Here is a 72,089-nt window from a genome sequence, read left to right as displayed (position 1 = left end):
ACAGAATTAGAAAGGAAAAGGAGAAGTAACAACTGACACTGAGGAAATACAAAGGATAATGAGAGATTACTACAAGCAACTATATGCCAAAAAAATGGACAACCTGGAAGAAATGGACAAATTCTTAGAAAAGCACAACCTTCTGAAACTGAACCAGGAAGAAATAGAAAATATAAGCAGACCAATCACAAGCACTGAAATTGAAATCGTGATTAAAATTCTTCCAGCAAACAAAAGCCCAAGACCAGATGGCTTCACAGGAGAATTCTATCAAACATTTAGAGAAGAGCTAACACCTATCCTTCTCAAGTTCTTCCAAAATATAGCAGAGGGAGGAACACTCCCAAACTCATTCTATGAGGCCAATATCACCATGATACCAAAACCAGACAAAGATGTCACAAAGAAAGAAAAACTACACGCTAATATCACTGATGAACATAAATGCAAAAATCCTCAACAAAATACTAGCAAACAGAATCCAACAGCACATTAAAAGGATCATTCATCATGATCAAGTGGGGTTTATCCAAGGAATGCAAGGATTCTTCAATATACGCAAAGCCATCAATGTGATACACCATATTAAAAAATTGGAGAAAAACCATATGAAAATCTCAATAGATGTGGAAAAATCTTTCAATAAAATACAACACCGATTTATGATAAAAACCCTCCAGAAACTAGGCATAGAGTGAACTTATATCAAAATAATAAATACCATATATGACAAACCCACAGCCAACAGTGTTCTCAGTGGTAAAAAACTGAAATCATTTCCACTAAGATCAGGAAGAAGACAAGGTTGCCCACTCTCACCACTATTATTCAACATAATTTTGGAAGTTTTAGCCAGAGCAATGAAAGAAGAAATAGAAATAAAAGGAATCCAAGTTGGAAAAGAAGAAGTAAAGCTGTCATTGTTCACAGATGACATGATACTATACCCAGACAATCCTAAACATACTACCAGAAAACCACTAGAGCTAATCAATTAATTTGGTAAAGTAGCAGGATACAAAATTAATGCACAGAAATCTCTTGTATTCCTATACAATAATGATGAACTATCTGAAAGAGAAACTGAGAAAACCCTCCCATTTACCATTGCAACAAAAAGAATAAAATACCTAGGAATAAACCTACCTAAGGAGACAAAAGACCTGTATGCAGAAAACTATAAGACACTGGTGAAAGAAATTAAACATGACAGAGACAGATGGAGAGATATACCATGTTCTTGGATTGGAAGAATCAACACTGTGAAAATGACTACACTACCCAAAGCAATCTACAGATTCAATGCAATTCCTATCAAACCATCAATGGCATTTTCACAGAACTAGAACAAAAAATTGCACAATCTGTATGGAAACACAAAAGACCCCAAATAGCCAATGCAATCTTGAGAAAGAAAAATGGAGGTAGAGGAATCAGGCTCCCTGACTTCAGACTATACTACAAAGGTACAGTAATCAAGACAGTACGATACTGGCACAAAAACAGAAAGACAGACCAATGGAACAGGATAGAAAGCCCAGAGATAAACCTACACACATATGGGTCACCTTATTTTTGATAAAGGAGGCAAGAATATACAATGGAGAAAAGACTGCCTCTTCAATAAGTGGTGCTGGAAAACTGGACAGCTACATGTAAAAGAATGAAATTAGAACACTCCTTAACACCATACATAAAAATAAACTCAAAATGGATTAAAGACATAAATGTAAGGCCAGACACTATAAAACTCTTAGAGGAAAACATACGCAGAACACTGTATGACATAAAGCACAGCAAGATCCTTTTTGACCCACCTCCTAGATAAACGGAAATGAAATCAAAAATGGGACTTAATGAAACTTAAAAGCTTTTGTACAGGAAAGGAAAGCATAAACAAGACGAAAAGACAACCCTCAGAATGGGAGAAAATATTTTCAAATGATGCAACTGACAAAGGATTAATCTCCAAAATTTACAAGCAGCCCATACAGCTCAATATCAAAAAAACAAACGACTCAATCCAAAAATGGGCCGAAGACCTAAACACATTTCTCCAAAGAAGATATACAGATTGTCAACAAACACATGAAAGAATGCTCAACATCATTAATCATTAGAGAAATGCAAATAAAAACTACAGTGAGGTATCACCTCACACCAGTCAGAATGGCCATCATCAAAAAATCTACATACAATAAATGCTCGAGAGGGTGTGGAGAAAAGGGAACTCTCTTGCACTGTTGGTGGGAATGTAAATTGATACAGCCACTATGAAGAACAGTATAGAGGTTCCTTACAAAACTAAAAACTGTACTACTATACGACCCAGCAATCCCACTACTGGGCATATACCCTGAGAAAACCATAATTCAAAAAGAGTCATGTACCACAATGTTTTTTTGCAGCTCTATTTCCAATAGCTAGGACATGGAAGCAACCTAAGTGTCCATCAACAGATGAATGGATAAAGAAGATGTGGCACATATGTACAATAGAATATTACTCAACCATAAAAAGAAACGAAATTGAGTTATTTGTAGCGAGGTGGATGGACCTAGAGTCTGTCATACAGAGTGAAGTAAGTCAGAAAGAGAAAAACAAATACCATATGCTAACACATATACATGGAATCTAAAACAAAACAAAAAAAAATGGTTTCGAAGAACCTAGAGGCAGGACAGGAATAAAGACGCAGACGTAGAGAATGGACTGAGGACATTGGGAGGGGGAAGGGCAAAGTGAGAGAGTCACATGGGCATATATACACTACCAAACGTAAAATAGATAGCTAGTGGGAAGTAGCTGCATAGCACAGGGAGATCAGCTTGGTGCTTAGTGACCACCTAGAGGTGCGGGATGGGGAAGGTTGGAGGGAGACGCAAAAGGGAAGAGATATGGGAACATATGTATATGTATAACTGATTCACTTTGTTATGAAGCAGAACTAACACACCATTGTAAAGCAATTATACTCCAATAAAGATGTTTAAAAAAAAAAAAGAATATGGCTCTGGGATCAGTGTATGTCTGATCTAGGATAACAAAGGACTGGTATCAGGGAGACTGGTTGGAAGGGCATTAATAATTCAAGATGGAAATTATAAAGGCCTGAATGAAGGCCATAGCAAAATAAACAGAAAGCAGTGGACAGATTTTGTAGATCGTTCTATAAAATGGATGGGAATTGGTGACTAATTGTTTGTGTAGGGGAGCTGAGAGAAAATAAGACTGAAACTGAGTGTGGGATTCTAGTTTGACAGATCTACACTCAAACATGTTCTAAAATGAGCTCATTATGTGTGGTTCATTAGCTGTGGAATTTGATGTTCAAGTTTAAAATTAAATTAAGCTTACACTTGAAAAAAAAGATTTCTGTCAGAAATAAAAAATAATAAATTGCTTTATATTTGAGTCTTTGCAGTGACTTATGGGAACTGCTCTCAGAAATTTCTAAATAAAAGTTTTTAAGATGGGGATGACAACATCAGAGCAAACAAAGAGGTTCTAGGCCTTGCTTTTAAGCTCCTTGGGTCAAAATAAGGAATAGAAATCAAGCTTAATATAGTCTTCCTAAATAGGCAAAATCCATCAATTAGAAACAAAATATAGTAAGGATAAATGGACAAAAATTAAAATAATGATAATGTGAGTATCCTAGCTGTTGAAGTTGCTTTGAGTTCTTTTCTTCTATCTAAAATGTAAGCATCTCTTCTACTCACATGACACTGAAAGACTTTATGGAAGGCAAATTGAAATGCATAGTAAAGAGAGTATTGAAAATAGTGTGAAGATAATTAAAATCAGAATAGGCCAAGAGCCTAAAATTCCTCTTTTGTGAGTAAAATACAAATGAAAAAAATACATCCCTGTAAGGGGAGAAGTTTTTTCCAATGCAAATAGAGAACTGTATTTTTTAGCTAAAGCTTAATATGAAAAAACAAAAACATTCTAGCCTTCTTTTGTAAATACAATGACTAGAAAGAAAAAGTCCAATATAGGGATATATGGGGTATAGTCCAATATAGAAGTATTGTGTGTGTCTAATAATTTTAATAAAAACTACATTTTAAAGGTCTGAGAACTCTGATTATTAATAGTTAGGAGTTAGTCCATTGTAAACATTTGTCTGGATTTTCAGTCTCCTTCCTGGTTTTATTGTAAGCAAATTCCAATTTTACTGAGGCCAGTTGAAACTCATTTGTAGGAATACAGATTATATTAACTGATGTGAGGCCCTCTGATCCCGTTCCATCTGTGTTTAGCTGAAATTTCTGTACTGCTTATGTCTTTAATATCGTAAGTTGACCCATCCATGAAGAAATGAACTATAATAAACTCACTGATATCAGAGGTGAACCTAGCTGATATCACTAGGTGTGACAAAAGACATTTCAATTTGTAAAACTCTAAATGCCATTATTTTCTGAATGTGGATTCAAGAACACTTTCATAGTACTGATTTTTTTTCTAGGAGAAAATTTCAGAGAAAAAGAATAAAATATGCTCATAGAAGGTAGACAAGGCCTTATCTGCTGGAGAAGGGAAATAATTCCTTCTAATTGGGCACATATGCTTGGTTTCTGTTCATCTGAATTTCATAACTCTAATATCATTCATCTATTTATTTATGGAAGAAATATTTTGTGAGTAAAAAGTATGCACCAGATGTGTTATGGGGTAAGGAGATAAAAGGTGTGTTTCCTCACTTAGCACTGGAGAAGCCAGCTTAAAAATCACTTGAAAATTATTAGAGGAAGGATTACACAGAATGCTACCATTGCACAGAGTGGCACTCTCTCGAGCTGAATATTAAAAAAATGAGCTGGGGGATGACAGAGAAACTAACATTTTCAAAATGTATAGAAGAAAGTTTAGGCAACTGCAACTATCCAGGAATTTAAAAAGCACAAGGGAGATTCGGGAGGAGGAAGAAGCAAAGCTAAAGAGGTGGGGCAAGTTACATAAAAAGATGCTCAACATCACTAATCAACAGGGAAATGCAAATCAAAACCACAATGAGATATCACCTCACACCAGTTAGAATGGCTATTATCAAAAAAAAGAAACAGAAACAAGAAATGAGTGTTGGTGAGGACGTGGAGAAAAGGGAACCCTCATGCACTATTGGTCGGAACGTAAATTTGTGCAGCCACTACGGAAAACAGTATGAAAGGTCCCCCAAAAATTAAAAATAGAACTACTATATGATCCAGTGATTCCACTTCTTAGTATATACACAAAGGAAAGGAAAACAGAATATTGAAGAGATATATGCATTCTTATGTTTATTGATAGCATTATTTATAATAGTCAAGATATGGAAACAAACTGTCAACACATGAGTGGATAAAGAAGATGTCATACACACACACATACACACACACACATGAATATTGTTTAGCCATGAGAAAGAAAGAAATACTACCATTTGTGACAACATGGATGGACCCTGAGGACATTATGCTAAGTGAAATAAGACAGAAAAAGACAAACACTGTGTAATAGCACTTATATGTGGAATCTAAAAAAGCCAAACTCAAAAACAGAGTAAATTGATGGTTATCAGGAGCTGGGGGGTGGAGGGACAGAGAGATGTTGATTAAGGGTACCAATTAACGGTACAATTTTACAACCTGTAGTAAATAAATCCTAGCTATCTAATGCACAGTACAGTGAATCTATAGACAACAATACTTTATTACAATCAAATTTACTGAGACTAAATCTTAATTATTCCAAAAGAAAAAGAAATGATAATCATGTGATGTGATAGAAGTGTTAACACTACACTGGCAATCATATTGCAATACATAAGTGTCCAAAAAAGAAGTTGGATAGTGGCCAAGTACAAAGTCTCCTGTTTACTAAGTTAAGGAATTTGTATTTTATCCTGAAATTGATGAATTTCAAAAACTTGCAGTTCTTGAGTATTGAAGTCACACATACTCTCCTCTTAGAAAATGAACTTTATTCTTTAAAATTATACTATTTCCATATTTTTGATAATACTATTAAAAATGTCAAAGGCTTCATTGACTGTATTACTCCTAGACTATTGTAAATTTTAACTACATTTTTGTGTATTCTCTCCACAATAACAAGGAAAGACTACATTCTAGATTCTTTTTTTTTTTTTTTGCGGTACGCAGGCCTCTTATTGTTGTGGCCTCTCCCGTTGCGGAGCATAGGCTCCGGACGCGCATGCTCAGCGGCCGTGGCTCACGGGCCTAGCCGCTCCACGCATGTGGGATCTTCCCGGACCGGGGCATGAACCCATGTCCCCTGCATCGGCAGGCGGACTCTCAAACACTGCACCACCAGGGAAGCCCACATCCTAGGTTCTTTAAAGATTTAAATCCCTTTCAGTAGCTCAACAGTCTTATGATACTCTGGAATGCTATTTTTTTCTAATCCTTCCTCTTTCTATCCTCTCTTAAAGGAGTTAGTGTTGGCTATTGAGAATTTTTTTTCAATGCTGGCTTCAAAGGTATATTAGTAAGGGAACTGAAGAGATAAGAAATAGAGTGACAATCTTCTATCACCTCATACTATTTTCTTGCTTTCCAAGAATTTCAACGTCTTTTACATGTGACATAACTCATACACTCTAAATTCAGTCACATCACAGTCTTTTGCTGAAAAGAAAAAAGTTTACCTAAAAATCAGACAGCATGGGGGTAGGGGAAATATAACACTAAACTGAGAATTTTGGATTCCTTGATGTAAGTCCAGGTTCTGTGAGTTAATAAGTATTATATCATTGTTTAGCCAAATAGGAGCATCACCATTAGATCTTAACATTCCACCAATAGCCAATAAGCAGGGTGCTATTAGCTCTGAAAAATTTGTAATCTCAGAATTTGATACTGTGTCCAACAATTTCACCATGAACTTGAAACAAATAATAAAATGCATATATAAGCCATACACAGAAATTATCCAACCAAGTATTTGATGAGTAAATATTTCACCCATGAGAATAGGTTATCTCGCAAGTCTCGTAAGAAGTCTAATACTGAAATAATATAAAAAAACTGTATTTTGAATAATTCTAATATTCTCAAGTCAATACTGTTTGTACATTAGAACTATGTTTACTTTCCTTTTCTTTCTGGAAATGTAAAACTTATAAATATATTAAATTTTCATTAATATATTTTTAATTCCAGTACAATTTATATTAGAATTTTATTATGCATAGTTTATTATATTTTATTATATTATATATTAAAATATATTTATATGTTATATTTTATTAATATATTGTATATTTTATTATATTTTATTATCCATAGTTTGAATTTCTTTGGAAAATAAAATCAATCCAGTGATACATAAACACATTTCAAAATAAACCAGTGATTCTGAGAAATAGTTACATTAAAATAATATTTTTTTCTTCTGATTAATATATTGCTTTAAATAAATGGATTCAACACGTTTTCACCGTGAATTTCTGAAATCCAAAATTTCCAGTTCACCGGAAAAATAAATGACACAAAGAAAAAAATTATTTTCACAAAATAAAATTCACTAAAAAATTTTAGATCCATTTTTCAGTTCTCTTAAATAGTGTCACTTTCATCTCCCTTTTGAAAGCAAAAGCAAGCAATAAAACAAAACTGCGTAAGAAAATACATGTCATTAGAGAAGTTGAGGATCATCAAAATATACATGTAAATAGTCTTCTTTTATAGCACATTTAAGGAACACTATGTTCCTTTTTGTAAAATTAAAAGACAGTGCCATCCAGAATTAAAATGACCAGATTTCAGAAACTGAAGCAGAGACTGAGTATGCTGCAAAGTTCTTAAAGGACATATCCAAAAACATGAAACTTGGCAATGTAGACAAGCAAAGTGTGGCTATAGCTCACAATATCTACAAAACTGCTGAGTTCGAAAGGAAAATAAGATGGAGGCAGAAGAACAGAGGAGATAATATGTAATAGCTGAACAATTTATAAATAAGGTTAACCAATTCACTTTGGCTTATATTTCCTTTTTATTATTATTCAAGCCCTTGTAGTTTAATATGTAACCAATTTACTAAAGAGTTTCTAGTCATCAGGGTATAAGCATAAATTTTAATTTTCCCAGTAATTGCCTTTCAGCTGTATTATGTTCCACTTGGTATTCTGGCTAAATTCTATCTCTTTCTTGTTACATTTGGCTATTATTACTGTCTCATTTTATTTTTTAGACTCAGTTCTGCTCTTGTTTAAAAGTTTGCTTTTAAACTTGTTTCCATGTTTGTATCCTCCCATCCCCCAACCCCACATTGAAGTAGAACTGAGTCCTGCTTGTTCAGAGTGGGGAAGGTACATGGTTGGCCTGACTCAGAGACATCTCATCTTCCTTTTCTAGGCACTAGTTTCACTCCTACTGAGGGCAGGAAGAAAAATATTAAAACATTACTTTCTTCTCTGTTACTGTTTCAGTCTGCTCTATCTGATGCTAATGTTCTCTGCTGATAGGCTGGAGTCTTCACAAAGCTGGCACATGTAGTTTTCTTGGAGCAACGTTCAGCAACACTCCTGCCTTCCTCGCTACTGGGCACAAGAACTCGCAGCTGAGAGGATGATCGGATGCTGAAATGCAGCCCTCACTCTGTTTCTTAAGACTGTGTCAAAAGCACACAGATGGTGTAATGTAAACAGAGATGCACCTTCCAGTTTCCTATAGACCATGAGGCAGCTTTAGCATCAAGAAGACTCAGTAAATCACAGGTAGAGATCAAGGAAACATGGAAAACCTAAGAGACTTCAAAGTATTAGCATTGGGGCAGTAGTGTCCAGGAGAATGGAGAGAAACCTAGTGACTTCTGTGAAATACATTGCTATCCACTGGAGACCTAAGAAACTGTTGTACTCTAGGAAATAATTGCAGTGGCCAGGAAAAATGGAGTGCTAGGAGTAGTGGCACAATGCCCAAAATGATTGGACTCATTTCTCAGTACATTTGATTCCCCCCATTATGATTTCTGTAAGTCCTTGAGGAACAATTAGTGTGAAGTCCTGTATGAATAAATGGGAACTCCCATACGAGTTGCTAAGACTTCATCTGTAGCCCCAAGCAGATGGAAATTCTAATTACCTACCACCAACCATCTAAGAGCCAGATGACTAGAGATGAGCTCCTGATGCTTGCCTTCTGTCACCTGATGAGCATAAATGTTGGAAGTATCAGTGAATCCAACAGAAACTGTTATAAATAACCATGCTTAGAACACTGTCCACCAATTCTATATTTTAGATTCATTTTATTTTTTAACAATACAACTTGATGCAAGACATAATCTTTATTTTTTTAATAGCCAAATTTAATATTTTTAGGAGAAATAAGCTGCTCTCCTGGGAACTGATAATAAAAGTTATTAGCTGCTCTTTTTATGGAATAGATTTTGTAACCAGGTAACATCATGCTTTTTAAAGTATGCTTAATTAAATACATTATACTTGGAATAAATTAAAATTTGAATAATATTCATGTTATAAATATTAATCAGAGTTCTGAAAAACAACTTAAGAAAATACACTATGCTGTCCATATTCACGTAGTAGTCCTAAGTTATAATTTAAATTTTGAATATACTGATAATTTGTAAGAACTAGAAATCCTATACAATGACCAATTAAATCTCAAGTACTATTTACTCAACCAAATTACTAGAATAAGGCATAGTGAATAGAGATATTTTAAAGATTTTAAAGGCCAATTCCAAATTATTTGGATGTGAATACTGTCACTGATCATGAGATGTTCAAAACTATATACATGTTTAGACACTAACGTGCTATATCTAAATCATTTATATAGTTGACTACAAAAATATTTCTTAAAATTTGTATTTTATCATAGAATATCTACATATTTAAAAGAAAATAATATGCTTGTCTTACAGTAACTCTTGATCTATTGTTTCAAAACTATATTTCTTGAAGAATTCCCCTCTAGACCTGTCAATTCCTTTATTGATTCCACTTCTATGTCTAGGGTGATACTAGTGGGAACATCATCTAAAGGGATTGTGCTAGGTTCGAGGAGTGATTATTCTAAATTTCCTAAGGCAAAATAACCATCTCCATGTTGTGACAAAAAAGGAAAGCCATGTTCAAAGTCAGGAAAGCAGACCAAGAGGAAAAGCTAAAGATGAGGGTTGATGGTGAATGGCAGGATAAAACATGAAGGCAGAACAAGGGCTTGGGTATAAGGTCAGGGTGAAAAGATTAGATCAGAAGCAGTTGGGACATGATAGGAGCAAAGACGTTCTTTTCAAAAATGCTGGGATGCCAGTGACCATCACATGGGCCATCCTGGTAATTTAAAGGGAAAAAGCTGTGTAGAGCCAAGAGCTAGACTTTCATGAGTAAGATACACCCTATCTAGGATAAGCCTGGGTGTAGAGCTTAGACTATCTGTACTCTGGACATCGGGCAATGTTCCTTTGAGTTTACTGTTCCTTACCTTCATAATAATAATTTTTAGAGTGTCAATTTTATGGTATGAGTCTGAAAGAGAGAACAGCCTGAAAGGAGAAATGCTGTGAAAAGCCTCTTGGTAGGCTAGTAGGATAGACTCTGGGGCAGAAGTGCAAGGAGAACATTTGGTTCTCTAGTGTTCTTTCCAGGTCCACATGTCTGCCCCCTTCCATAAGAAGCTTTTGAGTATACTGTGGCTGCTAAAAGTCACAGCACTGTCTGGCTTTTGCTCTTGCTAAGGACGAATTATTTAAATTTTCCTTGGAATAACCCAGTAACCTCTTAATAAATTCCATTGGGTTTTGGATAAAATACTTTGACTTATTTTCTATTGATTGTAATTAAATTAAGAAAATCTCCAAAATGATTCTATCAATCTCATTTAAGGCAGGCCTTCTACTTAGGAGTTTAAGGCATATTTTTAAATTAATTGCAATAAATATGCAATTTTGTCTCTTCTTCTCTTTACTCTGGTAAAGAAAAGCAGTTCATGAATAAACTGAGAATGATCCTAGCCATCTCAACAGTAGGTCATGACAATAAACATAACATAATAAATTTAGTACTGCAAGAAGAGTACTTTTGAGAGCTTGTCAAAAGAAGCAAGCAAATAAACATGAGCTGGGAAGATTGTACCCTTAATACTCTGGATTTCCTGAACTTCCTTGTTTAAAAATATTCCTACTACATCAGCAGATCTCTCAGAGAGAATTTATAAGCAAGGGAATCTGTAAAGAACACATTTCAAAAAAGTTAAAGGGATTTACTTACTTAGAACTATAAATACTGTTTAAAAGTTTTCTGGCTTTACCTTCAGCTGCCTATTCAATACAACCGTGGGCTTCTGGTAAATGATCTGTGTATCAAATTCTCAAACAGGAGCAAACTACTTATTTTGAGTACAGCTGGAAAAAACTTTCATTTGATAGCACTGACAGTCAGAACAGCCATTGATTTCACTGTTTGTTTGTTGTTCAAATACAGCTTGATCTATTTTTTCAGTCCTTTCTTTTCTTATATTCTTTTCAAACGACTACAGAAATAGACACAAGAGAGGAACATTTTGTAGCAATCCTCTACAGCTCTCTTACTTTAACTACAGAATATAGCCCAAAGACCATTAACAGCTGTGATCTATTGTATGTTGTGAATTTAACTTTTTACCAATCTATATCTAAAATATTTGCATTTTAAAATTGTATAAACTGCCTAGAGCAGACAGCAGTATATAATAACATTATGAAAAGATTCTCATGATTTTGATAATTCCTATGTTTCTTTCATTCATTGATATTTTCCACGTTTCTTGGTTTACTCTGTACTTAGTAAAGTACTTAGTATTCTACATAATAAAGACTCAGTAAACATCTGTAAATTGAAAAATCATCAGAGAAAGACATTTTAGTCCATCATACCTCACACATAGAGAAAAAGTATTACAAAGTAAAACAAAATGAAAATAAAAATAATTTGTAATTTCTTTGGCTATATTCAAGGTTCAGGTTTTACTCCATGTTTCACTGTCTTTAATCACCTCAAAATAAAGTGATTATGTTAAGACTTAAGAATCATTTTAAAAATTAAATGGTTTGCCTGTAATATTAAATATTAATTCACCTAATGGTTGAATCCCAAAAAGGAAAGAACACTAAATGTGTTTTTACAGTAGCAGCAAACTGTTTGATTGAAGTTAGAAAAATGTTTCAGAACATATTTTAATATTAGAAATCACTGCTCTGTATGCTTTCTGTGCTTCTGAATTTTAACACATAATCTACATCCATTATTATCCAAGAGACACTCTTCCAATGACCAATAAAGAACACTGTTTTGTTTTGCTTCCTAAAAGACATCTATTATTTTCTCTTTTTTCACTGTCAGATGGAAAATCTATTAGGAAATAAAATACAAAATATAGTCTCTCAGCAACCCTGTTGAAATTAGACCCAATTTCCTAACACAACTCATATTCTCTTTGTTGAATAATAAACAGAACAGTTTTCCAAATGCCTATATTCCAAAGTCCACTAGGGATCAAAAGGAATATACTCTAAGGAAGGTGACAAAGGTCAGACCTAGATTTGAAAATAAAAGTTGAGATTAGTGGTCAAGGAATCAAATTCTAGGGAAGAAAAACAGTATCCATTAATTAGTTTAAAACCTTGAGACATTACATTGAAGACATTTTTTAAAAACAACAGAAGTGGCAGTATCCGTGCAGGCCCGCCAAGCCGAGGCATCAGGCGCAGCGGTTCTGTGCTGGGAACTCTAATCCAATGTGCAAGGTGCAAGGCCTCTGCACAGGCTCCCTACAGCTAATTTTTGCATGGCTTACCTAGACATTTTCCTCTGAAGAAACTGAAGTTCGAGGAAAATTCCTGCAGACTGATTTAGAGGATTACATTTAAAAAGGAATTAAGAAGTATACACCAAAAAGACAGAAAGAAGTGCTACTATGCATTTAGGGGAAGTGTGCTGCATGAGATGAGGGACTCATCTGTCTGGTTCTACGCTGAATCTCAAGCTCTCAACTCATACCGTGTGGCTAACAGAGTCTTGGTGCTCCAGTTGTGTGTCAGGCCTGTGCCTGTGAGGTGGGAGAGCCGAGTTCAGGACATTGGTCCACCAGAGACCTCCTGGCTCCACATAATATCAAATGGTGAAAGCTCTCCCAGAGATCTCCCTCGCAATGCTAAGACCCAGCTCCACTCAAGAACCAGCAAGCTACAGTGCTGAACACCCTATAGCAAACAACTAGCAAGACAGGAACATGACCCCACCCATTAGCAGAGAGGCTGCCTAAAATCATAATAAGGTCACAGACATCCCAAAACACACCACTGGATGCCGTCCTGCCCACCAGAAAGAGAAGATCCAGCCTCATCCAACAGAATAAAGGCACCAGTCCCTCTACCAGGAACCTACAAAACCCACTGACCCAACCTCACCCACTGGGGACAGACACCAAAAACAATGGAAACTACGAACCTGCAGCCTGTGAAAAGGAGACACCAAACACAGTAATTAAGCAAAATGAGGAGACAGAGAAACACACAGCAGATGAAGGAGCAAGGTAAAAACTCACCAAACCAAACAATTGAAAAGGAAATAGGCAGCCTGCGTGAAAAAGAATTGAGAGTAATAATAGTAAAGATGATCCAAAATCTTGGCAATAGAATGGAGAAAATACAAGAAACATTTAACAAGGATCTAGAAGAACTAAAGAGCAAACAATCAATGATGAACAACACAATAAAAGAAATTAAAAATTCTCTAAAAGGAATCAACAGTAGAATAACTGAGGCAGAAGAATAAAAAAGTGACCTAGAAAATAAAATAGTGGAAATAACTACCACAGAGCAGAATAAAAAACAAAAGAATGAAAAGAATTGAGGACAGTTTTAGACACCTCTGGGACAATATTAAATGCACCAACATTCGAATTATAAGGGTCCTAGAAGAAGAAGAGAAAAAGGGACTGAGAAAATATTTGAAGAGATTATAATTGAAAACTTCCCTAATATGGGAAAGGAAATAGTCAATCAAGTCCAGGAAGGGCAGAGAGTCCCATACAGGATAATTCCAAGGAGAAAAACGCCAAGACACATATTAATCAAACTATCAAAAGTTAAATACAAAGAAAAAGTATTAAAAGCAGCAATGGAAAAACAACATACAACATACAAGGGAATCCCCATAAGGTTAACAGCTGATCTTTCATCAGAAACTCTGCAAGCCAGAAGGGAGTGGCAAGACATATTTAAAGTGATGAAAGGGAAGAACCTACAACCAAGATTACTCTACCCCACAAGGATCTCACTCAGATTTAATGGAGAAATTAAAACCTTTACAGACAAGCAAAAGCTAAGAGAATTCGGCAACACCAAACCAGCTTTACAACAAATGTTAAAGGAACTTCTCTAGGCAGGAAACACAAGAGAAGGCAAAGACCTACAATAACAAACCCAAAACAATTAAGAATATGGTACTAGGAACATACATATTGATAACTACCTTAAATGTAAATGAATTAAATGCTCCAACCAAATGACATAGACTGGTTGAATGAATACAAAGACAAGACCCATACATATGCTATCTACAAGAGACCCACTTCAGACCTAGGGACACATACTGACTGAAAGTGAGGGGATGGAAAAAGATATTCCAAGCAAACAGAAATCAAAAGAAAGCTGGAGTAGTAATTCTTATATCACACAAAATAGACTTTAAAATGAAGATTATTATAGGAGACAAAGAAGGACACTACAAAATGATCAAGGGATCAATCCAAGAAGAAGATATAACAATTATAAATATTTATGCACCCAACATATGAGCACCTCAATACATAAGGCAAATGCTACAGCCATAAAAGGGGAAATCGACAGTAACAAAATAATAGTAGAGGACTTTAACACCCCACTCTCACCAATGGACAGATCAACCAAAATGAAAATAAATAAGGAAGAACAAACTTTAAATGACACATTAAACAAGATGGACTTAAGGGATATTTATAGGACAATCAATCCAAAAACAACAGAATACACCTTCTTCTCAAGTGCTCATGGAACATTCTCCAGGATAGATCATATCTTGGGTCACTATAAAGCGTTGGTAAATTTAAGAAAACTGAAATCATATCAAGCATCTTTTCTGACCACAATGCTATGATACTAGCTATCAATTACAGGGAAAAAACTAAAAAATACAAACACATGGAAGCTAAACAATACATTACTAAATAACCAAGAGACCACTGAAGAAATCAAAGAGGAAATCAAAAAATACCCAGAAACAAATGACAATGAAAATACGATGATGCAAAACCTATGGGAGGAAGCAAAAGCAGTTCTAAGAGGGAAGTTTATAGTAAATGGATTAAAGACTTAAATGTAAGGCCAGACACTATCAAACTCTTAGAGGAAAACATAGGCAGGACACTCTATGACATAAATCACAGCAAGATCCTTTTTGACCCACCTCCTAGAGAAATGGAAATAAAAACAAAAATAAACAAATGGGACCTAATGAAACTTAAAATCTTTTGCACAGCAAAGAAAACCATAAACAAGACCAAAAGACAACCCTCAGAATGGGAGAAAATATTTGCAAATGAAGCAACTGACAAAGGATTAATCTCCAAAATTTATAAGCAGCTCATGCAGCTCAATAACAAAACAACAAACAACCCAATCCAAAAATGGGCAGAAGACCTAAATAGACATTTCTCCAAAGAAGATATACAGATCGCCAACAAACACATGAAAGAATGCTCGACATCATTAATCATTGGAGAAATGCAAATCAAAACTACAATGAGATATCACCTCACACCAGTCAGAATGGCCATCATCAAAAAATCTAGAAACAATAAATGCTAGAGAGGGTGTGGAGAAAAGGGAACACTCTTGCACTGTTGGTGGGAATGTAAATTGATACAGCCACTATGGAGAAAAGTATGGAAGTTCCTTAGAAAACTAAAAATAGAACTACCATACGACCCAGCAATCCCACTACTGGGCATATACCCTGAGAAAACCATAATTCAAAAAGAGTCATGTACCAAAATGTTCATTGTAGCTCTATTTACAATAGTCAGGACATGGAAGCAACCTAAATGTCCATCATCAGATGAATGGATAAAGAAGATGTGGCACATACATACAATGGAGGATTACTCAGCCATAAAAAGAAACGAAATTGAGATATTTGTAGTGAGGTGGATGGACCTAGAGTCTGTCATACAGAGTGAAGTAAGTCAGAAAGAGAAAAGCAAATACCATATGCTAACACACATATATGGAATCTAAGAAAAATAAAAAGGTCATGAAGAACCTAGGGGTAAGATGGGAATAAAGACACAGACCTACTAGAGAATGGACTTGAGGATATGGGGAGGGGGAAGGGTAAGCTGGTGTGAAGTGAGAGAGAGGCATGGACATATATACACTACCAAATGTAAAATAGATAGCTAGTGGGAAGCAGCCACATAGCACAGGGATATCAGCTCAGTGCTCTATGACCACCTAGAGGGGTGGGTTTGGGAGGGGGTGGGAGGGAGACGTAAGCGGGAGGAGATATGGGGATATATGTGTATGTATAGCTGATTCACTTTGTTATAAAGCAGAAACTAACACACCATTGTAAAGCAATTATACTCCAATAAAGTTGTTAAAAAAAAAATAGAAGTATTTTTATAAAACAGAATGGCTGAAAAAATGTTAAGACAAAATATCAAGAAACAAATACAATTCACAGCAAGCAAACAAAAAAACACCATTCAAATCAAATTTATATCCTTGCATTCTTAATCACATTATTTTAAAAAGTAATATTTGTACACTTAGGGGAATGCAGGGCAAGAAAAATGATAAATTTAAATTAAAAATTGAGAATTTGATCACTACCTGATAGTCATAAATAGTAGCCTATAGCATTCAGAAAGTTTATTTTAATGACCACTAGTGTTTATTTAAAATATAAGGTAACAAAGATTTTATAGCAGACATAAACATAAAAATGAATTTTTTATATACAACGACTAAGAATTAGAATAAAGGTTTTCCATAAATTCCTGCAAACATCTTTTATAACTAATTTTTGCTTATATTTTTAAATGTTGATTTTAAACTCAATTAGTAGACATTACTTAAAACCTGTCTAGTATGTTCCAATATTGTCACAGGCAACCATCTTTAATGGGAAAAAAAAATCTATTCTCCGAATATAAACCACAGAGAACTAAGAAATCAAATGCATTTAGATAGAAATAAACAATTGTGCATTATACTTGGCTTCTACTTCCATTTTAGATTTATTAGCCACTTGGACACAGAAATGACAGTTACTGTCTTAGTCCTATGCTGGGAAAATAGAAATCTGGTTACATTAAGTGCTATTACTTAAAAAAAAATAGTAATAAAGGATAAGATACCCTGCACTAAAGCACTAGCTGTACTGCTCACTGTTCTACTTCTCTGATGTAAAAAAGAAAACGGAAATAAGAAAGGTAAACAATCATTTTATAAATTTGTCAGGCCTCTATTACACTTAGCTGATTGAACACTAATAATGTGCTTTGGCTTCCATTCCACTATAATAATCTCCTGTTAGAGACACCAATAATTTTTTAAATGATAAATCCAACATATTCCTTTCAAACTTTATGTTCCTAGATCTGAATACAGCATCTCATAATATTAACCACTCCTAATTCCTTGATGTCTTTTTTATTCATGGCTTCCAGGACACAACTTTTTCCTACAGTCACATCTACCTCTTTTCAGTGATATTTTCCTTTAACTCTTAATGTTACTCATGGTGGCAACCTGGCACATTTTCTCTTCTCAGTATACACACTGATGATTTCAACTGTTACATGTTCTTTGACTTCTGTAACTCTACCCAAGAACTTGTTCTCTGGTCTAGAACAAGTATGCATGACTGTCTTCTGGATGTGTCCATATTATTGTCCCTTAAATACCTCAAGCTCAATATGCCAAAAATTGAATTCATTACCTTCTCCCCCAAATCTGCTTTCTCATTCTTCACCTAGATAAAATGAGCCAATTCCCTGAAAGAGACAATCTGTCAAAACTCATACAAGGAGAAAAAGACTATTTCCATTAAATAAATTGAATAAATAATTAATAACCTTCCAAAATAGAAAGCACCAGGCCCAGACTGGTTTACTGGTAAATTCTACCAAACACTTAAGGAAGAGATTATGCCAATTCTCTACAATCTCTTTCAAAAGATGGAAGCAGATGAATACAGGGAATACTTCCTTACTCAATCTATGAGGCCAGCATTACCCTAACACCAAAACTATACCATGACATTACAAGAAAAAAAGACTATAAATCAATATTTATCATGAACATATCAATAGATGCAAAATCCTCAACAAAACATTAGCAAATAAAACCTAATGATGTATAAAAAGAATTATACACTACGACCAAGTTAGATTTAACCCAGGTTTGCAAACCTGGTTTAACCTTCAATAACCATCATATCAACAATCTAAGAATAAAGATCACAATAACATACCAAAAGATGCAGAAAAAGCATATGACAAAATTCAACAGTCATTCATGATAAAATTCTAAGGAAGAGAGGGGAACCTCCCTCAACTTCATAGAAAATGTCTATATAAAACCTCCACCTAACATCATACTTAATGGTGAGAAACTAGAAGCTTTCCCACTAAGGTCAGAAACAAGGTAAAGTCTCCTCTCACCACTACTTTTAACATTGTACTGGAAGTCCTAGTTAATGCAATAACACAAGAAAAGGAAATAAGAGGTACACTGACTGGGGGAAGAAATAAACTGTCTTTGTTTGAAGATGACATGAACGTCTATGTAGAAAAATCTTAAAGAACTGCCAAAAAAGAACATTCTGAAACTAGTAAACAATTAAAGCAAGGTATCAGGATACAAGGTTATACCAACACTCCCAAAAATGAAATATTTAGGTCTAACAAAAATGTACAAATATATATGAGGAAAACCACAAAATTCAGACAGAAGAAATCAAAGAAGACTAAAGAAATGGAGACATATTCCATGTTCATGGACAGGGAGACAATATTATCAAGATATCAATTCTTCTCAATTTGATCTATAGATTGAACACAATCCCAGTCAAAATCCAAGCAAGTTATTTTGTGAATAACAACAAACTGATTCTAAATTTTATATGGAGAGGCAAAAGATCTAGAATGGCCAACACAATACTGAAGGAGAATAACAAAGTTAGAAGATTAAAATTATGTGACTTCAAGACTTACTACAAAGCTACAGTAATACAGTGTGGCATGGTTGAAAGAACAGAAAGATAGATCAATGGAACATAGTAGAAAGCCCCCCAAAATAAACTCACACAAATGCAGTCAACTGATCTGTGACAAAGGAGCAAAGGCCATACAATGGGGAAAAATAGTCTTTTCAACAAATGATGGTGGCATAGTTGGACATCTACATGCAAAAAAAAAAAAAAAAAGAATCTAGACACAGACATTTCACAAAATTTAATTCAAAATGGATCACAGACCTAAATACAAAACGCAAAACTATAAAATTCCTAGAAGATAACATATGAGAAAATCTAGATGACCTTGTGTTTGGCAATGACTTTTTAGATATAATACCAAAGGCATGATCCAGAAAAAATTAATAAGCTGGACTTCATTAAAAATTTCTGCTCTGTGAAAAGCACTGTGAAGGGAATGAAAAGACAAGCCACAGACTGAGGGAAAGTATTTGCAAAAAAACACATCTGATAAAGGACTGTCATCTAAAATATACAAAGAACTCTTAAAACTCAGCAATAAGTAAACCACCAGCCTGATTTTAAAATAGGCCAGGGGCTTCCCTGGTGACGCAGTGGTTGAGAGTCCACCTGCCAATGCAGGGAACACAGGTTTGTGCCCCAGTCCGGGAAGATCCCACATGCCGCGGAGTGGCTGGGCCCGTGAGCCATGGCCGCTGAGTCTGCGCGTCTGGAGCCTGTGCTCCACAACGGGAGAGGCCACAGCAGTGAGAGGCCCGCGTATGGCAAAATAAATAAATAAATAATAAAATAAAATAGGCCAAAGACCGACCACAGCAGCCACTTTAACAAAGAAGATATACTGATGGTAAACAGGCATATGAAAAGATGTGCCACATCATCTGTCATTGGGGAAATGCAAATTAAAATAATACTAAGATACTACTACATACTTATTAGAATGGCCAAAATCCAGAACGCTGACACTAACAAATGCTTGTAAGGATGTGGAATAATAGGAACTATCATTCGGTGCTGGTGGGAATGCAAAATGGTACAACCATTTTACATTTTACATTTTTCATGGAAGACAGTTGGGCACTTCCTTGCAAAACTAAACACACTCTAATCATACAATCATTCTCCTTGGTATTTTTCCAAATGAACTGAAAAACTTATGTCCACACCAAAATCTGTACACATGTTTATAGCAGCTTTATTCATAGTTGCCAAACTTCAAAGCAACCAAGATGTCCTTCAGTAGGTTAAAAGATAAACAAACTGTGGTATATCCAGACAGTGGAATATTATTCAGCACTGAAAATAAATGAGCTATCAAGCCATGAAAAGACATGGAGGAAACAAATGCATATTACTAAGTAAAAGCAGCCAATCTGAAAAGGCTACATACAGCATGATTCCAACTATATGACATTCTGGGAAAGGCAAAGTATGGAGATCGTAAGAAATCAAAGGTTACCAGGGGTTTAGGGAGAGAGAGAGAGAGATAAATAAGTGGAGCACAGATGATTTTTAAGGCAATGAAACTATTCTGTATGATATTGTAATGGTGGATACACATCATTATAAATTTGTCCAAATCTATAGAATGTATACCAAGAATGAACCCTAATGTAAACTATGGACACTGCATGATAATTATGTGTCAATATAGGTTCATCAGTGATAACAAATGGGCCACTCTGGTAGGTGATATTGATAATGGGGGAGGCTACACATGTACAGGGGCAGGAGATATAAGAGAAATCACTGTACCTTCCACTCAAGTTTTGCTGTGAACCTAAAACTGCCCTACAAAAAATAAAAATAAGGTCTATTCTTAAAAAAAAAATACACAGTCATCTATCAAGAGAAATTGAGCTTCCCACACTTGCAAACACAGAATGCAAGTCAGCATATTGCAAGTCAGATGACTTGGAAACAAGTGTTGCCTTGGAGAATATATTACAGAAACATCTGTTAATATGGTATTTCTATGTCCGGGAGAGTGTGGTCTCAGTGACCTTACAATAAAAGACTTGTCAAGGTAAGCAGAAGGATGAGGGCAAGGGACCGAGAATAAAGCACAAGAAAGGAGTGGTGTTGAAGAACCCAGCCTCACTCTATGCTAGTCCACTCCCTTCCTCATCCTTCTTTTGTCTCATGAACGATTACTCTTATATCAGAAAAACCAAAGTAACAAATATTTATTGAGTGCTGTGTTTAGTGAAGTATTAAGGATTGCTAAGGTCGGGAAAAGGAGCATGAAGTATAAATCAGGCCAAGGTAAGAAGCAAGACTGACCACTATTGCTACTCCACGTAGCATCAGATTAGGGTCCTGACATCACTGACCAAAGGTAGAACCAGATCAGAAACTAGAAATGGAGTTGAAAGTCAAACTTCTCATCAGACTTAAGGACATTTTCTACTTAAAAATAGAAACACGAGTTAGATTGAGGCTATGCAAGAAAATAACTTATTAGAATTCTATGGTCAGAAACTAGTTATTTTGATGTTGTGATAGTTTTGAGAAAGCGAGGCTGTGAATTCCTAAGATGCTCAGTTCATTAAAAGTCTCAATTAAGCTTTCAAGTCTGCAAAGTCAGGGGAAACCCCTTCACATTAAAAGAAAACTTCTACCTTGTAAATGTTATGTTTAGTGTAGAGACACCAATATAGGGCTATTTAATATGGATAAGAATTTATAGAATTATAAACATATAAATATGGAAAGAAACTAAGAGGTGGAACATGTCAAACATCACTCCCAATGCAGGAATTCTTTCAACATTTTCAACCAAAGTTTATACAGCCTCTGCCTGATATATGCAGTGACAATGAGCTCACTCCTTTTATAGAAAGCTCAATATTCATCTTTGATTATCTACAGCAACAAACATTTCCTGTGAACTCTCGTTTGCCAGATACAACTCTAGGCACCGGAGATACAAGCATGTATAATAAATGTATTCCTTAAGTTGGACTCACTTCCATCTCTCTTTAACTTCCATCTACTGCTCTTTATTCTTACAGTACCACATGGAAGAAGTCCTAAGTATTCACTTTATCCAATTAACCATTCCCTCATATGACTGTTTTGCAGAATGCCCATAATCTGAATGACTCCCATTTGCTGCTCTTACTGGTTAATATCCTGGACTAAAAACAATATTTCAGATTTTGCACAAGCACTTCAGAGCAAGGAAGAGTCAATACCTTCTTGACATGGAATATGGTTACTTCTAAGAGTTACAGGGCTGGTTTTTTTTTTTAAATAGTTATAGAATTTGTTAGGGACCTATTTAATGCATTCTAAAGTCAGGAACAGTTTTTTTTTTTTTTTTTTTTTTTTGCGGTTCGCGGGCCTCTTAGTGTCGTGGCCTCTCCCATTGCGGAGCACAGACTCCGGACGCGCAGGCCCCGGCGGCCACGGCTCACGAGCACAGCTGCTCCGCGGCACGCGGGGTCCTCCCAGACCGGAGCACGTACGCGCGTCCCCTGCATCGGCAGGCGGACTCTCAACCACTGCGCCACCAGGGAAGCCCGCGTCTCTCTATCTCTTGATCAAAGAATAAAGCTTTCCTTTGCTTCTGAACGGAACTGGGAATTGGCTCAAACAACGCTGGGCAGGAGGACTCTTGTTGGGGCCCGACAGGAAAGGGAGAAGAAGCCCAAGTGTGATGACATCAAATAAATGCCAAATAGCTGGAATCTGCACGGCTATAAATAAAATCCAAACCTTTAGAATCCTAGATAGATAACGGACCTCATCACTCATAAATAAATCCTATAACAGGAATTTTAGTAAGTGCTTTGTTAAAATTACTTCAGTGAATCCCCACTAATCATCGTTATGAAGATGGCATATAATTATCCTTATTATGTAGATGAGAAATGAGAGAGTGAGACAGGAACAGGCTCAGTAAATTATCCAAGGTCATACCTCAGAAAAACGAGGTGGATGAATTGATGTAATCAAGATGACAACATAGATAGTTTCCCACTTCAGCCTCTCTCACAAGCAAACTAGCAACTATCTGTAAAGAAGACACAATTTTGAAAATCCCAGAACCCCAGGGTGAGGCTGAAGCACCCCCCACCACCACCACCACAAAAACTGAGAAGCACGGCATTATAAAGACTGAAATTTATTCTCCTTTCCCATACCTGGACCAGTGGAGGAGAACACCTATTTTCCAATATTATGCTGGGTAGAGGAGGTCTCCCACTTAACAGAAGAGCCAGGTAGGAGACTTCCGGGAAGATGGCAGAAGAGTAAGAAGCGGAGATCACCTTCCTCTCCACAGATACACCAGAAATACATCTACGCGTGGAACAACTCCTACAGAACACCTACTGAACGCTGGCAGAAGACCTCAGACCTCCCAAAAGGCAAGGAACCCCCCACGTACCTGGTTAGGGCAAAAGAAAAAACTAAACAGAGACAAAAGGATAGGGACGGGTCCTGCACCAGCGGGAGAGAGCTGTGAAGGAGGAAAAGTGTCCACACACTAGGAAGCCCCTTCGCGGGTGGAGACTTCGGGAGGCGGAGTGGGGGAGCTTGGGAGCCGCGGAGGAGAGCACAGCAACAGGGGTGCGGAGGGCAAAGCGGACAGATTCCAGCGCAGAGGATCGGGCCGACCGGCACTCACCAGCCGAGAGGCTTCTCTGCTCGCCCGCCGGGGCGGGCGGGACTGGGAGCTGAGGCTCCGGCTTTTGTCGGAGCGCCGGGAGAGGACTGAGGTTGGCGGCGTGAACACAGCCTGCAGGGCGTTGGTGCGCCGCGGCTGGCCGGGAGAGAGTCCGGGGAGGGGTATGGACCTGCCAAAGAGGCAAGAGACTTTTACGTCCCTCTTTGTTTCCTGGTGCACGAGGAGAGGGGATTAAGAACGCTGCTTGAGAGAGCTCCAGGGACGGGCGCGAGCCGCGGCTAAGAGTGCGGAGCCCAGAGACGGACATGGGACGCTAAGGCCGCTGCTGCCGCCGCCAGGAGGCCTGTGTGCGAACACAGGTCACTAGCCACACGCCCTTCCGGGGAGCCTGTGCAGCCCGCCACTGCCAGGGTCCCGGGATCCAGGGACAGCTCCCCGGGAGAGCGCACGGCGCGCCTCAGGCTGCAGCGTCACGCCAGCCTCTGCCGCTGCAGGCCCGCCCCGCACTCCGTGACCCTCCCTACCCCCCGGCCTGGGTGAGCCAGAGCCTCCGAATCAGCGGCTCCTTTAACCTCGTCCTGTCTGACCAAAGAACAGACGCCCTCCGGCGACCTACACGCACAGGCGGGGCCAAATCCAAAGCTGAGCCCCTGGGAACTGTCAGAACAAAGAAGAGAAAGGGAAATCTCTCCCAGCAGCCTCAGAAGCAGCGGATTAAAGCTCCACAATCAACTTGATATACCCTGCATCTGTGGAATACCTGAATAGACAAGGAATCATCCCAAATTAAGGAGCCCTGTGGATGAAAGGCTCTTGGTGCTGCAGCCAGGAGTCAGTGCTGTGCCTCTGAGGTGGGAGAGCCAACTTCAGGACACTGGTCCACAAGAGGCCTCCCAGCTCCACATAATATCAAACAGCAAAAATCTCCGAGAGATCTCCATCTCAACGCCAGCACCCAGCTTCACTCAACGACCAGCAAGCTACAGTGCTGGACATCCTATGCCAAACAACTAGCAAGACAGGAACACAACCCCACCCATTAGCAGAGAGGCTGCCCAAAATCATAGTAAGTCTACAGACACCCCAAAACACACCACCAGACGTGGACCTGCCCACCAGAAAGACAAGATCCAGCCTCATCCACCAGAACACAGGCACTAGTACCCTCCACCAGGAAGCCTACACAACCCACTGAACCAACCTTAGCCACTGGGGACAGACACAAAAAACAACAGGAACTACGAACCTTCAGCCTGCAAAAAAGGAGACCCCAAACACAGTAAGATAAGCAAAATGAAAAGACAGAAAAACACACAGCAGATGAAGGAGCAAGATAAAAACCCACCAGACCTAACAAATGAAGAGGAAATAGGCAGTCTACCTGAAAAAGAATTCAGAATAATGATAGTAAGGTTGATCCAAAATCTTGGAGATAGAATGGACAATAGAATGGACAAATTGCAAGAATCGGTTAACAAGGACCTAGAAGAACTAAAGATGAAGCAAGCAACGATGAACAACACAATAAATGAAATTAAAAGTACTCTAGATGGGATCAATAGCAGAATAACTGAGGCAGAAGAACGGATAAGTGACCTGGAAGATAAAATAGTGGAAATAACTACTGCAGAGCAGAATAAAGAAAAAAGAATGAAAAGAACTGAGGACAGTCTCAGAGACCTCTGGGACAACATTAAACGCACCAACATTCGAATTATAGGGGTTCCAGAAGAAGAAGAGAAAAAGAAAGGGACTGAGAAAATATTTGAAGAGATTATAGTTGAAAACTTCCCTAATATGGGAAAAGAAATAGTTAATCAAGTCCAGGAAGCACAGAGAGTCCCATACAGGATAAATCCAAGGAGAAATACGCCAAGACACATATTAATCAAACTGTCAAAAATTAAATACAAAGAAAACATATTAAAAGCAGCAAGGGAAAAACAACAAATAACACACAAGGGAATCCCCCTAAGGTTAACAGCTGATCTTTCAGCAGAAACTCTGCAAGCCAGAAGGGAGTGGCAGGACATATTGAAAGTGTTGAAGGAGAAAAACCTGCAACCAAGATTACTCTACCCAGCAAGGATCTCATTCAGATTTGATGGAGAAATTAAAACCTTTACAGACAAGCAAAAGCTGAGAGACTTCAGCACCACCAAACCAGCTCTACAACAACTGCTAAAGGAACTTCTCTAGGCAAGAAACACAAAAGAAGGAAAGGACCTACAATAACGAACCCAAAACAATTAAGAAAATGGGAATAGGAACACACATATCGATAATTACCTTAAATGTAAATGGACTAAATGCTCCCACCAAAAGACACAGATTGGCTGAATGGATACAAAAACAAGACCCATATATTTGCTGTCTACAAGAGACCCACTTCAGACCTAGAGACACATACAGACTGAAAGTAAGGGGATGGAAAAAGGTATTTCATGCAAATGGAAACCAAAAGAAAGCTGGAGTAGCAATTCTCATATCAGACAAAATAGACTTTAAAACAAAGACTATTAGAAGAGACAAAGAAGGACACTACATAATGATCAAGGGATCGATCCAAGAGGAAGATATAACAATTGTAAATATTTATGCACCCAACATAGGTGCACCTCAATACATAAGGCAAATACTGACAACCATAAAAGGGGAAATCGACAGTAACACATTCATAGTAGGGGACTTTAACACCCCACTTTCACCAATGGACAGATCATCCAAAATGAAAATAAATAAGGAAACACAAGCTTTAAATGATACATTAAACGAGATGGAGTTAATTGATATTTATAGGACATTCCATCCAAAAACAACAGAATACACATTTTTCTCAAGTGCTCATGGAACATTCTCCAGGATAGATCATATCTTGGGTCACAAATCAAGCCTTGGTAAATTTAAGAAAATTGAAATTGTATCAAGTATCTTTTCTGACCACAATGCCATGAGACTAGATATCAATTACAGGAAAAGATCTGTAAAAACTACAAACACATGGAGGCTAAACAATACACTACTTAATAATGAAGTGATCACTGAAGAAATCAAAGAGGAAACCAAAAAATACCTAGAAACAAATGACAATGGAGACACAACGACCCAAAACCTGTGGGATGCAGCAAAAGCAGTTCTAAGGGGGAAGTTTATAGCAATACAAGCCCACCTTAAGAAGCAGGAAACATCTCGAATAAACAACCTAACCTTGCACCTCAAACAATTAGAGAAAGAAGAACAAAAAAACCCCAAAGCTAGCAGAAGGAAAGAAATCATAAAAATCAGATCAGAAATAAATGAAAAAGAAATGAAGGAAACAATAGCAAAGATCAATAAAACTAAAAGCTGGTTCTTTGAGAAGATAAACAAAATAGATAAACCACTAGCCAGACTCATTAAGAAAAAAAGGGAGAAGACTCAAATCAATAGAATTAGAAATGAAAAAGGAGAGGTAACAACTGACACTGCAGAAATAAAAGAGATCATGAGAGATTACTACAAGCAACTCTATGCCAATAAAATGGACAATCTGGAAGAAATGGACAAATTCTTAGAAATGCACAACCTGCCAAGACTGAATCAGGAAGAAATAGAAAATATGAACAGACCAATCACAAGCACTGAAATTGAAACTGTGATTAAAAATCTTCCAACAAAGAAAAGCCCAGGACCAGATGGCTTCACAGGCGAATTCTATCAAACATTTAGAGAAGAGCTAACACCTATCCTTCTCAAACTCTTCCAAAATATAGCAGAGGGAGGAACACTCCCAAACTCCTTCTACGAGGCCACCATCACCTTGATACCAAAACCAGACAAGGATGTCACAAAGAAAGAAAACTACAGGCCAATATCACTGATGAACATAGATGCAAAAATCCTCAACAAAATACTAGCAAACAGAATCCAACAGCACATTAAAAGGATCATACACCATGATCAAGTGGGGTTTATTCCAGGAATGCAAGGATTCTTCAATATACGCAAATCTATCAATGTGATAAACCATATTAACAAACTGAAGGAGAAAAACCATATGATCATCTCAATAGATGGAGAGAAAGCTTTTGACAAAATTCAACACCCATTTATGATAAAAACCCTGCAGAAAGTAGGCATAGAGGGAACTTTCCTCAACATAATAAAGGCCATATATGACAAGCCCACAGCAAACATCATCCTCAATGGTGAAAAACTGAAAGCATTTCCACTAAGATCAGGAACAAGACAAGGTTGCCCACTCTCACCACTCTTATTCAACATAGTTTTGGAAGTTTTAGCCACAGCAATCAGAGAAGAAAAGGAAATAAAAGGAATCCAAATCGGAAAAGAAGAAGTAAAGCTGTCACTGTTTGCAGATGACATGATCCTATACATAGAGAACCCTAAAGATGCTACCAGAAAACTACTAGAGCTAATCAATGAATTTGGTAAAGTGGCAGGATACAAAATTAATGCACAGAAATCTCTGGCATTCCTATATACTAATGATGAAAAATCTGAAAGTGAAATCAAGAAAACACTCCCATTTACCATTGCAACAAAAAGAATAAAATATCTAGGAATAAACCTACCTAAGGAGACAAAAGATCTGTATGCAGAAAATTATAAGACACTGATGAAAGAAATTAAAGACGATACAAATAGATGGAGAGATATACCATGTTCTTGGATTGGAAGAATCAACATTGTGAAAATGACTCTACTACCGAAAGCAATCTATAGATTCAATGCAATCCCTATCAAACTACCACTGGCATTTTTTACAGAACTAGAACAAAAAATTTTGCAATTTGTATGGAAACACAAAAGACCCCGAATAGCCAAAGCAATCTTGAGAACGAAAGAAGGAACTGGAGGAATCAGGCTCCCAGACTTCAGACTATACTACAAAGCTACAGTTATCAAAACGGTATGGTACTGGCACAAAAACAGAAAGATAGATCAATGGAACAGGATAGAAAGCCCAGAGATAAACCCACGCACATATGGTCACCTTATCTTTGACAAAGGAGGCAGAAATGTACCGTGGAGAAAGGACAGCCTATTCAATAAGTGGTGCTGGGAAAACTGGACAGCTACATGTAAAAGTATGAAGTTAGATCACTCCCTAACACCATATACAAAAATAAGCTCAAAATGGATTAAAGACCTAAATGTAAGGCCAGAAACTATCAAACTCTTAGAGGAAAACATAGGCAGAACACTCTATGACATAAATCACAGCAAGATTCTTTCTGACCCACCTCCTAGAGTAATGGAAATAAAAACAAGAGTAAACAAATGGGACCTAATGAAACTTAAAAGCTTTTGCGCAGCAAAGGAAACCATAAAGAAGACCAAAAGACAACCCTCAGAATGGGAGAAAATATTTGCAAATGAAGCAACTGACAAAGGATTAATCTCCAAAATTTATAAGCAGCTCATGCAGCTTAATAACAAAAAAACAAACAACCCAATCCAAAAATGGGCAGAAGACCTAAATAGACATTTCTCCAAAGAAGATATACAGAGTGCCAACAAACACATGAAAGAATGCTCAACATCACTAATCATGAGAGAAATGCAAATCAAAACTACAATGAGATATCATCTCACACCAGTCAGAATGGCTATCATCAAAAAATCTAGAAACAATAAATGCTGGAGAGGGTGTGGAGAAAAGGGAACCCTCTTACACTGTTGGTGGGAATGTAAATTGATACAGCCACTGTGGAGAACAGTATGGAGGTTCCTTAAAAAGCTACAAATAGAACTACCATATGACCCAGCAATCCCACTACTGGGCATATACCCTGAGAAAACCATAATTCAAAAAGAGTCATGTACCAAAATGTTCATTGCAGCTCTATTTACAATAGCCCAGAGATGGAAACAACCTAAGTGTCCATCATCGGATGAATGGATAAAGAAGATGTGGCACATATATACAATGGAATATTACTCAGCCATAAAAAGAGACGAAATTGAGCTATTTGTAATGAGGTGGATAGACCTAGAGTCTGTCATACAGAGTGAAGTAAGTCAGAAAGAGAGAGACAAATACCGTATGCTAACACATATATATGGAATTTAAAAAAAAAAAATGTCATGAAAAACCTAGGGGTGAAACAGGAATAAAGACACAGACTTACTAGAGAATGGACTTGAGGCTATGGGGAGGGGGAAGTGTAAACGGTGACAAAGCGATAAAGAGGCATGGACATATATACACTACCAAACGTAAGGTAGATAGCTAGTGGGAAGCAGCCGCATAGCACAGGGAGATCAGCTCGGTGCTTTGTGACCGCCTGGAGGGGTGGGATAGGGAGGGTGGGAGGGAGGGAGACGCAAGCGGGAAGAGATATGGGAATATATGTATATATATAACTGATTCATTTTGTTGTGAAGCTGAAACTAACATACCATTGTAAAGCAATTATACTCCAATAAAGATGTTAAAAAAAAAAATAAATAAAGTCAGGAACAATTAACATGATTTAATAATCATAAGATATTATCCTAATATTAAAGCAAATCTAAGGTAAAAAGTGTTTTAAAGGTTAAAAGCACTATGTAAATATATGCAGTGGTTATTATTATTAGATTCCATTATATAGCTTTATAATGTCATAAGGACTGGACTAGAACATGCCAAGAGGACCAGGACTAGAGATGTAAATATAGGAATATTTTCCACCTTCGTGACAGCTGGGCCTATAAAAGTGTTAACAGTCTTTCACAGGAGTGAATGTTTAATGAGTGAAAGCAAATTACATTTTTAAAATTAGTTTGCTAAAGTAAATAAATCACTGCATTTAAAAAGTTGAATATATATATTAAAAAAAGCTCTGACTATAATTTCTTTCAGCTTTTGTGGATTTTGTTGTTCTGAATGACAACATAATATGTACTTTGGCATGTTATTCTTTACCCAAACATTCTGCAAGGTCCTGGACTTCAGGAAGACTTTGTAACAGAGTCCTCAGTTTTAATTGCCCAGGGATTCCCCTGGAGCCCTTGAAAAATTATTGGATGGGGAAAATTTCTAAAAGTGAGAATTCTACTTCACAAGGGACAAGAAACATAATATTCTAATCAGATAGTAGAGAATCTCAACAAATGCTCATATTTCTCCCATTTGCAATTTTCCCCAATTGTTCTGGCACTTGTTAAAAGTCAGAGTTAAGAGGCAGCAATAGGGCCAATTTGGCTGATCATATAAGAGTAGATTTTGCTAACTGCTGAGAAAGAGGGTGGTTCAATCATGAGAGTCCAAAATGATATATGTTGAAAATTTGTCAATATTTTCAAAAGCCAAGGAGAAAACATGTGAAACTGGATTTCAAACATAAACAAGATTGTATATTCACAACAATGAGAATTAGTTCTTAATCATAAGAATGATATATTAAAACAAATACAACTACCTAAAGTATTGGTCTTCAGAGATCACATTTATCAAGAAGCTTTATTTTTTCTATGGAAATGTACAGTAAAATTGATAAACAAAACAATGAGAGGACATTTTGGTTAGTAAGCAGGTAGTTCATGATGATCAAATGTAAGTGGAAAGTAGTGGTAAATAATGCAAAAAAAATATTTAACCAATTCAACAATCATTTATGCTTGACTTTAGGTGTGCTTTTGCTCTAGAAAATTAATAATGGCATGCCCAGAGCTCTGGAACTCCTCAGTACTTCAAACTATATAAGGCAGACACACTGAAGATCTCTACACAGACAGAAACATTCTCTTCTCATCCTGTGTTTGACACTGATCATTTATTACCTCCTTTACACTTTCTAGGGTCAGCTTAACTTTCTGGCATTCATTTAATATTACTCTAATTCTTATTCAATATTGGTAAGAATTTATAGCATTTAATTTTATAAAGATGGAGAGAAATTAAGAGATGTTCCTCTTGTTGGCCTCTCACCCCCACTTATTAAATACTTGCTCCACCACGGATTGCTCTGTGCTTGGGGGATGCTATACTCCCAAGCAAGAGCAAAGTTCTGCCCCGTCCACATTGGGCTGACTTCCTATTACTTGTCACTGTGCTTTTGTCTTGGGACTAGTGAAAAGAGTAACAAGCCACTACATCCAGAATCCTCTAAAACAGGTCTGAAGAAGACATGGCTTAAGTTAACTGCAAGGAAAATGTGTACAATTAAAACATATGTTCCTTTTCCACTTTGTTAAACAATTAGCATATATCTACTGACAGGCGTTTTTGTCTGTCTTTTTGCTTCCATACTCTCTGGACTAATTTTCCCTTCTGCATGCAAATCTAAAAACAATATTTAAATTTCACTCTCTCAAATGCTGATAATGACCTATTAAATCTAATCCAGATACTGTGTTACAGAATTTAAGGATTTCTATCAATTGACAACACATGCCTCTTCATGCCATACCCTGTTAAAATTCTAGCACATGCTCTTTGCCCCAGTAAGTCAGATTTAGATCATTTTAAGATCTATGACAGTTTCACTGACCAGTAGGAATGATAAGCACACACTGCAACAGATAGGAAAATAAAATTGGGTCCCTGCATGGAAAAAAATAAAAGCTTAAAGCATCCCAAAGAGACAAATCTTATTATTGTTTAACTTACTCTGCAGATGTGCATCAACTGCCTGCTCTGTGCCAGGTACTGATCTAGATGCTGGGGACACACAAAGAACAAGAGGCACTCTTTATTTGAGAAGAGTTTTTGTCACTTACGATAATCTTTATACAATCCTGTATCCCTGCTGAAGCTAGAGTTTCAGAAATATCTCACAAAAGAAAAAGGAGCTTGAAAGACGATACTGACTACCATATGAGGTGCACACACAATTCTACAAGTTGCTACCTTAAACAGATGTTTTAACCTAGTATTCAGTTTCCTGGTATTGACAATTGCTTAAATAAGGAGATAAAAATTATGTATCCAAAATATTTCCTTCAATTTTTAATGCCCATTTTCTGTTTTTAATATATTTGCCTCACAAGTTAATTACTAGTATATAATATTAAAAACTACATATACCATATATAATCTCACATATATAATATAAAAATGTTGAATTAATAGAACCAGAGAGTAGAATGGTTGTTGCCAGGGACTGAGGGGAGGGGGAAATGGAGAGATGTTGGTCAAAGTGTAAAAACTTCCCATTTTAAAAGGAATAGGTTCTGGGGATCTACTACGCAGCATGGTGAATATAATTAATAATACTGTTTTGTATACCTGTAATTTGCTAAGAAAGGAGATCTTAAGTGTTCTTATCACATGTGCACATACACACAAAATGGTAACTATATGAGGGGATGGATATGTTAATTAGATTGCGGAATATTTTGCAATATATATCAAATCATCACATTAAACACTTTAAATATATACAATTTTTATTTGTCAATTATACCTCAATAAAGCTGGGGGAGAAAAAAAACCTATATGCGTCCCAAGCAAACAAAAAAAAACAGTAAGTATGAAGGAATACGTTGTGATTACATCTTGTTTTCTCTGGCAGAGTGAACTAGCTATGGCACAATTTCCTTTGGTAGAGATTGTTCCAAACTTCCTTTAAAAATCGGCTTTCAATATTTCATGTCAGTGATGTCTATTCAAGAAGTGAAAAATCATGTTTCAGGGGGTGGATTCAAGATGGCATGCTATGAGGACATGGAATTTGCATCTCCTCACAAGTAGGGCACTTACCAGGCACTGGTGGGGGACCACAGACACCTAAGGGGATGGGAGGAACCCCCAGCAACCAGCTTGCAGGATCTTGGTTCCCAAGCTGGAGGTCAGGCTCGAGCTCCTGTGATGGGAGCTCTGAGTCCGAACCACTAGACTAATAGAGAATCTCAGGGAATATCAGTCAGAGTGAGGCCTCCCAGAGGTCCTCATCTTAGCACCAAGACCCACCTCTATCCAACTGCCTGCAAACTCGACAGCTGAAAGTTTCAGGCCAAACAACAAGTAAGAGAGGAATACAGCACCGCCCATCAGAAAAAAAAAAAAAAATTTGTTACAAGTGAAGAAGCAAGGTAAACACCTAAAAGACCAAATAAATGAAGATGAAATAGGCAACCAACCTGAAAAAGAATTCAGAGTAATGATAGTAAAGATGATCCAAAATCTCATAAACAGAATGGAGAAAATACCAGAAACAATTAACAAGTATCTAGAACAAAGAGCAAACAGTGATGAACAATACAACGACTGAAATTAAAAGTACCCTAGAAGGAATCAATAACAGAATAACTGAAGCAGAAGAACAGATAAGTGAGCTGGAAGATAAAATGGTGGAAATAACTGCCAGGGAGGATAATAAAGAAAAAAGAATGAAAAGAATTGAAGACAGTCTCAGAGACTTCTGGGACAATATTAAGTGCACCAAAATTCAAATTATAGGGGTCCCAGAAGAAGAAGAGAAAAAGAAAGGGTCTGAGAAAATATTTGAAGAGATTATAGTTGAAAACTTTCCTAACATGGGAAAGGAAATAGTCAATCAAGTCCAGGAAACACAGAGAGTACCATACAGGATAAACCCGAAGAGAAACATGCTGACACACATACTAATCAAACTATCAAAACTTAAATACAAAGAAAAAATATTGAAAGCAGCAAGGGAAAAGCAACAAATAACATAAAGGGAATCCCCATAAGGTTAACAGCTGATTTTTCAGCAGAAACTCTGCAAGCAAGACGGGAATGGGAGGACATACTGAAAGTGATGAAAGGGGAAAACCTACAACCAAGATTACCCCACCCAGCAAGGATATTGTTCAGATTCAATGGAGAAATTAAAACCTTTACCGAAAAGCAAAACCTAACAAAATGCAGCATCACCAAACCAGCTTTACAACAAATGCTAAAGGCATTTCTCTAGGCAGGAAATACAAGAGAAGGAAAAGACCTAAAACAAACCCAAAACAATTAACAAAATGGTAATAGAAACATGCATATCAACAACTACCTTAAATGTAAATGGATTAAACTATCCAACTGAAAGACACAGACTGGCTGAATGGATACAAAAACAAGACCAGTACATAAGCTCTCTACAAGAGACCCACTTCAGACCTAGGGACACATACTGACTGAAAGTGAGGGGATGGAAAAAGATATTCCATGCAAATGGAAATCAAAAGAAAGCTGGAGTAGCAATTCTCATATCAGAAAAAATAGACTTTCAAATAAAGACTATTAGAAGAGACAAAGAAGGACACTACATAATGATCAAGGGATCAATCCAAGAAGAAGATATAACAACTGTAAATATTTATGCACCCATCATAGCAGCACCTCAATACATAAGGCAAATCCTAACAGCCATAAAAGGGGAAATTGACAGTAACACAATCATAGTAGGGGACTTTAACACCCCACTTTCACCGATGGACAGATCATCCAAAATGAAAATAAATATGGAAACGGAAGCTTTAAATGACACATTAAACAAGATGGACTCCAGTGATATTTATAGGACATTCCATCCAAAACAACAGAATACACGTTCTTCTCAAGCGCTCATGGAACATTCTCCAGGATAGATCATATCGTGGGTCACAAATCAAGCCTTGGTAATTTTAAGAAACTTGAAATTGTATCAAGTATCTTTTCTGACCACAATGCTATGATACTAGCTATCAATTACAGGAGAAAAACTAAAAAATACAAACACTTGGAGGTTAAACAATACGCTACTAAATAACTAAAAAATCACGGAAGAAATCAAAGAAGAAATCAGAAAATACCTAGAAACAAATGACGATGAAAACATGATGACCCAAAACCTATGGGATGCAGCAAAAGCAGTTCTAAAATGGAGGTTTATAACAATACAATCCTACCTCAAGAAACATGGAAAAATCTTAAATAAACAACCTAAACGTACATTTAAACAATTCGAGAAAAAAGAACAAAAAAACCCAAAGATATCAGAAGGAAAGAAATCATAAAGATGAGATCAGAAATAAATGAAAAAGAAATTAAAGAAACGATAGCAAAGATCAATAAAACTAAAGGCTGGTTTTTTGAGAAGATAAACAAAATTGATAAACCATTAGCCAGACTCATCAAGAAAAAAATGGGAAAAGACTCAAATCAACAGAATTAGAAATGAAAAAGGAAAAGTAATAACTGACACTGAAGAAATACAAAGGATCATGAGAGATTACTACAAGCAACTATAGGCCAAAAAAATGGACAACCTGGAAGAAATGGACAAATTCTTAGAAAAGCACAACCTTCTGAGACCGAACCAGGGAGAAATAGAAAATATAAACAGACAAATCACAAGCACGGAAATTGAAATTGTGATTAAAAATTTTCCAACAAGCAAAAACCCAGGACCAGAAGGCTTCACAGGCAAATTCTATCAAACATTTAGAAAAAAACTTACACCTATCCTTCTCAAACTCTTCCAAAGTACAGCAGAGGGAGAAACACTCCCAAACTCATTCTATGAGGCCACCATCACACTGATACCAAAACCAGACAAAGATGTCACAAAAAAAGAAAACTACAGGCCAACATCACTGATGAACATAAATGCAAAAATCCTAAACAAAATACTAGCAAACAGAATCCAACAGCACATTAAAAGGATCATACACCATGATCAAGTGGGGTTTATTCCAGGAATGCAATGATTCTTCAATATACGCAAACCAATCAATGTGATACACCATATTAACAAATTGAAGAAGAAAAACCATATGTTCATCCCAATAGATGCAGAACAAGCTTTTGACAAAATTCAACACCGATTTATGATAAAAACCTTCCAGAAAGTAGGCATAAAGTGAAATTACCTCAACATACTAAAGGCCATATATGACAAACCCACAGCCAATATCGTTCTCAATGGTGAAAAACTGAAACCATTTCCACTAAGATCAGGACCAAGACAAGGTTGCCCACTCTCACCACTATTATTCAACATAGTTTTGGAAGTTTTAGCCACAGCAATCAGAGAAGAAAAAGAAAATAAAGGAATCCAAATCGGAAAAGAAGTAAACCTGTCACTGTTTGCAGACAACATGATACTATACATAGAGAATCCTGAAGATGTTACCAGAAAACTACCAGAGCTAATCAATTAATTTAGTAAAGTAGCAGGATACAAAATTACTGCACAGAAATCTCTTGCATGCCTATACACTAACGATGAAAAATCTGCAAAAGAAATTAAGGAAACATTCCCATTTACTGCTGCAACAAAAAGAATAAAATACCTAGGAATAAACCTACTTAAGGAGACAAAAGATCTGTATGCAGAAAACTATAAGACACTGATGAAAGAAATTAAAGATGATACAAACAGATAGAGAGATATACCATGTTCTTGGATTGGAAGAATCAACATTGTGAAAATGACACTACCCAAAGCAATCTACAGATTCAGTGCAATCCCTACCAAATTACCAATGGCATTTTCCCTAGAACTAGAACAAAATATTTCACAATGTATAAGGAAATACAAAAGACCCTGAATAGCCAAAGCAATCTTGAGAAAGAAAAATGGAGCTGGAGGAATCAGGCTCCCTGACTTCAGACTACAATGCTACAGTAATCAAGGCATTATGGTACTGGCATATTTCTGTATATTTCTATACAGAAATATAGATCAATGGAACAGGCTAGAAAGCCCAGAGATAAACCCACCCACATATGGTCACCTTATCTTTGATAAAGGAGGCAAGAATATACAATGGAGAAAGATAGCCTCTTCAGTAAGTTATGCTGGGAAAACTGGACTGCTACATGTAAAAGAATGAAATTAGAACACTTCCTAACACCATATACAAAAATTAACTCAAAATGGATTAAAGACCTAAATGTAAGGCCAGACACTATCAAACTCTTAGAGGAAAACATAGGCAGAACACTCTATGACATAAATCACAGCAAGATCCTTTTTGACCCACCTCCTAGAGAAATGGAAATAAAAACAAAAATAAACAAATGGGACCTAATGAAACTTCAAAGCTTTTGCACAGCAAAGGAAACCATAAACAAGACAAAAAGACAACCCTCAGAATGGGAGAAAATATTTGCAAATGAAGAAACTGACAAAGGATTAATCTCCAAAATATACAAGCAGCTCATGCAGCTCAATATCGAAAAAACAAACAACCCAATCCAAAAATGGGCAGAAGACCTAAATAGACATTTCTCCAAAGCAGACATACAGATAGCCAACAAACACATGAAAGGATGCTCAACATCACTAATCATTAGAGAACCGCAAATCAAAACTACAATGAGATATCATCTCACACCAGTGAAAATGGCCATCATCAAAAATTCTGCAAAATATAAATGCTGGAGAGGGTGTGGAGAAAAAGGAACATTGTTCCTACATTGTTGTTGGGAATATAAATTGATAGAGCCACTAAAGCGAACAGTACGGAGGTTCCTTAAAAAACTAAAAATAGAGCTACCATATGACTCAGCAATCCCACCACTGGACATATAGCCAGAGAAACCATAATTCAAAAAGAGTCATGTACCACAATGTTCACTGTAGCTCTATTTACAATAGCCAGGACATGGAAGCAACCTACGTGTCCATCAACAGATGAATGGATAAAGAAGATGTGGCACATATAAACAATGGAATATTACTCAGCCATAAAAAGAAACGAAATTGAGTTATTTGTAGTGAGGTGGAATGACCTAGAGTCTGTCATACAGAGTAAAGTAAGTCAGAAAGAGAAAAACAAATACCATATGCTAACACATGTATGTGGAATCTATAAAAAAAATGGTTCTGAAGAACCTAGGGGCAGGACAGGAATAAAGACACAGATGTAGAGAATGGACTTGAGGACACGGGGAGGGGGAAGGGTAAGCTGGGATGAAGTGAGAGTGGCATGGACATATATACACTACAAAATGTAAAATAGATAGCTAGTGGGAAGCAACCACATAGCACAGGGATATCAGGTCGGTGCTTTGTGACCACCTAGAGGGGTAGGATAGGGAGGGTGGGAGGGAGATGCAAGAGGGAGGGGATATGGGGATATACGTATACGTATAGCTGATTTACTTCGTGATACAGCAGAAACTAACACACCATTGTAAAGCAATTATACTCCAAAAAAGATGGTTAAGTAAATAAATAATAGAAGTTCATAGTCACTGAAAAAAAAACTATAGACCAATATCACTTGTGAATATCAATGCAAAAGTATTAAATAAAATGTTAGCAAATGGAATTCAACATTATGTTACATAAAACTACATGACCAAGTGGGATATTCTCAAGGAATGACAGATTGGTTGAATATTAGGAAATCCATTAAGATAACAAACCATCTAAATACATCTAAGGAGAAAAAAAGGTATGATTTTTTTAATAAATGCTGAAGAAACGAAACCTCTGAAATATTCCATAGTCCAATTTTTTACATTTTTAAAATATTTTATTGAAGTATAGTTGATTTACAATGTTGTATTAATTTCTGCTGTATAGCCAAGTAACCCAGTTATACATATATATATTCTTTCTCATATTCTTTTCCATTATGGATTATCACCGGATATTGAATGTAGTTACCTGTGCTATACAATAAAAAGGACCTTATAGTTTATCCATCCTATATATATTAGTTTGCAGCTGCTAATCCCAAACTCCCAATCCTTCCCTCCCCCATGAAATAGTCCATAATCAATTCCTGATTTTTTTAAAAAATCAATAGGAATTTATTGATGCCTTTTTAACATGATAAAATGTAACCTAGTCCTAAAGTCAGCATCTTATTTAATGAGGAAACACTAAAGGCATTTCTTCTAAGATAAGGAACTTGTTAAGGATGCTATCTCAAACACTGTATTAGAGATATTTAATGCATTTAAACAAGAGAAATCAATTAGAGGAAAGAATTGGTAAAGAAGATGGTATTATAGTTTTCTAATCCTAGAAAACACAGAAAATCAATAAAACTACCTCAAACAATAAGAATTCAATAAGGAAGTAGGATAAAATATTAATATACAGAAATCTATAACATTCATATATCCAAATAATCAAATTGCATAAAAGTAGAAAAATTATCATGATAAAAAGATTAAATATTTTAAAATAAGCAAAAGATGTACAAAACAATAAGAAATTGTATACAGCTACTAAAAGTGTAAACTTGAACAAAAAGAAAGGTATTCACTGTTCTTGGATGGAATGAGTCAGCATCATAAAGATATCACTTATCTCTAAGTTAATTTATCAATTTAAAAATAGGAAAATACTAAAAAGGAAAATATATGAAGGTCTCTAATTGGGTAAGGTTTTAAAACACACTAGGATGCCTCTGTAATGAAAAGAATGTGTTACTAACATGAACAGACAATCAGACCAGTGGAACAGAATAGAAAGACTCAAACATCATTGGGAGACATTTCTCTGTAGGTCTCTCACATTTCTGCATGTCTTATATCAGCTTCTATTTCAGGCTATCTTTCAAGTATATTTATATAGCAAATAGCCTTGGAAGACAGAGATAGTGTCTCTCTCCAGGACAGAAAGCAGATTTGGTTCTTGACCAGTAAAATAATGTCTTATAGATAAATGAATGTATTTGAATATACTGAAAAACGTATACTTTTGGCAGTCAGGGGACGAGTCAGAGAAAGAAACGTAGAAAATGAAAGCAAAGTAATATAATTATTATTTCAAGGAAAACAAAATATAATAAAGAAAATATTATTCAATATATATCTCATTTGTAAATGACATTTACAAAATCATAATTTATAAATAATAAGTACTGGTTTAAACAAATCAATGTCTGCTTAATTTAAGCAATATGTGAGTACTATTTCGATTAAAGCCTTAAATAAAAGCAGTTTATTTATGAGAAATCTGGTACATAGGCATAACTTAAAATTATTACTCAAAAGAGCGAACATCTCTTTATAAAAGAAATTTCTCTAAGTTGACCACGAAGAATGAACTTGTTATTAAAACCAGAACCTGTAGATTTTTTTTGTGATCTTTATTCTCATACACAACTGTAATAGTATGTTAATATGATCTCTTGCAAACATTTTTACAATGTGTACTGAGTCTAAAATGTTTTTATTCATTTTAGTCATTAATTCCACTTTTTAAATTTACTATGAAGACACCATCTTAGCAATAACTGTTTTGTTACTAATAATAGCAAAAAAATTAGAAAAATCCTCAAGATAAAGGAATAACATAGTACCTAATTATAGCTTTCTTGATGAAATTATATAGAATTGTTTAAAAATATGACTGAAAAGATGTCATTATATGGAATATGCTTATGATATGATGCTGTTTTAGAAATTTTTATTATAACATTTCTTTACCTTGAGAATAAAAAATATATAAACAAAAAAAGGCCCTCCCCCAAAGTACCATATTTTCAATGCAACCTCTCTATGCAAAAGCATCCCTCTCCTGGTAATTAAAAATATTATAAAATATAATATTATATTGTTATGTATAGTCAAGTGACATCTTTTATTATGAGTTAACTTTATTTCTCCTATACTTCATTGCTTAGAATAATCTCCCCTGAACTTTATCCTCTCACTACTTAAGCAAGCTTTCAGGTATAAATTTTTTTAATTATAAATTCTTTATCCTTATATGCCAGGGTGATATTTTTTAAATGTTTTGCAAAGAGTACAGCACATGACATCAAAGAAGGCACTGACCAACTGTAGCATGTGATGGCTATTAAACAGTATGACTGTACTGACCTTTACTGGCTCATTATAGTTTCAGCCTCCAGGTAGGGTAACCATACAATTCTGTTTACTCAGTACAGTCCTAGTTTATACCTGCTTTCCTGGAACAATCAACAATGTACACTTTCATTCTCAAGTGTCCTAGGTAAATGATAAATTATATTGTCTCCCTGGCTTGCATATACAATGACATAAATGATTCCTTTGGAATATCAACCACCATAGCTCTACTTTCATTGAGGACTGGATGACAAATATTTCCATTTTAGCCTTCTAGCATATGCCAGGAATCAAACTTTCTATTTTCATTAACATCAGAAATCTTGATGTGCATTCTTGCCCATACCCAAAACCATTCTACCTCTGCACAAAAGTAGAAAATTTGCACACGGGGTCTGTAAGAATCCTGGAATACTGTACTTGAAGAAGAATGTGGTTAAAGCCTTCTCTCCTGAACCAAAAGTATGAAGATATAACTTACTTGGGCAATTCTAAGGACATACATCAGTCATATAGCTTTCCTGTTAGAAGACATCTAAAGTGACTCCCGAGGAACTTTTACTTGTGAGTAGGCAAGCCTCTCTGTGAGTCCAGTAGATTGTGTGATTCATAAAATGCACTTCCAGACAGCTGAAAGTGGATGGAGTGCCCACAGAAGGCATCACAGAAGAGGCACAGTTTGAGCCAGGGTTCCAAGTGTACATGAGGTCCACAGTGATTACAGGGGAGTTTGCCAGGGGAAGGCTGGCTGCCTCCCAACAGGCCTCACAGAGTGATATTCTTTACCTGCATAGATTCACAACAGCTGAAAAACTGCCCTGCAGATTTACATGCCTAGTAACTTGATTTTGTCAGCATTCCAAAAGCAAATCCACTTCTCAAGAACAAGCTCACATTATCCAAGCTCCTGAGGTAAATAAATAAAACCAGAATGTAACTTAATTTATATTGTGAAATAATTGTTACAGGGACTAAAATACTTGAAGCTCATATGAGCAACACATTTTGTCCTTGTACGCACAAACATGGAAAAGACAAATAATAATCAGAAGGTTATTTAATAAATGTGGAATCAAAACAAAAACGTTAGATGAATCCTAAATTTTAATGGCATTAAGCTCAGACAGCTGATGAATTCATCTTAAAATAGGAGTAAGCTTGCCAAAGGAGTCAATATACTCAAAGTCTGTTGGCTTAGTGTCCTTTTCTCCTGGACAATGCTTGGATGGAAATTGCCAAATATGCCTTCGTGAGTTTTTTGTTTTAAGGCTTCCATGACTAACCAACTTACATCAAATTGAGACATTCTTTCTTTGGATATCTATATAATGCTCTATATCCAATTACACTCATTATACAGCCAGTAAAGCCTTTCTTCTTTTGCCATTTTTAATTTTTTAATTGCATAAATTATAACGTACATGAATATTTTTAAAAGGGGAAACTCCTTCAAACTCTTTCAAAATATCACGGCCCTTTCCAGAAATGTACTCACATACATATAAACACATGTGTATTTAGGCGTATAAGAAATTCTACCTTGGTTTCTTTCCTTAAAATTAAATTAAATCCTAATCCTTTCACTTATTTAGGCTAGAAGGATGTTTAATCCTGGTAACTGAGGCTTGCCCATCCCAGGACTCTTGCCCTCTTTGGTTCCTGCTACCACAGTCATTTTTCACAGTAGCCCCCCTCCAAGGAGGGCCACACCTTCAGAGTTCTGAAGGAGGTTAACTGTGGATTTTTACAACATTGCAATCTCATTCCACCAGGATTTTAAGTTCACTAGCTCTACCTCTTTTCACTTCCCAATACCCTCTTGATTTCCCCCAACTCCTCCCTTACCTAGCTTACATTGTATGATTCATTATTATAATATTATTTAATTTAATTAATTAATTTATTTATTTTGCGGTACGCGGGCCTCTCACCCTTGTTGCCTCTCCCGTTGCGGAGCACAGGCTCCGGACGCGCAGGCTCAGCGGCCATGGCTCACGGGCCCATCCGCTCCGTGGCACGTGGGATCTTCCCGGACCGGGGCACGATGTCCCCTGCATCGGCAGGCAGACTCTGAACCACTGCGCCACCAGGGAAGCCCTGGTTCATTATTTTAACTATTCTTTGCATATCCTTGGGGTTTTCATCTCCCTTATCCTGCCTTCATTCTATCTCACCTGGATAACCCAAACTGTGAAAAGCCACCATTCTACCCCGCTAGTTACACCGAGGTAACTGTGCAAATAGCTGAAGAAAACCAGAAAATTATACTGGCCTACTTAAATTTATTACCATGAAGTCTCAAACGGCCTGTTAGTGCTGCCTGGTAACTATACTACATTTTTTAGTCAATTCACATTTCATTCATCCAAAATAATTATTTCACCCTTTTCTTCTCTCAAAATTTCAAAACCCAATACTACTACTTTACTCTTAGCTGATCACCTTGCTTTTATTTTCACTTAGAAAAAAATAAAAATTTCAAGGGTGAAATTTTATACCTTTCAACATTAAATCCACCAGCTTACATGTCTTTAAGCCCCAACTCTTCTTTTCATCTTATTAGAATGGATAAATAGCCTTTATCCCTAAGACCCAATGGTCTGCCTGAGTTTTTTTTTCTCATTTCTATTACAGTCTCAAATACCGCTTCTTGCCATCATCCTCCCTCTCTTGCATCATCATTTTTTCCTTCCTATGGATCATTCCCATCAACAAAAAGCATGCTCCACTTCTTTGCTCTCATTTTCAGGAAAAAATAAAACTCATAAGTATTATTTACATACATTATTTTCACTTTCTAGCCTAGCTGCACCCCTCCACTGAAACAGCTCTGTTCAAGTTCAAAGTCTTACACATCCAACAGTCAGATCTCAGTCTCCATCCAGCTTGACTTCTTAGTATCGTTTGTAACCACCGATAATTCCCTTCTTGCAGTTCCCTCCCTCATGTGCTTTCCTAACAGTTTCCCTAGCCAACAGTCTGCACAAGCTACTTCCTTTGTCAGACTTCTTCGCTGGATCTTCCTACTCTTCCTAACCCCTACATATTGAAATGCTCCAGAACTTACTCCCCAAGCCTCTTCTTTTCTCCTTTTACAATTACTTTCTGGGTGATCTCACCAAATTCCATATTTTTAAAGTCACATATGACCAGTTCTAAGTTTTTATACCTAGCCCTATTTTTGCTACTAAACTCCTCCAACACACCAGGCTTGTTCCCACTTCAAGGCCTTTTGCAATCAATATTCCTCTGGCAAGAATGTTCTTTCTTCCCTTATATTGGTGTAGTTCATTCCCCCAATTCATTCAGCTTCTTAGTCTAATTTCACCTGCTCAGACAGACCCTTCCCTGACAACTCTATCATAGCAAATCCTGCCACTCTCTACAACCTTAATGTACTGTTTCCAAAGATGGACACAATAATTCCTCCTATGGAATCTGCCCTTTAGTGATATAGTTTTACCACTCTTCTGGTCAAGGGGTAAAAGCTATGTCCCCTCCCTATAAATCTGGACTAGCCTTGTGACTTCCTTTGACCAACAGTATGATGAAAGTGATGCTGTGTGATTTTCAGGCCTAAGTCTTAGGAGCTTTTCTTTTGGCTCTCTTAGAAGCCAGTCATCATGTGAAGAATCTCAGTCTAGAATACTGAATGATGGAACACCCCATGGAGAGGCCAATGAAGAACTGAGTTACCTTAGCCAACAGTCAGCACCAGTCCCCCTGGGGGGTGTGTGTGTGTGTGTTGCCATCTTGGGTAGTCCAGTCCCAACAGAGCTTTCTTCCTGAGTGTAGGCATGTAAATGACCACAAGGGATTTTTTTCCCTGATTCTATATCATGCTTAAACTATAAACAATTAGCCACTCTGTTCACAAATAAGTAAAATAAAATAATTTCAGAAGAGCTTTTGTGGAGGAGTTTAGGACTTCTTACTTACTGGATTGTAACATGGAATATGTATTGTGGGGATGTACTTAGAAACTTCTTTCAGCCAAGAAAACAATGCTATCAAAGCTGTCAATCATTTCATTATCTTAGCATCAGGAGAGAGATAAATAGAAAAGATTTTGACAAATATAATAGAGAGAAAAGCAAGTATTCAAAATATAAAGTGATGGTAGATCAAATCAAAAAACTAAATAGATTTTTTAGATTTTATTTCACATTATTTGGAATGATATTTACATTTTTATCAACTAAAAACCTCAAAAATAATTATTTTTTTCAAAAAACAAAGTGCTTATATGTTTACAATACCCTACTGTGAATTTTGTCTGCTCTTAGATTTTTTTTTTAATTTACTTATTTTATTTATTTATTTTTGGCTGTGTTGGGTCTTCATTGCTGCACACAGGCCTTCTCTAGTTGTGGCGAGCGGGGACTACTCTCCTTTGCAGTGTGCGGGCTTCTCCTTGCAGTGGCTTCTCTTGTTTCAAAGCACGGGCTCTAGGCGCACAGGCTTCAGTAATTGTGGCACGTGGGCTCAGTGTTTGAGGCTCACCGGCTCTAGAGCACAGGCTCAGTAGTTGTGAAACACGGGGTTAGTTGCTCCGTGGCATGTGGGATCTTCCCCGACCAGGGCTTGAACCTGTGTCCCCTGCATTGGCAGGTGGATTCTTAACCACTGCGCCACCAGGGAAGACCCATTCCCTATTCTTAGATTTCTATTTAAACATAAATTCAGCCATAACCAATTACTGTCAATTCTGGAATTTTAAAGATTCCAATAGCTGGTAGTTTTTACTGAGAAAAATCAACACAAAGTTAGTGAAATAGTTGGCCTATTTATGGAATAAAATCTCACTTCAGTTACTCAACTTATTTTAGAACTCTAACTGTAAGTTAACACTATAATTTTATGAATCCATTCATCTTATGTCTTCATAAGATATTGATTTAAATATTTCCTTGAACCTTTTTATACCAGCATATACTTTGAGATAAGACTCTGTCCCCCACTGCTATTTTTTTTTAGTATAAAATTTTTTCTAGCATGTTGGCTGCCCAGATTGGATTCCCCAGGTAGCATACCCTGAGGTAAACTTTAGCATGGAGAATGTTTAATAAGAAGTGTTCTTGGAACCAATACTTGTGCAGAGGTAGGAAGGTCACAGCTGGATTAGACAGAGGAAGAAGTTGAGCTACGATGCAGTCCTGAGAGCCTCAACTGACTCAAATGGGAGTTCTCAAATCATAAAGAACCTTCAAAAGTTCTCATGTTGGGCCAGAATGAAAGATCATTATATTCATGCATCTATTTATCATTATATGTGGACCACGACAGTCATGGGCCCACTCTTATACCTCCTATGGTACAGAAATCAGTCCTCTGGATAGACATGATGTTATCAGGATTCCATGCTGGTGGATCAAACACTATGTAAACATAACTTAAATAGCAGTGCCAGCTGAGATCTGACAGGTAGTAAATGAAAACCCATTCCTGAAATGTCTGTTATTATTTTCAGAGCTCATCACTGGCCTTTCCAGGAAGGAAAGATAACATTGGTATTATCTACTTGTCACCAAGTGGCCAGTTAGTGTCCTCAAGGGATGGTGCCGTATCAAGGACTTAGTCTTGGCCTCTGTCACTGACAGGGTAGATATTTTGTGGCAATAGTAGGTAGACCAGGCTCAGTGTGTTGGAGCCCATGCTGCTGGATTCATACATAGCCTCCATCCTACCACCATGCCACTTCACTCATGTGCCCATTGTGCCAGCACCAGGGTAGCTGATGACAAGTTCTGGCTTATGGCCAAGTATTTTCATCTACTTTGTGTTTTAGTGCTTCTTACCTGGTAGGTGTTCTCTGACTGGCATTAACATCTGATATGAAGATTTTCAAACTTCACACCTATTCCATACATACAACCAAATGTCTCTGCCCCAGATCCTTGTCAATTTTCCAATCTTTTTCCTTCCAGGTTCCTGAACCTGGTCACACCATTTGCCACTAGCCATATACACATCTATATGTATACAGTCTATATGAATATATACATATCTATGTATATCAGTATGTATGAGTCTATACATATCTAACCTCAGGTCACTTCTTCCACAAAAACCGGATAACCAGGTGCACCATCCAAACCTATATCCACTGAAAGGCTTTTCCCCATCCACTGTCTGTCAAGACCACCCCTCGCTGGGGCTGAAGTACAGTTGCTATCTATTTGCAGCTTACACTCATATCTTGATCCAATCTCCCTGAGGCAGGACACCTCTAAGATGGCCTCTAGTGATCTCTGTCTCCTGATATTCACACTCTTGTGTAATCCCACCTCCCTTGAGTGTACCCTTGATTATGGGCACGAACTATTGCTTCTAGTCAATAGAAAATGACAAACGTGATGGAATGACACGACACTTCTGTGATTAGAATGTATAAAAGAGTAACTTCTCTCTTGCTAGTAGACTCTGTCTTTTTCTGGCTTTGATTGAAAAAAAAATTGCCATGTTCAAGAAGCTCCCATGGCAAGGAATTGAGGGTAGCCCCCAGGCAACAGCCAACAAAAAACTGAGGCCTTCATTCCAACAACCCTCTAGGAACTAAATTCTATCAAAAAACACAAAATGAGCTTAGAAAGGGATCGTCCCCCAGTTGATCCTTCAGATGAGACTCTAGCCCTGGACAATATTTGCAGTCTCATGAAAAACTCTGAAGGAGCAAACTCAGCTAAACCATGCCCAGATTCCTGAGCCACACAAATTGGGAGGAAATACATGTGTATTATTTTAAGTTTTGGGACGATTTGTTACACAGCAAAGGTTAGTAGCATATTATCCATAAACTAAATAAAGGGTCTGTTTTAAAAATAAAAGTAGAAATTTTACTTTGTATAGGAAAGTATAAAATATAATAGAGGACTTTCAATTATAGTCTAGAGGTGTTTCTTCTAAATTTGGTAGGAAATAGGGAACCACTGTACATTTTATTACCCAGGAAGTGGTGGGATTTTTTTCCTACTCTTTTAACATTATTAGTTGGGTTTTAACATATCAAAAGGATAAAGGTGAGAACAGTTAGAATGGCATTATGCTTTTACAGACAAGGGAACATGAGAGTTTGAGCCAAGGTATAGCAATAAGAATGAAAAGAGAAAATAAGTTCAATGGAAGAGACTGTCTCAACATTCAACTGGTAGTATTAAATGTGGGAGATTAAGGAGGGGGAATAGTTTAACTGATTAGGCATCGATTAGACTGGGAAATGCTGGCCCTCTAACAGGATGAAAAGAACAGAAAGAGTTGTTGTCTTAAAATCTTAAATATTGCTTTTTTTAAAAAAAGAACTAACAGTATACAGAATTTTTTAATTATTGTTGTTTTTGTTGTATAACCAGAAGTTTAGAGATGAGGATCTGGACCCTAGGAGATACTGATTTGGTAGATATCAATAAAACAAAAATAGTTTAAAAGAGAAACTAGAGAAAGAATAGATTTGGTTAAGGAAATAACTTGGAGAATTAATCCACATAAAAAGAAAAGATGAGATGTGAAAAGGGAAATAAAAAGGTTGTATTGCAAGAAATCTAAGGGAGAAGAGAGAGTCATGAAGGTGGAGCTAAAAATTAGAAGAACTGAAAAAAGTTCAGTTACCCTGGAATTTACAGAAAGATTAATTTCGAAAGAGCAGTAGAGTAACTGGCTTACAAGAGGTCAGGAGTGAGAAGGTAAAAACTGGTGGCAGCAAATTTCCTTTTTTCAAAGAGTAGTTTTATGGAGTAACAGATCAAAAGGAGAACGTGGGGTGGGAGTCAAATAGGCAGAGGGAAGACGAGCTTTGAAGCCAGGAGATAGGAAGTTGCATTATCCCTTGTCAGATGGCTCCCACTTCAAAGGCATACTTACAAGAGATTGGGCTAGACCAGACTGGAGTTTAGGAAAGATGTAAACATTTAAAATAGCCCCTGTGATGAGTAAAGAGAAACATTCAGAACATCCTTAGTAGTGATGAAAATCCAGCTACATTTAAACAGCATATGTAACTCCCTTAGTTATGGCGGCAATCTACTAGATGACCACAAGCTCAAATAGAACCCCAAAATGGTAAACTTTCTGTTTTTCATTTGTCCCCTTTTGTTCATCCAAAGTCCACAAACAACTGACACATGAGAATCCTATTATTTCTGTAGTTCAGGCATATTACATTATTTGCCATTCTTGGCTCGGACCATGCCTCCATGCCTTTGCTTATACTGCTCTCTCTGCCTGAAGTGAGCCTGCCCCCATATTTCAACTCAAGCATGACATAATTTATGAAGCCTCTCTGCCATCTGTTTCTTAAACACTATAGAGCTGACCATATTCTCCATTACACTGTACCCTACACTTTCTTAATAAATAAAATCTGCTACAGAAATACCCTATTTTCAAATGTAATGTATTTTAGAAAATGTATACTAAAGTCAAATTTGGAAAAGCCAAATAACTGACTGAAAGTGTAAAGATGGAACAAACCCAGAAAAATAATAAATGTAGGTCTAATTACCTCTCTTGTTAGATCAGTGGTTCCAAATCCCCAACAGATATCACCATGCCTGTTGCTTAACTAAAAGTCAATTAATTTATTAATTAAGGCTTTCAGCATTTTCGGGCTGGAATATCACAATATCATCTTAACCATTCTCAACAGTATCTTCTGATTTCAATGTATTTTACTCACACACCACCATTCTATAAAATGACATGAATCATGTCACTTCCCTATTAAAAACTCCATAGTCTGGTATAGAAGGTCTTTCAATGCAATTTGACTTTGGGGCCCCTCTCCCACCATCATTCCAATCAGTCGATGATACTGCCATACATCCAGAGCATTTTTTCACCAATTCATGCTTTCCCATTTCCTCATATATCCTCCATTACCCATTCAGCCTTCTGAACTTGGAAAATTGTAACTCATCATTAAGGCCTACTACACAGGTCACCACATCAGTGAATTCTTTCCTGAGACAACTTAGTTGCTCCATCCTCTGTGTTCCTTATGCTATCTTTAACTCTGAAAAAGCACTTGCATGGTACCGGTGTATTATAACTGATCTTTTTTCATAGTTTTCCCCCAATAGAATGGACATAATGTAAAGGCACTTAATAATCAATTTGAGTTCCAATTTTGTTAATAAGAACAGAATAAAAGTATAAAGTTGATTATGGTGATTTTATTTAATTTGCTCAACTGAACCCCAATTATATGCCTACCTTAGAATTAAAGTCAGACTAAAGTCAGAACTAAAGTCAGACTTTAGTAAGGTAAAATCATATACAAATAAAACAAAAAACCTGCATAAAATGACAAATTGTTTTTAAATGTTGAGAAAAAGCATAATGGGACTTAAACTAGTTTAGATAAATCATAGAAAGCCTCTCTGAGTAGTTGACATTTATGCTAAGAACTCATGGGAAGAAAACCTATTTTTTAAGTTATGAAAGGAATTGGATAGAACCTTCCAAGCAGAAGTAACAACATATACACACTCCTAAGGCAGAATAAAGCTTGCCATACAGGAGAGAGAACAAATGTGGTTAAAGTTGGGAATATTTGAGGAGATGAAGGAATGGAGAGGTAGCCAAAAGCTATATAATTAAAGAATTTGTCCACCAAAGTAAGACATTTTGATTTTACTCCAGACATATTAGGAAGATATTAAAAACTTTCAACCTGGAAATTGATACATTCCAATTTATACTTTAAAGAATTTCTCCTGCTAGTTTTTGGAGAATACATTGGAGGTGGCAAGAACAGAAACAGAAAATAAGGAGAATATTGTGGATGCCCAGGTGAAAGATGATTAATTTGGACCAGAGTCATAGAAATTGAACCGTAGAGACATAGGAATATTTGAGGTGTGCTTTCTAGAGGATGAAGAGGTTTTGATAATGGAATGGATGGGGGTTTAAAGGAGAGAAAAGTGTTAAGTTAGATCCCATGCCATTAATCATTGTTCCCATTAAGCTTTACGTAGGACCTGTGCCTGTGGCTTACCTACAAGCTGTGCCAATAGACAAAGAAATGTGAATGTCAGGAAAAATTGTCAGTGTATGTAGGCAACACTTTTCTTGAAATGAGGGGAAAAATAGTCCCACATCTATCTCCCTCCATGCAACTCTCAATTTTGTAGTTAGGCAAACTTGAACTATAAATCTGCCTGTACCTTTACATGACATAAGACTTAGCTAGTCAAGTTATTTAACTTCTATTACTCAAATTCCTCAGTCTGAAAACCAAGTGCAAACTTCCTATGTGCAAGGGTGTTGTCAAATTTAAAGGAGACAATATATATACATGAAGAACATAATGCAGTACCTTGCATATGGTAAGTACCCATGTTTATAACTCTTTTCAGTTGTAGGTGTTTCTTTAAAAAGTTTTGCATCATTATGTATTCATGTACTATGACTTTCATCTCCCCCAGCAATGCCACTACTCCCTGATAATAAAGCCGGTACATGCTCAGAAAAATCCTGTAGTCAGTCTATCATTATAAGTCTCAAAAAGCTAAAAGATATTGTGACAACTGCTTCAAATAATGATTTCACATTTTAAAGGCACAACAGACTGTCAAGATATACTGGCATATTTTTCCATTGTACTGGTTATTAAACATGTCACAGGAAGTACAAATTGCATTGACGACGTAAAATAGTTCAATAAAATATCTTAAAAGAAGATTGTTTCAGTTCCTTCTCAGATATATTCATTTATTTTCTCTCTGTATATGAAACTGTCAGGTTACATATATTCCCATTGTACTTATATTTTTAGTACAGCATTCATTCTTTGGAACTGGTAGAGGCCTGAAAGAAAATCAATCTATTCTAGCACAAAGCACATAGTCCTAGCATCTGTCACAAAGGTAAAATAGCAAAGATGACAGCATACAAGAGTGGGGATAGAACATTTTAGAATCTTTCATTGCTCATAAAATCTTGAATAGAATTACACAAAACTGTCACACTTCCATATAACGCCTTAAAAATCTTTATGCTTTAGGATATCTGGGGTGTCAGAGTAAAATCAGAAGAATGATTACCACTGTGATCAAAAGAAATGATAAGCACAGAGTAGCTCCCCACTTTTCTCTTTTGCAAAAAGCAATTCTTGATTTAGAGAAATCAAAAGGTAACTGAGATCTCAGGATCAAGATGGTGGAGGAGGAGGACACTGAGCTCAACTCTCCAAACGAACGCATGAAAACTGTACCTACATATAGACTAACTTTTGCTGAAAACTAGCAGAAGGGCTCTTTGACAACCAAGGCTGTAAATATTCATATGGAGTCTGGTAGGAAGGGAGGAGAAGCGATTTAGTCAGTATCTTCACCCCTAGCAGGGAACCCAGAGGAGAAGGGGGATATGACAGTCTCGGACATCCTCCCTAGGGAGGAAGGGGCTCAAGCCACATATTAGACACCTCAGCTCTGGTGTCTGACACTGGTAAGACGAGTCCCCTTAGCTGGTTTGAAAACCAGTGGGGCTTACCAGAGGACTGTAATAAATTGAGACTCCACTCTTGAAGAGGATGTGCACAGACTTGCAAACAGACGGTGCACCTGCTCCAGCACCTCTTGCTCCAACACTGCTCCCCACTGAAGTGAAGGGAACAGAGCTAGCTCTGGCCCCAGCGCTGCCTCTGACCACAGCAGAGACCGCCATTTCCTGCACAAACATCTGTGTGCATACTTGGTGGGGAATAAAACCAGTTCAGTAGTGTGGCCCCAACCCCTCTGGCTGGACTCAGCCTCTAACCAGGGATATACACTTGGGGGAAAAAGTGAAACCAGCACAGAAGCACAGCCCCAAGCCCTTAGACCCCATCCATGCCCCTAACCAAAGCAAAGACGGCCATCACAACATGATGAAACCCAGCTCCCTCAGGGTTTCTGCTCCAGCCCCTTGGGCCATAACCTCACACCCACAGGGAGGTGACTGCCATTGAACATAGAAGCCCCACCTTACAGCTGATAATTTACCTGGTGAAAAGTTCAAAGCAATGGTAATATGATTGATAACTGAACTTGGGAAAAGAATGGACGACCACAGTGAGAATTTCAATGAAGAACTACAAAATATAAAAAAGAACCAGTCAGGCCACATGTGAAAGAATGAAATTCCAACATTCTCTAACACCAGATACAAAAATAAACTCAAAATTGAAAAGACCTAAATGTAAGACCAGAAACCATAAAACTCCTAGAAGAAATCTTAGGTGGAACACTATTTGACATAAACTGTAGCAATATTTTTTTGAATCAATCTCCTAAAGCAAAGGAAATAAAAGCAAAAATAAATAAATGGGACCTAATTAAACTTAAAAGCTTTTGCACAGCAAAGGAAACCATAGACAAAACGAGAAAACCTTCTAAATGGGAGAAAATATTTGCAGATCATATGATTGATAAGGAGTCAATATTCAAAATGTATAAACAGCTCATACAACTCAACATCAAAAAAACAATTTGATTATAAAATGGACAGAAGACTTGAATAGACAATTTTTCAAAGAAGACATATGAATGGTCAACAGAAACATGAAAAGATGCTCAACATCATTAATCATCAGGGAAATGCAAATCAAAACCACAATGAGATATCACCTCACACCGGTCGGAATAACTATCACCAACAAGAACACAAATAACAAATGTTGGCGAGGATGTGGACAAAAGGGAGCCCTTGTACCTTGTAGTAGGGCTCCCTTTTGTCCACATCCTCACCAACATTTGTTATTCCACCTGTAGGTGGAATACGAATTGGTGTAGCCACTGTGGAAAACAGTATGGCGGTTTCTCAAAAAACTAAAAATAGAGCTACCATATGACCTAGCAATTCCACTCCTGGGTATACATCCAAAAACTACGAAAACACTAATTTGAAAAGATACATGCACCCCAATGTTCATAGCAGGATTATTTACAATTGCCAAGATATGGAAGCAACTTAAGTGTCCATAGGTAGATGAAGGGATAAAGAAGATGTGGAATATATACACAATGGACTACTACTCAGCCATTAAAAAAAAATGAACTTTGCCATTTACAGTAACATGGATGGACTTGGAGGATATTATGCTTAGTGAAATCTGTCAGAAAAAGACATCTATTACATGCTTTCACTTATATGTGGAATCAAAAAATAAAACGAATGAATGTAACAATACAGAAATAGACTCACAGATACAGAGAACAAACCCAGTGGTTACCAGTGAGGAGAGAGGTGGGATGAGGGACAAGATAGGGGAAGGGGATTAAGAGGTACAAACTAATAAGAGGTACAAACTAATAGGTATAAAATCAATGTGATACAAGGAGGTAATATACAGCACAGCAAATGTAGTCAATATTTTATAATAACTTTAAATGGAGTATAATCTATAAAAATATCAAATCACTGTGTTGTACACCTATAACTAATATTGTAAATCAAATCTAATTCAAAAAAAGGTAACTGAAAAAGATAGGATATGATAAAATGATTAGATTCAGTTTCCAGTAAGTGGCCAGGTGTCAACTCCCAGGATAAGGTAAACAATGTCCTGCCTTGATTGTCTGCCTTCCTCATTAATGGTACCCTCAAATGGGCTATATGTGATTTGCACTGCTATCCCAGACAGCTTCCTAGTAAGGGGTTGTATCCTGGAACTAGCCGCCACCTCAGTCCAAATGAAGAGAGGTCCAAGGCAGTGAACTTCACCCATTCATGTAATAATCAGATTCTCAGTCAAATAGCAGTCTTTGTCAATCTTATATATGAAACACTGTATCCCTAATTCCTATTCCAGAGCTCAGATTACTAGACAGTGTGGTTGCCTTCAGAAATGTTCAATTTAAAATTATACTACCATGGAGAAAGAAAACTGACAGTTTCCAGGCATTTGCGAATTTCAAACTCACTACTTTGGATCTAATATCGTCAACCAAATAACTCATAAATAAACTATTGTTAATCTAAAATTTGATTCTTGTATGTGACCCTAATCACATTTAAACAATGACACCTTTTCAAATAAGCATTATATGTATGGCAATCCCTAGCTTTCAGTATTATAAAAGTGATTCTGTGTATTAATAATATTTCAAAATTTATTTGGGCAAATCAAGGTCAAGTCCCCATTATAACGGGCTGTAATTTCCTCATCTGTAAAATTAGATGATCAGATGACATGATCTCTAATGTCTCATCCACCTTAAAAATTTATAAGTTTTATTTCCAAGAATGGAGGTGAAGGAATCTAATCTCTATCTCTGACCTCAGCACTGAATAACCCTGTGTTTTTTTGTCTCTTTTTCTCCCCAGGGGGCTTAGCATTAAAAAAAAATGTACATTGATATGCAATATGCCTACAGCAACAAAAGGTGAAAATTATCAGAGGCTTAGTTGCTCAGCAGTATTTCAATTCATAGAGACTCCAAAATAGCGAGCCACTTGTATACTCAATGGAATTAAACCCATTTAATGACAATCAAAAACATACACATATACAAATTGGCACATTTGCCTCCATGAAATCTCAGTATTCGAAGAATTACACATATTGTTTTAAACTTGGCTCAGGAATGGTGATGTGAGATATCCTTAGAGGAAATCTATTAATATGAACATATTCTTAATACACCAAAGACTGTGACTGATCTCTTTCAGATTGCAGCTGGCCTTCTGCCACAGGTTAGTCTAGAAATAAAGCAAACAGGATAGAAAGAAATCTAAGAAGGCTAAGGCAAGAAAGCATTTTTTTCCCTTAGTTCCTGAGATTCTTGAGAAAGCAAATAAACTTTTATTGTTTTCTGATTCAACTATTACAAAAATAATTTGGAAAACAGTTATTCATACAAATAGAAGCACTGGCAATTTATATCCCGTGATAACTCTAGCTGCCCCATTTTGTTTCCAGGTTCTCACACAAATCTCATCTAAGCTTTAACAAGTGTCAGAATTCACCTCAGTTTAAACACTTCTGTCTGCCGTTGCTCCCTTTAAAGTGTAGACATTTATAAATATGACAAGAACACATGGAAGAGTCAAAGAGGGTAAGGATAAAATAGTAGCAATGTCATCCACTCCTACCTGGCCTCACAGAGACCTCACTTCAGAGCACCTAGCTCATTCCCTAGCACAGCACCTGGCAAAATTAAGGTGCTCAACACATATTTCATTAATACCTGAGAGCAAACCCAGCTTATATAGTGCGTGAAGCGATAGAGACACATGTAATATATTAACAACCAGTGGGAATCATGTGCCATAAGCAGCCTGGATACTAACCTACAGATTTTTCTCTCCCAGATCTGTTTGCCCAAGACTTACAACTAGTTTTCCCTCTAAACTTCTAACTATATGACCTCTTTTGACACTGGAATCCTGCATTGAACGTCAGCCTATTTTGACTGATATTCCAATATATTGCTTTATTCCTGCCAGTTGCAGTACCTCCAGGGCCTGGTTCTCCTTTCCTATAGCTTTAGCCACTGGCTGTGCACTCTCCAGGATCTACAAGTTTGACCACAGTAATAGGATATTGAATGCAACTGTTTCTGTCTCAGTTTCTACTGAGGTCCAGGGCAGTAGGTATCAACTACTTTAATATTCCCAGATGAAATATGAGAGCACCTATGCAGGACTGCAAAAGAGCTGTCTGTGAATCAGTTTTAACAAACCTTAGATTTCATTCAGCTCTGGGTTTTAAAGGGAGTGGGAGAGGCACATACATGAGAAAACAGAAAGAGGATTTCTTTGGAGACCATTGCTAGTGAGCTGGAAGAGGCATGTGGGGACACATGGAGATTTTGCCCCGGTCCCAAATCGAGTGAACGGAGCTTCGAGGAGACCATTTTTCAAGAAGTTTGATATAATCCCCTGGAGTCTGAGAACATGCAATCTGATTTCCACCTCAAGCCTGATTGTGTAAGCAGTAGAAGGCTGCCAAAACAGCCTGTGGTGGCAAAGCAGAGAACTAGTTAGGGAAGCTACTAACCATCTCACAGTGGGAAAAGGGACCAGGTTTCCCAGGGACAAGGCATGGGCCACCTGAGACACAGAGGTAGCCTGTAGAGGTTTTGAATGATGTCCAAGAGGGCTCTCTGCAATGATCAAGATAATCTCATCCAGGGAGGCTCAAAGTATAGAGCCAGGTGCAGAAGCTGTGTGGGAATAACAACTGGACAGATGAAGGAGAATTACTTACTCAAGTGGAGAGAGCCTCAAGAAAATACCCAGAGAAGAATCACTTCGAACAATAGGAAAGGCCAGAGAAAATCAACGTAAGATGCTACCTGAGCTCACATTAGACCTTTCTTCCCTCTTACTCCTCCTCCCTTTGGCCTACCAAAGATCTCACCCAGGGGTAGAGGAATTATTACGGGATAGAAGAAATTTTTTTTAAAATGACAACACATCCGGGAAGATCCCGCATGCCGCGGAGCGGCTAGGCCCGTGAGCCGCGGCCGCTGAGCCTGCGCGTCTGGAGCCTGTGCTCCGCAACGGGAGAGGCCCCAACAGTGAGAGGCCCGCGTACCGCAAAAAAAAAAAAAAAAAGACAGCAAAAGTTAAAATCGGTTTCTAACTCCACCATGTTATTTCACATATCAATTATACCATTAATAAGTATTACCTACCCCTCCAAGTTTTGTGGGGACCATATCTTACTCCCTAGATCAGAGCCAATTAAATTTGCATTTGTTTGGATATTTTAACTTAACAGCTTTTCTAGTGGGGCAGCCCTATATTCTGGTTAACTTCCCCCAAACTTTGTACTCCATTACTCCTCGTTTCCATTGAGGTATCAGCATGTATGATAACTGAACCAAGAGGGGAACTGAAGAAACAAACTGGTGGTGTGTATTTTCTAGAGACTGATAATTAGAGCTGTATTCAGGTAGTCATTTCAGAAGATACAGCCTCTTTGCTTTTTTGTTTTTGCTTTTTTGCCCTTTTGAATGAGTATTCTCTCCTTTTTAATATACTTTTCAGTAAAATGGGCTAGGGGTAAAAGAAGAAAATATTGTCAGGGTTGTGTTGCTTGTTAGTTTTTTCATAACAGTAGCTGACATCCTAAATAAAACATAAATCTAATGATATGCAGCTATAACAAATTACAACAAATTTGGTAGTTTAAAACAACACAAATTTATTACCTTACAGTTCTATAGATCAGAAGTCTGATGCAGGTCTTTCCTTCTGGAGATCCTAAGGAAAAATGCATTTCCATGCTTTTTCCAGATTCTAGAAACCACCAGAATTCCTTGGCTCATGGCCCCACTCTGTCTTCAAAGGTAGCAGTGCCCTGGACAGTCAATTCTTTCTCAAATGACACCACTCTAACACTTGTTTTACCTCCTCCTGCCTCTTTGAAGGACGCTTGTGATTACATTGGGCCCACCTGGAGAATCTGGGCATGCGCAGTTTTAAAGTAAACTGATTGGCTGCTAAGACCCCTTTGCCTGGTAACAACCTCTTCACAGGTTCTGGGCATTAAGCCATTTTTCTGCTTACTCCACCACCATGGCCACCACCACCATCACCCACACAGACACACAGACGATATTGTTTCTCTGTTTAATGGAATAAGCATGGTAAATGTCCTTAGAATGCCAGATAATGCTTCAGCATGTGAGAAATGTACCCTCTGACTTCTCTTTATTAATCGGTATGAATACCATTTGTCTAGATAAACACTCTGAATTTTTTTAACCTTCTCGAATGACAAGTTTCATTGTATTTATTCATATTCACTGGATAAAGTAAAAACCACCTTTATTTATTCTAACACTAATCCCTACAAATGAAATCAATATGCTTCAACAAGGAAATCGAGTTTGTTCTTTCTCTAGTTCCTTCTCCTTTGTCTGATTTTCATGGAAAATGTATATTTGGCAGTAGAATTGAACTTAACATATTTGTTCAAGTTGGTGCTTGGATGGAGTTTTCAGCGAAAAATTTAAAAGATGGTTGGAGAAAGACTAGGTTCACTAGTAAATTAGAGTGAAAAACAAAATCAGGTGTTTCATCTTGAGGTTAATGGTATGGTAAGAAGCTCTCAAGGCTGAAGAGAAGGGTTGAGTTGTTGGTGTTCTTGTTTTTTCTACTTTTTTTCTTCCTTTATCTTAAGTAGAATTCCCTGGAAGTAGGGCCTGAGACGGGAATCCAAGCACACATGATTTTAGAAAAAACATATGAGACAGAGGGAAGGATAGGGAAGGAGAAAGAGCCGGCAAGCATGTGACTTCAGATAGAGGCTAGCATAGACTGTAAATTGCATGGATTGAGTTAGCTCACCTGGAAGCAAGAAGGCTGAGCTTCTGTACCTTGTATCACTCAGTCATTAGCTGCTTCAGGGATGCAGAGTCATGTAACCTCTCAAGTATTAGCAGTTAAGGATCAGGTCAACTAAGGACAGTTCTTCAGAGTTAGTTCAACACTTGCACAGCTGGAGCACAGCTTCCTGATCAAGTAAAAAGGATCTGGGAGGAAAAGTAACAGCATCTCCTCCATCCTTCCTTCCTTTTTCCTACACACTCTCCTTACTTTTGTCCTTCCTTCCTCTATTCCCTTTAAATCTTGCTTTCTTCCACATTGCTATATTTTCAAAAATACAGGTCTTATTGGAATTATTCACCCATAATCTGTAAGCAATGGAAAATGTGGTGTTTCTGCTTAAGCTGATTCACATGATTTCTGACATCTGCACAGAACCCTAATTAGTACGATTACTACAAAACATTTGGATTCACATTGTAAGTACATTTTTTAAAAATTTTTTCTTCCAGTTTTTAGGATATAATTGACATAGAACACTGTATAAGTTTAAGGTATACAGCATAATGATTTGATTTACATACATCACAAAATGATTAGCACAGTAACTTTAGTGAACATCCATCATCTCATACAGATACAAAATTAAATACAAAAAAAATTTTTCCTTGTGATAAGAACTCTTAGGATTTCCTCTTTTAACAACTTTCATATGTAACATACAGCAGTGTTAGTTTTATTTATCCTTGAACATTATAATCCTATATTTATCTTATGCATCTTATTTACCTTATAACTGGAAGTTTGTAACTTTTGGCTGCCTTCGTCCAATTCCCTCTCCCCCTACTCCCCAATCCCCACCCTCCACCTCTAGTAACCACAAATCTGATCTGTTTATCTATGACTTTGTTTCTGAAGTATAATTGACCTACAATACTGTCTTAGTTCCTGTTACAAGTCATAGTTATTTGATATTTCTATACATTTCAAAATGATCACCATGATAAGTCGTTATGATGTCACCTTACAAAGATATAGCTATTAATTATATTCCCCACACTGTACATTTCATACCCATGACTCATTTATTTTGCAACTGGAAGTTTGTACCTCTTAACCTCCCTCACCTATTTCTTTCCTTCTCCCCACCCCCTGGCAAACCCCTGTTTGTTCTATGTATCTATAACTGTTTCTGTTTTGCTATGTTTGTTCATTTGTTTTTTAGATTCCACATATAAGTGAAATCATACAGTATTTGTCTTTCTCTGACTTATTTCACTTAGCATAATACCCTCTGGGTTCATCCATGTTGTCACAAATGGCAAGATTTCATTCTTCTTTTATGGCTGAATAAGATAACACATCTTTATCTATTCATCTATTGATGGGCATTTGGGTTGCTTCCATATCTTGGCTATTGTGAATAATGCTGCAGTGAACATAGGGGTGAATATATCTTTTCTAAACAATGTTCTTCTTTTCCTTGGATAAATACCCTGGAGTAAAACTGCTGGGTCATATGGTAGTCTCATATTTAATTTTTTGAGGAATATCCATTCCTCAATGGATATTTTTTTCCACCGTGGCCGCAGTGATTTACATTCCCACCAACAGTGCAGGAGGATTCCCTTTTCACAACATTCAATACATATTTTTTAAAAATTAGAATTAGATCTGAGTAACATAAGCATAAGCATAATCCTCTGAAATGTAGCCTGTCCAACTATGATTTCTGCCCAATCTGCTAGATTCTAGAAATCTATGAAATGCTACCACAAATTTGTTTCTTTAGCTCAAACCATAGTACCAGATTGACAGATCATTGATGACATAATTGCCTGAGAATTGCAGTAGTGACATGTTGGAAATATTTCTCCTAAATGGCACATATATCTAAGTTGACTATGGGATATCATCAAAGTTTGAGCACTTTCTTTAGCTATCCCAAAAATTGAGCCAAAGCACCCTTAAATTTGTTGGACAATGAATTTAGAACATAATTTACTTACATTTTATAATGGAAAAAACCCAAATGGGAAATCAAGGACATCTGGAAGATCTATAACAACTTATTAAATCTTCTTTCATCTTTCATTTCCTCATTTGTAAATGATTTAACAAAATTATCTAAAGGTTGCCTTCCAGAATTAAAATTCTGTCATTAAATGTCTATTTCTAATTTGAAATAGTGTACAGAGTAATACTTGGAGTTATGACATCATTCTTTGGCTGCATGATGCTTCGGCTGTTTCCATTCTGAAATAAAAGGATAATGTAAAACAAATGGGCCATTTTCCTTTCAATGGGGCTGAGAAATCTCATGAAAAAATATTGAGTTTCTGTAATCACTACATCAAACTGTCACAATATATAAAGTATGGGAAAAGTTATTTAGAGGTTCTCATAACTGGTCACTTAGTTTCTTTTACCGACATAAAAAATAATTCATAATTATAATTCTATGTAGCTCACATTTCTTAACCAACGTTGCAGATATTTTTTTCTCATAAAAAATCTTGGATTTTTTAATCCACATTTTACATGCATATTTTAATCCACATTTTACATGCATATTTAATCCACATATTACATGCATATTACATGGGGAATAAGGGACCAAAGTCAGATAGTGTATCAGTAGTGAAATCAAGATTGGAAACTATAATTCCAGATTCCTGGGATCTTCGTACTGTAGTACACCCTTTCATCACCAGGCATAGTCTGGCCTCACATAATACACAGATTTCATTGGCATCACACAATTAATCCAAGTATTATTATGTTGACATTCAATTAAAAATTAAAAGTTTTACAAATATTTTTATTGTTCATAAGTCAATTATATTGTCACTAGTGAACTATAAATGTATGGCCATGTTATCATCCATAGAGCTGGATGGGAAATATTATCAAGTAATCTAAGTTCTGAAATACCTTACATTCATCTTTGGATATATTCAACTCTACCTCCCATCCAGTGCCCTCTTGCTGACCTTTGATAATCACTGGACTCTCTTCAATCTATCCTCCCATCACCCATTTGATTAAAAGTGAAAAACAACAAGAATCATGCAGATGTTCAATTCTTACTGTGACTAAAAGGCATGAGCCCAAACGACCTTTCCTATTAATGCTAAGATTATCAAATTAAACCAGGGCCACTGTACATTTAACTTTTTCATTTTGCTTTATATACCTGCATCGAATTCAATATCATTGTAAACAATTTTTTCTTGTTAAAAAAAAATTACCTTTCACTTAATCATATGATAAATACTGTTAAACGAGGAGGCCATTAGACTGAGGCGGCTCTAATACCTGAGTGACCTACGTAAGCAAACCAAAATCTTAAGCCTATAAATGCCTCAAGGTTAAGAAATCAAAACCCAAGGGCTACAAATCACAAACAGCCAACAAAGGTTTTCCAACTAAGGCAAACACTTAAGCCACAGCCGTTCAAATAATTTCCTTGCTTTGCTTCCACCTTTTCTCTACAAAAGTCTCTCCCTCAGCTACTGAGGGTGGAGCCCTCCTAACAGCTTCCAGTTTGGTGCTGCCCAATTTGAATCGATTTTTGCTCAAATAAACTTAAAAGTTTCAATATGCCTCAGTTTACCTTTTAACAGTTTGAACATTAGTGCTACAATCATATACTCAGTGGGTGTGTAGTAAGTCAGGACAATGAACAGGAGTGGGGAAAGTCGATCTATGTAACAATTTCTGGTATCTACAATGAATCATTATCCTTTTAATCCATCTCTTCACCAGACACATTCTAGTTCCTGGAACGTGCTCTGTAGATTTGTATTTAGGTTCACATTTTTGTAAAGCATATAAGTTAGCAAAAGTTTCATTGCCTCTCGATGGTTTAGACTGAGTCCAATGTCTATCCTCAACCTATCACTGTGGCCAAGAAAATGCAATGCACTGATTGTTTGGGGGTCAGGTCTTGTGCCTCACTCCTGAGACATGGTGGAGCCCCCACCCAGCTTAAGGAGAGAAGAGGTAGATTCCCACATAAGAACTGGTACTGTTTGCCAAAACGATAGGCCATAGTGGCAGGGAGCATCAAGTTTCTATTACTGTAGCACTTCCTCAGCATTTATTTACCTTCTCCCAATTTTTATATAAACATTCTAAACTGTCAAAATGTCAAAAAGTTTATTCTAATCATCCTGTAATTTCTATTCAAATACCAACCTTGTGAATCATTTCCTGTTTCTGTCAGAATTCTTCCCTCCCTTAACGATTTGTCTTTCTACTAGTATGTTATTTAATTGAACATTGCATATATTGTTTGCTTAACTTCTGCCAGCTTTGGTGACCTGGTTTTCAAGTAGATGATTCTATAACTACATTGTCTTATTTCCAGTATGTGCCTCCAATAGTGCTTCACACATATTAACAGGCACTTGCTAAAATGAAATCTCCTATGAAGTACCAAGAAATATATCCAGGGAATAGTTTTATAACTAAGCACATCCTATGAGACATGTTGAATAAATCACACATTCAAATGTGAAAGGGCATTTCAGTCAGTGTTAATAAACAGTCAAGAGTACGACTCATTGAATTTAGGACACTTAGATTCAGTAGTATCAAAAGAGAAGAGAGTACAGTTTAGACGAATGTCCCAGGGCTACAGCAGAGTTTCGCCCAACTCCAGCAGATATCACAGCATCAGAGGTGTTTTGAATGGCAGTGCCTGGATTTGTGTGGTACATGACATGCCTGACCACACACAGAAACCCTGAATTTCTACCTTCAGTCTTGGTCACTTTAAGGTACAAAACACACAACATTTTTAACAGGGGAAAAAAGCTCATAAAAACCTAGGTTAAGGGGGCTTCCGGGAAGATGGCGGAAGAGTAAGACACGGAGATCACCTTCCTCCCCACAGATACACCAGAAATACATCTACACGTGGAACAACTCCTACAGAACACCTACTGAACGCTGGCAGAAGACCTCAGACCTCCCAAAAGGCAAGAAACCCCCCACGTACCTGGGTAGGGCACAAGAAAAAAGAATAAACGGAAACAAAAGGATAGGGACGGGACCTGCACCAGTGGGAGGGAGCTGTGTAGGAGGAAAGAGTTACCACACACTAGGAAGGCCCTTCACAGGCGGAGACTGCGGGTGGTGGAGGGGGAAAGCTTCGAAGCCACGGGGGAGAGCACAGCAACAGGGGTGCGGAAGGCAAAGTGGAAAGATTCCCGCACAGAGGATCAGGGCCGACCGGCACTCACCAACCTGAGAGGCTTGTCTGCTCACCCGCCGGGCCGGGCAGGGCTGGGAGTTGAGGCTCGGGCTTCGGTCTGAGCACAGGGAGAGGATTGGAGTTAGCGGCGTGAACACAGCCTGAAGGGGTTAGTGCGCCACGGCTAGCCGGGAGGGAGTCCGGGGAAAAGTCTGGAGCTGCCGAAGAGGCAAGAGACTTTTTCTTCCCTCTTTGTTTCCTGGTGCGTGAAGAGAGGGGTTTAAGAGCGCTGCTTAAAGGAGCTCCAGAGACGGGCGTGAGCCGCGGCTAAAAGCGCGGACCCCAGAGACGCGCATGAGACGCTAAGGCTGCTGCTGCCGCCACCAAGAAGCCTGTGTGCGAGCACAGGTCACTATCCACACCCTCTTCCGGGGAGCCTGTCCAGCCCGCCACTGCCAGGGTCCCGGGACCCAAGGACAACTCTCCCGGGAGAACGCATGGCGCGCCTCAGGCTGGTGCAACGTCACGCCGGCCTCTGCCGCCGCAGGCCCGCCCTGCACGCACTCCGTGCCCCTCCCTCCCCCCGGCCTGAGCGAGCCAGAGCCCGCGAAAAGGCCAGCGGCTCCTTTAACCCCATCCTGTCTGAGAGAAGAACAGAGGCCCGCCGGCGACCTACACTCAGAGGCGGGGCCAAGTCCAAAGCTGAGCCCCAGGGAGCTGTGAGAACAAAGAAGAGAAAGGGAAATCTCTCCAGCAGCCTCAGAAGCAGCGAATTAAAGCTCCACAATCAACTAGATGTACGCTGCATCTGTGGAATACATGAATAGACAATGAATCATCGCAAATTAAGGAGATGGACGTTGAGAGCAAGATTTATGATTTTCTCCCTTTTTCCTCTTTCTCTGAGTGTGTATGTGTATGCGTCTGTGTGAGATTTTGTCTGTATACCTTTGCTTTCACCATTTGTCCTAGGGTTCTATCCGTCCATTTGTTTTTTTTCTCTTAATAATTATTTTTTAATTTTAATAACTTTATTATATTTTATCTTACTTTATTTTACTGTATCTTCTTTCTTTCTTTTTTTCCTTCCTTCCCTCCTTCCTTCCTTCCGTCCTCCCTCCCTCCCTCCCTCGCTCCCTCCTTTCTTTCTTTCTTTCTTTCTACTTCTACTAATACTTTCTTTCTACTTTTTCTCCCTTTTTTTCTGAGCCATGTGGATGAAAGGCTCTTGGTGCTGTAGCCAGGAGTCAGTGCTGTGCCTCTGAGGTGAGAAAGCCAACTTCAGGACACTGGTCCACAAGAGACCTCCCAGCTCCACATAATATCAAACGGTGAAAATCTCCCAGAGATCTCCATCTCAACACCAGCACCCAGCTTCACTCAACGACCAGCAAGCTACAGTGCTGGACATCCTATGCCAAACAACTAGCAAGACAGGAACACAACCCCACCCATTAGCAGAGAGGCTGTCTAAAATCATAATAAGTCCACAGACACCCCAAAACACACCACCAGATGTGGACCTACCCACCAGAAAGACAAGATACAGCCTCATCCACCAGAACACAGGCACTAGTCCCCTCCACCAGGAAGCCTACACAACCCACTGAACCAACCTTAGCCACTGGGGACAGACACCAAAAACAACGGGAACTATGAACCTGCAGCCTGCAAAAAGGAGACCCCAAACACAGTAAGATAAGCAAAATGAGAAGACAGATAAACACACAGCAGATGAAGGAGCAAGATAAAAACCCACGAGACCTAACAAATGAAGAGGAAATAGACAGTCTACCTGAAAAAGAATTCAGAATAATGATAGTAAAGATGATCCAAAATCTTGGAAACAGAATAGACAAAATGCAAGAAACATTTAACAAGGACCTAGACAACCTAAAGATGAAACAAACAATGATGAGCAACACAATAAATGAAATGAAAAATACTCTAGATGGGATCAATAGCAGAATAACTGAGGCAGAAGAACGGATAAGTGACCTGGAAGATAAAATAGTGAAAATAACTACTGCAGAGCAGAATATAGAAAAAAGAATGAAAAGAACTGAGGACAGTCTCAGAGACCTCTGGGACAACATTAAATGCACCAACATTCGAATTATAGGGGTTCCAGAAGAAGAAGAGAAAAAGAAAGGGACTGAGAAAATATTTGAAGAGATTATAGTTAAAAACTTCTCTAATATGGGCAAGGAAATAGTTAATCAAGTCCAAGAAGCACAGACAGTCCCATACAGGATAAATCCAAGGAGAAACATGCCAAGACACATATTAATCAAACTGTCAAAAAGTAAATACAAAGAAAACATATTAAAAGCAGCAAGGGAAAAACAACAAATAACACACAAGGGAATCCCCATAAGGTTAACAGCTGATATTTCAGGAGAAACTCTGCAAGCCAGAAGGGACTGGCAGGACATATTTAAAGTGATGAAGGAGAAAAACCTGCAACAAAGATTACTCTACCCAGCAAGGATCTCACTCAGATTTGATGGAGAAATTTGCTTGTCCTTTACGGACAAGCAAAAGCTGAGAGACTTCAGCACCACCAAACCAGCTCTACAGCAACTGCTAAAGGAACTTCTCTAGGCAAGAAATAAAGAGAAGGGAAAGACCTACAATAACGAACCCAAAACAATTAAGAAAATGGGAATAGGAACATACATATCAATAATTACCTTATATGTAAATGGACTGAATGCTCCCATCAAAAGACACAGATTGGCTGAATGGATACAAAAACAAGACCCATATATTTACTGTCTACTAGAGACCCACTTCAGACCTAGAGACACATACAGGATGAAAGTGAGGGGATGGAAAAAGATATTCCATGCAAATGGAAATCAAAAGAAAGCTGGAGTAGCAATTCTCATATCAGACAAGATAGACTTTAAAATAAAGACTATTAGATGAGACAAAGAAAGACACTACATAATGATCAAGGGATCAATCCAAGAAGAAGATATAACAATTGTAAATATTTATGCACCCAACATAGGAGCACCTCAATACAGAAGGCAAATACTAACAGGCATAAAAGGGGAAATCGACAGTAACACATTCATAGTAGGGGACTTTAACACCCCACTTTCACCGATGGACAGATCATCCAAAATGAAAATAAATAAGGAAACACAAGCTTTCAATGATACATTAAACAAGATGGACTTAATTGATATTTATAGGACATTCCATCCAAAAACAACAGAATACACATTTTTCTCAAGTGCTCATGGAACATTCTCCAGGATAGATCATATCTTGGGTCACAAATCAAGCCCTGGTAAATTTAAGAAAATTGAAATTGTATCAAGTATCTTTTCCTACCACAACGCTATGAGACTAGATATCAATTACAGGAAAAGATCTGTAAAAAATACAAACACATGGAGGCTAAACAATATACTACTTAATAACGAAGTGATCACTGAAGAAATCAAAGAGGAAATTAAAAAATACCTACAAACAAATGACAATGAGACATGACAACCCAAAACCTATGGGATGCAGCAAAAGCAGTTCTAAGAGGGAAGTTTATAGCAATACAATCCTACCTTAAGAAACAGGAAACATCTCGAATAAACAACATAACCTTGCACCTAAAGCAATTAGAGAAAGAAGAACAAAAAAACCCCAAAGTTAGCAGAAGGAAAGAAATCAAAAATCAGATCAGAAATAAATGAAAAAGAAATGGAGGAAACGATAGCAAAGATCAATAAAACTAAAAGCTGGTTCTTTGAGAAGATACACAAAATTGATAAACCATTAGCCAGACTCATCAAGAAAAAAAGGGAGAAGACTCAAATCAATAGAATTAGAAATGAAAAAGGAGAAGTAACAACTGACGCTGCAGAAATACAAAAGATCATGAGACATTACTACAAGCAACTCTATGCCAATAAAATGGACAACCTGGAAGAAATGGACAAATTCTTAGAAATGCACAACCTGCCAAGACTGAATCAGGAAGAAATAGAAAATATGAACAGACCAATCACAAGCACTGAACTTCAAACTGTGATTAAAAATCTTCCAACAAACAAAAGCCCAGGACCAGATGGCTTCACAAGCAAATTTTATCAAACATTTACAGAAGAGCTAACACCTATCCTTCTCAAACTCTTCCAAATATAGCAGAGGGAGGAACACTCCCAAACTCATTCTACGAGGCCACCATCACCCTGATACCAAAACCAGACAAGGATGTCACAAAGAAAGAAAACTATAGGCCAATATCACTGATGAACATAGATGCAAAAATCCTCAACAAAATACTAGTAAACAGAATCCACAGCACATTAAACGGATCATACACCATGATCAAGCGGGGTTTATTCCAGGAATGCAAGGATTCTTCAATATACGCAAATCAATCACATGATACACCATATTAACAAATTGAAGGAGAAAAACCATATGATCATCTCAATAGATGCAGAGAAAGCTTTCGACAAAATTCAACACCCATTTATGACAAAAACCCTCCAGAAAGTAGGCATAGAAGGAACTTGCCTCAACATAATAAAGGCCATATATGACAAACCCACAACCAACATCTTCCTCAATGGTGAAAAACTGAAAGCATTTCCACTAAGATCAGGAACAAGACAAGGTTCCCCACTCTCACCACTCTTATTCAACATAGTTTTGGAAGTTTTAGCCACAGCAATCAGAGAAGAAAAGGAAATAAAAGGAATCCAAATCGGAAAAGAAGAAGTAAAGCTGTCACTGTTTGCAGATGACATGATACAATACATAGAGAATCCTAAAGATGCTACCAGAAAACTACTAGAGCTAATCAATGAATTTGGTCAAGTAGCAGGATACAAAATTAACGCACAGAAATCTCTGGCATTCCTATACACTAATGGTGAAAAATCTGAAAGTGAAATCAAGAAAACACTCCCATTTACCATTGAAACAAAAAGAATAAAATATCTAGGAATAAACCTACCTAAGGAGACAAAAGACCTGTATGCAGAAAATTATAAGACACTGATGAAAGAAATTAAAGATGATACAAATAGATGGAGAGATATACCATGTTCTTGGATTGGAAGAATCAACATTGTGAAAATGACTCTACTACGCAAAGCAATCTACAAATTCAATACAATCCCTATCAAACTACCACTGGTATTTTTCACAGAAATAAAACAAAAAATTTCACAATTTGTATGGAAACACAAAAGACCCCGAATAGCCAAAGCAATCTTGAGAACGAAAAACGGAGCTGGAGGAATCAGGCTCCCTGACTTCAGACTATACTACAGAGCTACAGTAATCAAGACAGTATGGTACTGGCACAAAAACAGAAAGATAGATAAATGGAACAGGATAGAAAGCCCATAGATAAACCCATGCACATATGGTCACCTTATCTTTGATAAAGGAGACAGGAATGTACAGTGGAGAAAGGACAGCCTCTTCAATAAGTGGTGCTGGGAAAACTGGACAGGTACATGTAAAAGTATGAGATTAGATCACTCCCTAACACCATACACAAAAATAAACTCAAAATGGATTAAAGACCTAAATATAAGGCCAGAAACTATCAAACTCTTAGAGGAAAACATAGGCAGGACACTCTATGACATAAATCACAGCAAGATCCTTTTTGACCCACTTCCTAGAGAAATAGAAATAAAAACAAAAAAAAATAAATAGGACCTAATGAAACTTCAAAGCTTTTGCACAGCAAAGGAAACCATAAGCAAGACCAAAAGACAACCCTCAGAATGGGAGAAAATATTTGCAAATGAAGCAACTGACAAAGGATTATTCTCCAAAATTTATAAGCAGCTCATGCAGCTCAATAACAAAAAAACAAACAACCCAATCCAAAAATGGGCGGAAGACCTAAATAGACATTTCTCCAAAGAAGATATACAGACTGCCAACAAACACATGAAAGAATGCTCAACATCACTAATCATTAGAGAAATGCAAATCAAAACTACAATGAGATATCATCTCACACCAGTCAGAATGGCCATCATCAAAAAATCTAGAAACAATAAATGCTGAAGAGGGTGTGGAGAAAAGGGAACACTCTTGCACTGTTGGTGGGAATGTAAATTGATACAGCCACTATGGAGAACAGTATGGAGGTTCCTTAAAAAACTACAAATAGAACTACCATATGACCCAGCAATCCCACTATTGGTCATATACCCTGAGAAAACCATAATTCAAAAAGAGTCATGTACCACAATGTTCACTGCAGCACTATTTACAATAGACAGGACATGGAAGCCACCTAAGTGTCCATCGATAGCTGAAGGGATAAAGATGATGTGGCACATATGTATACAATGGAATATTACTCAGCCATAAAAAGAAACGAAATTGAGCTATTTGTAATGAGGTGGAAAGACCTAGAGTCTGTCATACAGAGTGAAGTAAGTCAGAAAGAGAGAGATAAATACCGTATGCTAACACATATATATGGAATTTAAGAAAAAAAAATGTCATGAAGAACCTAGGAGTAAGACAGGAATAAAGACACAGACTTACTAGAGAATGGACTTGAGGATATGGGGAGGGTGAAGGGTAAGCTGTGACAAAGCAAGAGAGAGGAATGGACATATATACACTACCAAACGTAAGGTGGATAGCTAGTGGGAAGCAGCCGCACAGCACTGGGAGATTAGCTCGGTGGTTTGTGACCGCCTGGAGGGGTGGGATAGGGAGGGTAGGAGGGAGGGAGACGCAAGAGGGAAGAGAGTATATATAAAACTGATTCATTTTGTTGTAAAGCAGAAACTAACACACCGTTGTAAAGCAATTGTACTCCAATAAAGATGTTTAAAAAAAAAAAAACCTAGGTTAAGAGAAAAGGTATCAAAGGTTTTAAAGAGATATCTGATTTAGTGTTTTTAATAAAAGACTGCTGCTAAGCATGAGGGGAACACACGTTCTGAGTTATGTTTTCAGCTAAAATGATAGTCGTGAATCTCTCCTTTTCTCTTCCGTCCCTTGACCTTTGGTAATT

General features: G+C 37.3%; 1 long non-coding RNA gene across 1 annotated transcript; it reads left to right on the top strand.

Annotated features, from left to right (window-relative positions):
* Window positions 1–23,503: 23,503 nt before the first annotated feature.
* On the top strand, window positions 23,504–66,485 carry LOC125964992 (uncharacterized). The gene is made up of 2 exons (XR_007478394.1): window positions 23,504–24,769; window positions 66,344–66,485. It is a non-coding gene; the product is annotated as an uncharacterized LOC125964992 (long non-coding RNA).
* Window positions 66,486–72,089: the final 5,604 nt, after the last annotated feature.

This window comes from Orcinus orca, chromosome 7, assembly GCF_937001465.1.
Source record: "Orcinus orca chromosome 7, mOrcOrc1.1, whole genome shotgun sequence".
Classification (NCBI taxonomy): domain Eukaryota; kingdom Metazoa; phylum Chordata; class Mammalia; order Artiodactyla; family Delphinidae; genus Orcinus; species Orcinus orca.
This window is presented reverse-complemented; position numbering and strand designations above follow the sequence as displayed.